Source organism: Rutidosis leptorrhynchoides, chromosome 5 (genome assembly GCF_046630445.1).
Source record: "Rutidosis leptorrhynchoides isolate AG116_Rl617_1_P2 chromosome 5, CSIRO_AGI_Rlap_v1, whole genome shotgun sequence".
NCBI lineage: Eukaryota > Viridiplantae > Streptophyta > Magnoliopsida > Asterales > Asteraceae > Rutidosis > Rutidosis leptorrhynchoides.
In genome coordinates, this window is record NC_092337.1 from 104600638 (window position 1) to 104672726 (window position 72089).

Genomic DNA, 72089 nt, shown 5'->3' on the forward strand with positions numbered 1-72089 from the left:
GTTTTTGAACCGGTAGACGCGAATCTTAGATATGGATCCTTAGGGTTTGACATCCCCACCCTGGCTAGTCGCGCTAGCATTTAACGGGTGTTTAATACTTCGAGGATATACGCACTCGCTAGGTGTACTTTTAGGGGGTGATATTTATATTTACGTTAAGTCTAGTTACCATGTGCCCACTGTTAAACATATACTTTTCATACTGTTTTGAATACTGATTTAAACTGCTGGTTGAAGCACTGAAATCTCGTGGTCTACATTACTTTACTGTTTACAAACTATAGCTCACCAACATTCGTGTTGACTTTTTAAGCATGTATTTCTCAGGTGCTTAGACGTTATTGCTTCCGCTGTTAGACTTGCTGTCTTGGTGTTATAGACTTGCTGTTACGGACTTGCTGTATTAGACTTCCGCTGCATTATTTAGAGATGTCTCAATCATGGAACTTTTATTTTGCATTTGTAGCTTACATTATTTTCAAACAATGGCTTTGTAATGACCATTGGGTCACATACTTATGTTAATGCTTCTATTCATATGAAGCAAGTTATCTTTTGTAAACGCTATCTTTTATGAATGCAAAACTGGTTTTCAAATAGCATGTAGTATTCGACTGTGTAAAGATCCTGTTGTTGACGAATCGTACACGATGGTTTTGTACGGGGCGTCACACAATCAATTACCTGGTGTATTCATTAAACAAAGTATTAAGACCTTGTTACAGTTCGAATCCCCAATTAGTTGGAATATTTGACTTCGGGTATAAGGATAATTTGACGAGGACAATCGCACTTTATATTTATTACTGATGGACTGTTATGGACAAAAACCAGATGGACATATCGAATAATCCAGGACAAAGGACAATTAACCCATGGTAATAAATTAAAATCAACACGTCAAACATCATGATTACGGAAGTTTAAATAAGCATAATTCCTTTATTTTATATCTCATCGCACTTTTATTTACTGTCATTTTATTTATTGCACTTTTAATTATTGCACTTTTAATTATCGTCCTTTTATTTATAGTCATTTACTTTACGCTTTAAATTAAGTTATTTGTATATTTAATATTTTACATTAGGTTTTAATTGTGACTAAAGACATAAAATCGACAAACCGGTCATTAAACGGTAAAAACCCCCCATTTTATAATATATATATATATATATATATATATATATATATATATATATATATATATATATATATATATATATATATATATATATATATATATATATATATATATATATATATCTATTTAGGTGCTTTAATTAAAAAGTTCATTTTTTTTAGAATTATAAAAATTAATAAGTAATTTTTAATATATAAGTTTTATTTAATTTTTTTTACTACAAAACAGAAAATAAAAATTTTTTAAAAAAAAAAATACTGAACCTGCGTAATTTGAACCTGCACATCATCTGAATCTGGATCCTCCGCACTCGCGGAGTTATTTGGCTGAAGAAATTCGCACTCGCGGAGATGTCTGACAATGAAACCTGGTACAACATTTAATACGATTTAGGGTTTAATTTAATTTTTATTATTATTAATTAAATCATTAGGGTTTAATTAAAATATTAATTAGTTTAATTTAGTTTTATTTTTAGTTTTAATTAGTATTATTAAGTCTAATTAGTTTTATTATATATAAAATTAATACTTTTATTAAATAATAATATAAAAATTACATTTTTATAAAAATTATATTTTTTATAACTTTAGTTTTATTTTTAAATTTTGTATCTTTTTAATCGTTTAATTGTAATTTGTATTTTTATCATTCGTAATTAGTTTTAAGATTAGTATTTTGTCGTAGTTAAATTTATATTTCTAGATTTTTAGACTTTGCCGTAAAATACCTTAAGTGCTTTTTCTATAGACTAAGATTTAGGTGCTTTAGAATTTTGCGACGCCGTTTTAAAATTTTAGTACTTTTTAAGTTATTGCCGTTTTGGATATAGAATTCCTTTTAAGCTTTAATACCTTTAGACGTAAGTTTTAATTTTTAGTTTTTAGACTTTTAAGTTTCGACGCTGCATTTTATTATTTTTCGACCTTTTATTTTTCGACGTTTTACGACGCACTCTTTTTCTTTCTTATTTCTCGATGCTCTAGTTTTTAGGACACAGAATTTTCTATTTCTTCTCTAAAATTTCAAAACGAAAAATTATTTTAAGTGGTTAAATTGATAGACATCCAAAATTTTCTGGTTCGTAGTAATAGTTGGATTTGTTAGTGGCGAGTTGTGGGCTTCCGATTTAAAGGGTCCTGGCTACCTGCTGCATCTATTGGCTATTCGAAACGTGGGCAAAATCAGAAAAGTCTATTAATTTGATAACTTATATAATTTTTATTTTTATAACTAATAGGATATTCAGTAAATGCACCGAGCAAAACGTTCACCACCTTTCATACGTTCACCACCTGTAACTCGATCAAGACATCTAGCCAATATTGTCGCCGTTGATTTTTCTTTAGAATCGTCATCTAGTCGACCAAGTACTCCAATTCAAATTTTCGATAATCCATTTTTTGAACCCGACCTCACAATTGAGAATCTGGAGGATATTCATGAACAATTCAGAGATCCTGAACCACTAATCATTCCTCCTGAACCACAAATCACTCATCCAGAGATTGTCGAGGAAGAAACCATTAAGTCAGAATCCTCTAGCGATTCAGACTCAACAAATTTAATCATGGAAAATCTGGAACCTCTAAGTACGGAAGACCGAATGAGAGCCACACGCACGGGCCAAGGTCATGCCATTATTAAACCAGACATTAATGTGCCAGATTACGAAATCAAAGGACAAATCCTACACATGGTAACTAATCAATGCCAATATAGTGGTACGCCAAAAGAAGATCTAAACGAACATCTTCGAACCTTTAATAGGATTTGTACTCTATTCAAAATCAGAGAAGTTGAGGATGAACAGATCTATCTCATGTTGTTTCCCTGGATTTTAAAGGGAAAAGCCAAAGATTGGTTAGAATCGTTATTCGAAGGAGCAATTGACACATGGGATGTCTTAGTTGAAAAATTTCTTAAAAGATTCTTTCCGGCATCTAAAGCCGTGAGACTTCAAGGAGAAATTGTTACGTTCGCGCAGAAGCCAAATGAAACTCTATATGACGCGTGGACAAGATTTGGAAAGTTGTTGAGAGGATGTCCTCAACATGGTTTAGACACTTATCAAATAGTATAAATATTCTACCAAGGATGCCACATCACTATACGAAAAGACATCGATATAGTAGCTGGTGGTTCCATTATGAAGAAAACCGCAACTGAAGCTTATAAAATTATTGATAACACAGCCTCCCACTCACATGAGTGGCACTAAGAAAAAGACATCGTTAGATCATCTAAAGCGGCTAGAGCCGATTCTAGCCATGACTTTGATTCCTTTTCCGCAAAAATAGATGCTTTCGAGAGACGAATGGAAAAAATGACTAAAGATATTCACGCAATACGAATCAGTTATGAGCAATGCTGTGCACCACACTTAACAAAAGATTGTCACATTGAACAAACGATGGAACAACGTGAGAATGTTTCCTACATGAACCAAAGGCCTGGAAATAATTATCAAAATAATTATCAACCGCCAAGGCCAAACTTCAATCGAAATTAAAACATTCTTTACAATCCAAATGGACCCAACAATAACTCGTACAACCAACAAGGTCCGAATAACCAACCAACTCAAAACAACACTTTCAATCAACAAAGACCTAGCTTGTATAAACCACCACAACAAACCGAAGAGAAAAAGCCAAATCTAGAAGAAATGATGGCAAAGCTAATGGAATCTCAAACACAATTTATTACATCTCAAACCCAAATAAATGAGAGGTTTGATCAGTCATTAAGAACTCAACAAGCTTCCATTTTGAATCTAGAAAAACACGTAGGTACTCTTGCTAGCATGATGAGTGAGAGGGAACAAGGAAAGCTACCGAGTAATACTGAAGTAAATCCTCGAAATGAGAATGTTAATATGGTGTCAACAAATTCTAAAAAACCATCATCAGAAGATGGGAAGGTTTTAGATGTGAGTAACAATGAAGAAGTTACAACACCACCACCACCCGAGTACGTAAAGCCAGTGGTGGCACCATACAGACCAACCATCCCGTTTCTAAGAAAAGGAGTTGAGTATGAGCAAGTAATAGGTAATAAAGTTTGTGATACCTCTGGAAAGAAGAAGAAGAATAAGAAAGTACAAGAAACAAAAACCGTAAAGATAAACCCGGTGAAGACAGTTCCACCAAAACCTCCACCCAGGTTAGGTGTTCCGGGTGAATTTATTGTTCCTTGTCTACTTAGTGATTGTGTCATGTATGATGCACTAGCAGATTTAGGTGCGAGTGTGAGTGGTATGCCTCTTTCATTATATAAGAGATTAGGAGTAGGTGAGTTAAGTCCAACAGAGATGAGTGTCCGACTCTTTGATCAAACTATTAGGCACCCAGTTGGAATCGCTGACAACCTACCCGTTCAAGTGGGTAATTTAACCTTTCTAATCGAATTCATTGTCATTGTCATTGACATAGAAGAGGACTCAAATATTCCTCTAATTTTAGGTCGACCATTCTTAGCATCCATCGGGGCGTTATTTGATGTAAGAGAGGGTAGAATGACACTTAGTAATGATGAAATATCAATCACCTTTGTAAGTCGAAAGTCTAAATCTCCACCAACCAAAACCGTTGAACCAAAAACAATTGGTAAAAACCATATTGTTTTACCAACTCCAACAGTAGTGCTTAACAATAATAAAACACCTAAGTGTGGGGAAGATGAAGTAACACCTAATGATGAGCTGATAACAAAGAACCCCGTTGTTGATACGAAATTAAATGATCCCGTTATTAACAGTTCAATGAAGAAACTTATTAAACGGATTCGCGATGCTAGAACCAAGGGGAACTTTAAGTTATGTAACCGGTTAGTATCCAATCTATCGCCTAAAGAAAAGGCAAAACTAGTTGAATTTGTGGATATTACACCGGAATCCGACCAATGGCTTAAAGCAAAAGTCACAAATATGCAAGTTGATTATGGTCCAAGAGAAATTGACAATGAAGTTAATCATAATTTCGACACCACAGCTACCTAAGAGTGGGGAGATTCAAATGTTCTAAAAATAAAATGCTGTCTAGAGTTAGTTGTTCTGTTCTCGTGTAGTTCCGAGAATGGAATCCGATTGGTCTTTTCCGCTAGCAGACACTAAAGAACTAGTTTTCTCCCTCCATTCTGAATTTTTTTTTTTTGTGTGTGTGTAGGTTTGTATGAAATTAATATGCTTTTTAAATTTAAGTTTTGTGTGAAATTAAAAACAAAATTTACTTTATTTCTTTAAGTTTAAAAAAATGATTTCTAAAATTCGTCGTAAGTTAAAGACTAGATCATAGAATCGAAATTGCTTTACCCGAGGGCGGGGTGAAAAATTTTGTTATCATTATTTTTAATTTTATTGATCTAAAGTATACAAAAAAAATAAAAAAAACCCCAAAAATCTTTGCTTATAAAACAATAGCTTTAAAAATGACAAATTTTAAATTTTGTCGAGGGACGGATTAGGTAACATACCGAAACTACCTAAAGTAAAAGGAAACAAAATTTTAAAAAATTATTCATTTAAATTGTTTTAATAAATAAAGGTTTTATAAAATATATATATATATATATATATATATATATATATACGTTTGTAGTTTATCTTATGTACAAAACAGGGTAAAACAGCGCATTTTCAAATACTGACATTAAAGTTCAGCAAAAGCTACTCATTTTAACGACAAGACTTAAAATATCAAATGTGATATAAAACAATATGTTTGCAAACTCGGTATTTTTAATCATTTTTCTACACTAATCACCCTCATGAATTTAAATTTTTACTGATTTCTTGCAAATGAGGGCATTGCAAGATCTCAAGTGTGGGGAAGGGTTATAAATTCTCTCGGGTTTACACTTAGTTTAATTGCCAAATTTTATGAAAATTTGAAAAATTTTCAACTAAATGAATTCAAAATCATGTTTATACATATTTATGAACGATAAAACTAGGTTATAATACCGAAATTATTGTTACCTCGGAGAGAACATAAATGGAGAAACAACCTAAAACGCTTGAATTCATTTAAAATGGAATAAAGGAGAATAAAAAGGCAAAGAAAAGAATAAATAAAAGCTAAGTGTTGGAAGAATTTACCAAGTTCTTCAAAACATATATCACATATTTGTAAAAGATTATTGCAGGTACTTTTGCTTTGGACTAAACTAATAAGTTTTACCCGAATTACTGTAATATATTTGAAAGAAAGATGGATCTACACGATGAATCAATTCCATCATTAAAAGGAAGTAAAGTCTTCTGAAAAAGACACGCGCTTCTTGATTTAGGTCAGGAAGTTGTCGTCCAGACCAGCTGTAGGTTGATAAAAAATCTAGAAAAGTCATCTCTAAAATCAGCAGGAAATCCACGGACCTCAGCATCAAACAGGGTCGCCAAGTGGTCAGACTTATTCTAACCATGAGAGGATCTGTCTCGTAAAATGGGGAGGGCGCCGTGCAAATTAGCTTGGTAAGACTAATGAAACAGACCCCCAGAAAGGATAATCTCCTTAAAGATTAAAAATCAGCTTTTAAGACTGATATTACTCGATCCTTGAGATTGACTTTAAAGATTGAGAATTACAAACTCATGGAATTCGATGATATCTAAACTCGAGCTTGAACGAGAAAATATTTTGATCAAATTAAAACCGATTTGTTTTCTGAAAAACCATTTTCAATGCGTTCATTACCATTGAACGTAAAATTCTAAGAATTCACAGGAATTCATTAGGTCACTGGAACCAAATCGGGTGTCAACTATAAGAACAGTGGTTGCATAGCAAGGTCAAAGACAGGACCTTGTGCGAGACCAAAAAACTATAAGGTGATCTTTACTATTTCTCCTACAAAGGATAGTAATTGCATCCGACACGTTATAGACCATAATCAAAAGCATGTCACGGGACATTGCCTTAACAGTTTCTTGTTCATCGCTTTCCTTTACAACCGGACGGTAGTTTATCGAAAGGTAATATACGGAACAAGTAAATTGGACGTGTTGCTTTCCTAATACAAGGTTAGCAAGTGGGTGACACAAAACCATAAGTTTTGAGCTAAAATTTTCAAATCTAAAACCCACAAAAACATTTTGCAAACACCGGTGAAGGGTTATTCCGAAAAACTTTTCTAGGATAAAAGCTAGAATGAATTTTCATAAGATCAAATGTTTTCATAAAGATTCAATTTCCTTAAAGGATCTACATTTTCATAGTCATGTGGGACTGTAAACCACATCGTTACTATCATTGTTTATACCACCGTATTAAAATCACTGATGTATAAAGTGTGAGAATAAAAAGTGATTCGAGTGAAGTGTGATTTAATTTCAAGTTCTGTATTGTTTGAGGACAAGCAGCGTTCAAGTGTGGGGATATTTGGTAATTCTAAAAAGGAACATATATTTAGTATCAATATCCTTCCAATATGTAAAGCTTTTAGTTACTATTATTCTAGTTTTATGTAATAATCGTTTAAATAAATAAGTGCGAAGACAAAAGAAGAAAACGACGATTTGAAGAAGCAAACGACCAAAAAGCTAAAAAGTACAAAGTACAATCCAAGTGGTTCAAATTATTGATGAGAAACGTCTAGAAATTACAAGAGTACAAGCCGCAAAACGCAAAGTACAAGATATTAAATTATACGAAAAGGCGTTCGAAAATCCGGAACCGAGACATGAACCAACTATCAACGCGCGACGCAACGGACCTAAAATTACAAATTAACTATGCACATAAATATAATATAATATATAATTAATTCTATAAAATTATATATATATTATATTTATATATTAAAAACCGCCGGCAAGCTAGGATCCAAATTGTGTGAGCTGGAAATCGAACCTCCGCACTCGCGGAGCTGTGAAGCACAAAAGCTCCGCACTCGCGGAGCTGTACAGTGAAACATGGGCCTATAAAAGGCAGCGAATTCTGCTCGATGAACATCACCTTTTATCTATCTCTCTCTCAATTTATATATATAAATATTTATATATATAAATATTTATATTTATAATTTTAATTTTAATTTAAGATTAATAATAATAAGGTTATAGTGGCGAATATTGTAAGTGTGTAAGTCGAAATTCTGTCCGTGTAACGCTACGCTATTAATACTCATTGTAAGATATGTTCAACCTTTTTAAATTAATGTCTCGTAGCTAAGTTATTATTATGCTTATTTAAATCAAAGTAATCGTGATGTTGGGCTAAATATTAAGACTGGGTAATTGGGCTTTGTACCATAATTGGGGTTTGGACAAAAGAACGACACTTGTGGAAATTAGACTATGGGCTATTAATGAGCTTTATATTAACTAAACGATACCTCGTTAATTTAATATAAAGGTTAAAATTTGACGTATCTATATATAACCACATACGCTTAATTGGGTACGGTGGGTGGGATATCTATAAATACCAATAATTGTTCATTTGATCGGACACGGGGATGGATTAATAGTTAATGGACTCATTAAAATAGGGGTGGATTACATTCAAGGGTAATTGGTGTAATTGCTAACAAAGTAGTAAAACCTTGGACTACACGCAGTCGATAACCTAGTGTATTCATTAAACAAAGTATTAAGACCTTGTTACAGTTCGAATCCCCAATTAGTTGGAATATTTGACTTCGGGTATAAGGATAATTTGACGAGGACAATCACATTTTATATTTATGACTGACGGACTGTTATGGACAAAAACCAGATGCACATATCGAATAATCCAGGACAAAGGACAATTAAACCATGGTAATAAATTAAAATCAACACGTCAAACATCATGATTACAGAAGTTTAAATAAGCATAATTCCTTTATTTTATATCTCATTGCACTTTTATTTACTGTCATTTTATTTATTGCACTTTTAATTATTGCACTTTTAATTATCGTACTTTTATTTATCGTCATTTACTTTACACTTTAAATTAAGTTATTTGTATATTTAATATTTTACATTAGGTTTTAATTGTGACTAAAGACATAAAATCGACAAACCGGTCATTAAACGGTAAAACCCCCCTTTTATAATAATAATAATATTATATATATATATATATATATATATATATATATATATATATATATATATATATATATATATATATATATATATATATATATATATATATAGTTTAAAAATATAGCGTTAAACTTGGCTAGATCCCTACAGAACGAACCGAACTTACTAAAAACTACACTACTGTACGATTAGGTACACTGCCTATAAGTGTTGTAGCAAGGTTTAGGTATATCCACTATATAAATAAATAAATAACTTGTGTAAAATTGTATCGTATTTAATAGTATTTCGCAATAAAAATATAACTATTTCGTATACGCTGCTGCACACATCAGTCTTCCATTCTGAAATTCTGAAAAACACCCAGTTTGCGAATCGATACTTCAACTTTTGAAAAAGCTAATGAAGAAGTGAAAACTGAAGACTGCCTTAACAGTCAAAAGTTTGATGATAAAGAATGAAGTGTTGAAAAGCTCAAAGATTTGGATACTGAAAAATGGATTGAGCTAACCCTGAAGGAGACCAAGGACAAATACAAGGACCAAACTCTATATTCAAAGAATCCAGGTAATTATGGATCCAATGAAATCTTCAGCAAATATCTTGCTCTGAAGTCATGTTAAATCTTGTGGAAAAATCTTTCTTTATCAACCTTCGATCTTAGAAATTCTAAAATATCATCATAAATATCATCGATATTTCTGAAGATATCTTCATAAATATTCTTGTCTGATATTAATTATCTTTCCACGCTAACTGTGTTATATCATAAAAGAAACTATTTAGTTTCTAAAATTCTAAAAAATTCAAGTTGAATTATGAATGATTTTGAAGTAGTGTTGGAAATTATGCATGAATTATTAAAATATAATGACACTTGATCAACGTGATTATATTACAGTAAGTCATGCTGAGTTTCTAATGGGACGTGATGATTCACAGATCATAACGTCATCATGTTCCATGTTACATAGCTCTTTCATTCTGCTTAACTTCTGAACATATCAAGAAAGTATATTCTTGATAGTTCTATTCTCAGTGATTCTGGTAATTTGACAAATCAAATCGTACTATTACGTTCTTTCTTGATTAGAACATTGAGTTCATTCGAAACTCCATACTTAAGAATTCTGGACCATTACTCGCTTTACTAGAGGTCGAGAAGATAATAGAAAGGCAAAGAGCTCCAAAATATAAGAGAAAATATAAAGCCCAATAACAACACGGAGGTTACAAACCGTGGATATTAATACAAATAGCAATATAAAGACACGGTATAATTAAGAATAGTATCACCCAAGGTAATAGTAGAAGTATGCAGATTTTTCTGTTGGAAGATTGAAAAGAAGATGACAGAAATGATAATTAGAAAAATATCAAGGATTAGAACGAAATTAAGCATTTTCACAACCTTTTGGATATAGGAACTAAGAAAGAAAGTATAGGAATGGTGAGAATAATAGAACGGAAGAGCTTAATTTATAATGGAAATATCAGACTGAGTATCGAGGCAGATCACCGTATTTAATTATAGAGATCTTAATTTCCTTATTCGCCGAAGAATCCAAATCTTTTAGATTTCGAAGATTTTCTTTAAATCCCTTGAATTCCGAAAATCCACCGTGACTAAGCCAAAAGTTAAATCTCTATCTCTATTTTTTGGTGACAGCTTCACTCGTACGCTTCACATCATCGAATCGTTTTATCTATATTAATCAATAATGATAAAACTCTATTTATCAACTTATATTTGTCATGAAAATATTTTTATTGTTAGCCACGACCATCCCAATCAAATTTCGGGACGAAATTTCATTAACGGGTAGGTACTGTGACGACCCAGAAATTTTCGACCAAATTTAAACTTAATTCCTACTATGATTCCGACACGATAAGCAAAGTTTGTAATGATGGGTCATCAATTTTTGAACCGTTTACATGGATTTATCTAACCTCAGACTGTTCTCGATGATTCACGAACAATTGTGTGTAAATAAATATGTAAATATATATACATGTAAATATATATAAATATAAATATAAATATAAATGTAAACATTAATTTGAAATGATAAAATACGGTTTAATCATCTAAATTGAAAATGTGAAATCGGATACAAAATAAGTATGTTGTCATTAAAATGAATCCATATTATAGATGATTTATAATTTTAATGGAATATATATAAAAGTTAAAATATTATATGTTGAAATTTATATTTTTATTTTCTATGATCAGATAATGTAATATGGTGATTAAATATATATAATACTTATATATGTAATACAATTATAGTTTTATATTTAATAAGCAAACATATATTATATAATGTATTTATATTAACATGTATAAATATTAATATCGGTATACTATTAGTTAATATATTATATAGAATTTGACACATTTAATTTGTTATTAGAGTTAGTAGTAAAATTATAATTTTAAGATATTATGATTATTTGTTATTATTATTTTCTTTATCAATATTATTAGTAGTATTAATATAGTTATATTTATTAGAAAATAATACAATCTATTATTATTATCATTAATAAATTATTATCATTTTTATGATTTTGGTATCATTATTATTTATCATTATTGATATAATAATTATTAATATTATTAATAATATATTTATTAATTATTAATATTAATTTAATTATATATATATATATATATATATATATATATATATATATATATATATATATATATATATATATATATATATATATATATATATATATATATATATATATATATATATATATATATATATATATATATATATATATATATATATATATATATATATATATATATCAAAACTGGTACGATTTCTGTAGGCAATCACCATCGAAGCTTTTAGCTTTTGTTTCTGTCTTAAATCTGTTAACCATCAACCTCAGATCACAATGAAAACAAAAATTTGATCAACATCATTCACAACTTTTATTTCTTTATTTAATTTCCCGTACTGAACGAATATTTATTGTCCCAAATCTGTTAGATGTCTAAACGAATCAATTTCAATCAATTTAACTATTAATTTAAGTACTCATTCACATTATATATATGCACTTATGCAATTTGAGAATTAAAAACACAGAAAAAATAAAATGAAAAAAAAGAAAGCTCGTATCTCTCTGTTCTTGCCTCATTTTCAATTTTCCCGATTTCGAAATAAATTTCAAAATGTGTTAATGGAGTTGTGTTAGGAATCTTTTGATCAAACTATCTGTAAAATTTCAACTCCTAATTCCTCAAATTGAAATCGAATTTTTGAAGTCAAAGTTCTTATATAAAAAGTCAAACAATTTTTTTTTCATAAAATTCGAGGTTGTTGTGATGTTTTAGATTCAATTGAGGATTTCTAAAGTTTGTAGGAAGGATTTCAAACTTATTTCATGTAGGAATTGTGGTCTAAAACAGTCTAAATTTTAAAATCAATGTTGGAATTATAAGTGTTCTTCGCGAAGCCTACAGTAGGTTTAAAAATTTTTATTTTTTTCTGTTGAATCTATTTAACCACTACAATTCAATACCAACACACTTACAAGTCTTAACTTAAATTTATAAATTCGCTTTATGTTTGAATAAATCTTTTGGCCGATTGAAATTGAAGAAGAAGAAGAAGAAGAAGAGAAATACAGATAAAATGTTGTAAAAGAAATAAAATCCATTTTAAATCAGAAAGACGATTTAGAGCTGATGGTCATGGGATGTTATGGTGAGCGGGAGGTCGCGGGTTCGAGCCTCGCTTGAGGCATTTTTTTTATAAAAAGCTTAATTGAAGGTAGATTTCTTTTTATTATGTTATATTTATATTTATTATTATTATTATTGTTATTATTATTAATTGTTATTGTTGATATTAATTATTGTTATCATTATAAGTATTATAATATTTATTATTATTATTGTTACTAAAATAGGTATATCTATAAAAGTTGTCATTTAGTATCATTTCTATTAGTATAATAACACATTTAAAATTTGTAATATCATTATTATTGTTATAAGTACTATCTTAACATTATCATTATTATTATTATTATTATTATTATTATTATTATTATTATTATTATTATTATTATTATTATTATTATTATTATTATTATTATTATTATTATTATTATTATTATTATTATTATTATTATATTTATTAACAGTGCTATTATTATTATTAAAACTTATTATCATTACTAACCATTTATTTAAAGTTATCATTTTAAAACAAAAAGTATTATGATTATTAGTAATAACAATATCATTATTATTAAAAGTATTATGATGATAAAAAATAAAAGTTTTAAAAATATTATTATTTTAGTGACCCGAACTTTTTCATGTTTATATATATTAAATGAAATTGATTTTTACATAATTAAATGTTTTCAACATGTTAAGTAATCAAACTTTTTAAGACTTGATTATTTGAAATGAGTTTCATGTAGACAATTGACCACCCAAGTTGACCGGCGATTCACGAACGTTAAAACTTGTAAAAACGACATGACGATATATATATATATATGGATATACATATAGTTAACATGAGATTATGATAAGTGAGTATCTCTATAAGTATATTAACAATGAGTTATATACATAAAAACAAGACTACTAACTTAAGGATTTTGAAACGAGACATATATGTAACGATTATCGTTGTAACGACATTTAAATGTATATATATCATATTAAGATATATTAATATATCATAATATCATGATAAGATAATAATTTAACATCTCATTAGATATAATAAACAATGGGTTAACAACATTAAATGAGATTGTTAACTTAAAGGTTTCAAAACAACACTTACATGTAACGACTAACGATGACTTAACGACTCAGTTAAAATGTATATACATGTAGTGTATTTAGATGTATTAATATACTTTTAGAAGACTTCAAGACATATATCAAAACACTAATACTTAACGAAAATGGGTACAGTTACATTCCCATTCTTTTTTCATCAAGAATTCTAGTCGTATTCATACCCGTATTACACACAGCTTCTAGACGTACTTACTGTGGGTATATACCAATAGGAACTAGCATGGGATTCCACTCTTGATTATGTCATGTATGACTAATCAATTTTAACTTCTACCATGAACTATTCAACTAACTAGAACTCCTTTTAACCCCACTCACCACTCACCACTTACCACTCATCATTCACTCCATTTCACTTCCAATTCTCTTTCTAATTCTCTCTCAACACACACACACACACACTTATGAATAAATTTTTTCAGTAGCTATTCATCATCTTCATCAAAAATTACATCAAGAATCAAGCTATAATCATCTTAGGAAGAACACTTCAAGAACACTTCGAAAATCCTTTCAAGTTTACTAGTTTACATCCAAGCTTTCTAATCCATTCCAAGTAATCATATAAGATCAAGAAACCTTTGTTATTTACATTAGGTTATCTTTCTTATTCAAGGTAATAATCATATTAAAACTTTGATTCAATTTCTATAACTATAAACTATCTTAATTTGAGTAAAAAATCTTACTTGAACTTGTTTTTGTGTCATGATCCTACTTCAAGAACTTTCAAGCCATCCAAGATCCTTTGAAGCAAGATCATTTCTTGTCACTTCCAGTGGGTTTACCTACTAAACTTAAGGTAGTAATGATGTTCATAACATCATTCGATTCATACATATAAAACTATCTTATTCGAAGATTTAAACTTGTAATCACTAGAACATAGTTTAGTTAATTCTAAACTTGTTCGCAAATAAAGTTAATCCTTCTAAATTGACTTTTAAAATCAACTAAACACATGTTCTATATCTATATGATATGCTAACTTAATGATTTAAAACCTGGAAACACGAAAAACACCGTAAAACCGGACATACGCCGTCGTAGTAACACCGCGGGCTGTTTTGGGTTTGATAATTAAAAACTATGATAAACTTTGATTTAAAAGTTGTTCTTCCGGGAAAATGATTTTTCTTATGAACATGAAACTATATATAAAAATCATGGTTAAACTCAAAGGGGAAGTATGTTTTTCAAAATGGTCATCAAGACGTCGTTCTTTCGACTGAAATGACTACCTCTTACAAAAATAACTTGTAACTTATATTTCTGACTATAAAATTATACTTTTTATGTATAGATTCATAAAATATAGTTCAATATGAAACCATAGCAATTTGATTCACTCAAAACGGATTTAAAACGAAGAAGTTATGGGTAAAACAAGATTGGATATTTTTTTATTGTTGTAGCTACGGGAAATATTATAACAATTCTATACAAATCATAACTTAACAAACTTATATTGTATTATTCATGTATTCTAATATATATTATGTAATCTTGGGATACCATAGACACGTATACAATGTTTTGACATATCATATCGACCCATCTATATAATATATTTTGGAACAACCATAGACAGTCTATATGCAGTAATGTTGGAGTTAGCTATACAGGGTTGAGGTTGATTCCAAAATAATATATATAGTTTGAGTTGTGATCTAGCCTGAGGCTTGTATACACTGGGTCGTGGATTGATCCAAGATAATTTATATTTATTTCTGTACATCTAACTATGGACAACTAGTTGTAGGTTATTAACGAGGACAGCTGACTTAATAAGCTTAAAACATTATAACGTATTAAAAAATGTTGTAAATATATTTTGAGCATACTTTGATATATATGTACATATTTGTATAGGTTCGTGAATCGACCAGTGGCCAAGTCTTACTTCCCGACGAAGTAAAAATTTGTGAAAGTGAGTTATAGTCCCACTTTTAAAATCTAATATTTTGGGATGAGAATATATGCAGTTTTATAAATGTTTTACGAAATAGACACAAGTAAATGAAACTACATTATATGGTTGAATGATCGAAGCCGAATATGCCCCTTTTGCTTGGTAACCTAAGAATTAGTAAATCGATCTACTAATTGACGCGAATCCTAAAGATAGATCTATTGGGCCTAACGAACCCCATCCAAAGTACCGGATGCTTTAGTACTTCGAATTCGTTTATATCATGTCCGAAGAATTTCCCGGAATGATAGGGGATATTCTTATATGCATCTTGTTAATGTCGGTTACCAGGTGTTCACCATATGAATGATTTATATCTCTATGTATGGGATGTATATTGAAATATGAAATCTTGTGGTCTATTATTGCGATTTGATAAATATATAGGTTAAACCTATAACTCACCAACATTTGTGTTGGCATTTTAAGCATGTTTATTCTCAGGTGATTATTAAGAGCTTCCGCTGTTGCATACTAAAATAAGGACAAGATTTGGAGTCCATGCTTGTATGATATTGTGTAAAAACTGCATTCAAGAAACTTATTTTTGATGTAATATATTCTTATTGTAAACCATTATGTAATGGTCGTGTGTAAACAGTATATTTTAGATTATCATTATTTGATAATCTACGTAATGCTTTTTAAACCTTTATCGATAAAATAAAGGTTATGCTTGTTTTAAAAAATGAATGCAGTCTTTGAAAAACGTCTCATGTAGAGGTCAAAACCTCGCGACGAAATCAATTAATATGGAACGTTTATAATCAATATGAACGGGACATTTCAGTTGGTATCAGAGCTGGTATAACGCCGTCCATGTGTGGCGGGTTAGTCGTAAAGGAGGTTCTCACTGTGTTACCTGTGACGAAGCATTGGCTCTTACTCCTTGCGATCCCTTACGAGGGTTGGCAGTAGCCGAGAGGCAAACCCTAAAATCAGTATCTGAGGTACTGTGACGACCCGAAAATTTCCGACCAAATTTAAACTTAACCTTTATATGTTTCCGACACGATAAGCAGAATTTGTAATGTTGAATCTCAAAAAGTTTGGAACTATATTCATGTAATCAATTATCCTTTGACCGTGTTCGACGATTCACGAACAATTATGTGTATATAGATATGTATATATAATATATAATATTAACTGAAAACATTAACAAAGTATTAAATATATGATACTTTACATAAACATATTTGTTTCGATATATTTATCGACAGAATTAAGAGATAATATCAAATGATTGAATTATCAGATACATTATGATATGATTACGGGCCTATGTTATGAGGTCCACTGTGATTTAAGAAATCTATTTTTTTTTTACAACTCATTACTTAACCAGTATGATAAAGATAACGATATTTATATTTTATTTTATTAAATATATATATATATATATATATATATATATATATATATATAACGATTTAAATTAATATTATATATATTTTTATATGCGTATTATACGTACATAGTTTTATAATTTTACTATACTTTAACTTTACCTTTACTTTACTTTTACTTTACTTTAACTTTAATAATTCATACTTTAATAATTCACTTTAATAATTCATACTTTAATAATTTACTTTAATAATTCATACTTTAATAATTCACTTTAATAATTCATACTTTAATAATTCATACTTTAATAATTCACTTTAATAATTTATACTTTAATAATTCACTTTAATAATTCATACTTTAATAATTTACTTTAATAATTCATACTTTAATAATTTACTTTAATAATTCATACTTTAATAATTCACGTTAATCATTCAAAAATCTATTATAAATAAAATTCAATAGGTTTCATTATTTCATAGAAACTTGAAAATATATTTCTCTAAACTCTCTCAATCGAATTACATATATATATATATATATTTACTTAGTATTATTTCAAGATATTATTAGTGTACATAAAATACTACGACGGAGTTATATTCAGATGATTTCAAAATAAGTTTTCAAATGGGATAGAGCTAAGGAAATTATGGGTTATAGCTATGAAGGTTATGGGTATTGATCGAGGGTATTGCTCGTGAGGTCAACCTAACGTTTATCATTTTCGTTGCGTCTACGTACTTTCCTGCAATATTGAATCACAATATTGATACGTGAGCATTCATATCTTATCTTTTATATATTAATAGTGTATCCCTGACTAGTGCTGAAGTATATATGATTATGCATGTTTGTATGCTTAGTTTCGCCGTTAAATAGTTTATGATAAATCACGAATTTGATACATATGCTACTGAGATAAGTTATATGATATGCATGTCGTTGAAAATCTGAAGAAAAAAATTAATAACTTTTCATTTAGAAATCGTGTGGTTTTGATGAACGGATTAAAAGATATGGTCAACTGAATTAGCGTTAATTTTAATATTATTATTAAAACGATTATTATAACTGTTATCAGTTGATGTTATTACTAAAATTATCTTTATTACTAAAAATTAATATTTTTATTGAAACTATCATTTTATTATTTTTATCATTATTATTATTATCAATATTATTTTATCAAATAAATATGCGTACAAAGATATTTTTACCACACGTAATGTAATTACATTAATAATACATACCACTATATTTTTATGATATTAAGTGAATTTTATAAATTTTATTATTTGAGATATATAAAAGTATATTTTTATCATATATGAATTTTAATATAAATTTTTATTTATTAATAAATGACTTGTATTATTTAGTATAATAAGATCTGATAAATATATTTAAATATATAAAACTACTATATATAAGTTATATAATAAACATGTATAGATTTTGGAAGTCATTTTGGGTCAAGTTGACTTTTGTTGACTTTTGCATGTCGGTCTCGAGCATTAGGATTGTGATACACTACGACTTAACCTAAATTGTTAGACAGATATTGACTAACATATAAATATATATACTTAATATAGGTTCGTGAATCTGAGACAAACACTGCACTTGTTCAGTGCCGTCATATACATAATTGCTACGAAATACAGTATTGTGAGTTTCATTTGCTCCCTTTTATATATATTTTTGGGACTGAGAATACATGCGCTGTTTTTATAAATGTTTTACGAAATAGGCACAAGTACTAAAACTAATTCTACGTAGGTTTAAACCAGAAATATACCCTTAGCTTGGTAACATTAAACTACTTGTCTATGTACGGTAGGCGCGAATCCTAAAGATAGATCTATTGGGCCTGACAAACCCCATCCTGACTATGGGATGCTTTAGTACTTCGAGGTTATTTTAAACACACCTGATCTGGTGTACTTCAGAGGGTAAAACATGAACGTTAAAGCTTGTTACCGGGTGCCTACAACTTATAGAATACTTTTATACACTTGCGAGTGTACGGATATTTATAGAAACTGAAATCTTGTGGTCTATTACTATTACGGAAATGATGGATTATGATAAACTAATGAACTCACCAACCTTTTGGTTGACACTTTAAAGCATGTTTATTCTCAGGTATTAAAGAATTCTTCCGCTATGCATTAGCTCATTTTAAGGATATTACTTGGAGTCATTCAAGACATACTTTGAAAGACGTTGCATTCGAGTCGTTGAGTTCATCAAGATTAATATTAAGTCAATTATAGTTGGATGTAATATGAAATGGTATGCATGCCGTCAATTTTTGATGTAAAGAAAGTTTGTCTTTTAAAAACGAATGCAATTTTTGTAAAACGTATCATATAGAGGTCAAATACCTCGCGATGTAATCAACTATTGTGAATCGTTTATAATGTATATGAACGGGTCCTTTCAGTTGGTATCAGAGCGGTGGTCTTAGCGAACCAGGTCTTGCATTAGTGTGTCTAACTGATAGTTGTTAAGATGCATCAGTGAGTCTGGACTTCGACCGTGTCTGCATGTCAAAAGTTTTGCTTATCATTTTTAGTCTGAAATCATCTACTTACCACCCTTAGGAAATTACCTGCTTATCATTCTTAAGTCTAGATGCGTTTTCCTACATTTATTGCATAATAGTGTATAGACAAATTCTTATATTAGCATATCTGTTACTGTGAACTTTGACTGACATCTTTCAAAGATTCCTTCGTAATTTATGGGATTTTGGTATTATATATACATATGTAAATTATGTATTGAAGAATACCAAATCTAAATTCTACAATCTATTTCATACAAAAAAAATTCTTTCCCTGATCATACAAGATGGATCCCTCAACCAGTTTGAGTTCCTCGGATTCTGACAGCTATGCCGATATGGATTTCCACATGAGCTCCGAAAGCAGCGTGCCCGGAATGGATCAACCAATTAGCCATCATCTATTCTGGATGAATTGGGGATGGGTTCGTAATCTACTTAACCATTGGAGACAAGAAGAAGGTGATCCCTTTCATCCACCACATTGCCCTCTTGGCAATGAACCTGAAGTACTTACTGGCGAACCTGTCCGAAACACCATTTTCTCTCTCATTTCCAGAGTATCTCGTCATGATTATATACTACACCAAATTCTAGATCTAATTTATCCGCTCGTCTGAACCGACAATCACCCCGGTGTAATAGAAGAAGTCAACGAGCTTCGCGCTCGGGTAGTGGCTTTGGAGAATATGGTGCAAAGGTTACAAACACCAGCAGCAGCACCAGCAGCATAACCAGTACCACCATCAACAACATCAACAGTACCATTACCACCACCAACAACAACCACATCGCAAATCTCAACTTCACAATCTGTCCCACGAGCATCGACGTCATACGCCATGTAGATACCAAGGAATACCACAACGATTAAGTATTGATTCATAACTTCATTGGGGAAACATTCTACGGCGATTATGTAATTTCTAAAGTTTAGAAATTATCTATCCTAGCCTTAACCATAAATCAAATGAGTTTAATTTAATATTAACTCATTAAATCTATATTACATCTGAAGAAATATACACATATATATTTCCATAAAGACTGTAATAAAATTCTTTTGTACAAAATATTAATTGTGAATTTTTTTTAACGGGTAGGTAATACCCGAGAGATATATAAATTCACAATTAATATGTTACATTCTTCGAATCTGATTCAGCAAGTCATCCATTATACTCCCTACTTTCACAACAATATACATTCTTTTATAGAAATCAAAACAACCATACTCATTCAAAATCTAATTACATATTCTGATTTTAAAATCTCAGAATTCGATTCAAGATATAACCGAAATCATCACTCTTAGATTCCTACATCTTTCAAAACTATACTTTGACTTCAAAACTGTCCTAGAACCTCATTTCTATTCATGGAACTCACAAAAATATTTGTATCATTCAAAATCTTAGAACATCGTATGTATATTAACAATTACAATATGTGTTCAAACACTTCGAAATTCCTAAAGACATGCGAGATGATTATCCAACCACACATTACCCACTGTCATGCACCTGAAAAGCTCTCGAAACCAAAGTTATAGTTTAACACGTATCCATGTCAAATCCTTTGATATTTATTACCAAATATAATTTTTCAATCTCTTTCCAAAATAGATAGTTTTGTCACAGCTCCAGCAAATCACCTTCATTTGTTTATACGAATAAACCCTTCATCATGGTTACCGGGGAACCTTTCATATCTCGTCACATTAGCAGTAAACTTATCAACAACTTCATTAACCTTCGACTCAAGCCTCTCTGAAAATCCACTATACTTATTCATTAAAACCCCATCATGTACTCACCTACATCCTGTAACAATAATTGTCACACCAACTACTGGGAATTAGCAATCAGTATTTTGAATTTCGCAACAATTTTACGTTAAAAGTTATATGTATACATATAACGTCTATCTCCTAGACTTACATACTTCGAATGCGAATTTTCTGAAAAACATCCCCAAACTATGAACTAGTTCTCCGAAATTGGAAAAATGCTGATGAAGCAGCAAAAACTGTAAACGACTTTAACAGTCAAAAGTTTGATGATAAAGAATAGTATGGTGGTAAAGCTGAGAAAAAGAAAAGGTTTGAAACTGGAAAATGGATTGAGCAGACCATGAAGGAGGCTGTGGACAAATCACAAAGACTAAACCTGCCTTCAAAGGATCTAAATGTTTCAGTGTCTACTGAAATCGTTAGCAAACACCTTACTTCTTATTCTAAACCTTCACAGACAAATCTTCTTCATCATCCATCTATGTTAAGAATTCTAAGATATTATCGTATCTTTTATTATAAATATCTTCGATATTCCTGAAGATATTTTCACAACTATTCTTATCCGAAATCTTTTATCTCTTCGCAATATCTGCGTTATAACATAAAAAGAAACTGTGTTAGTTTCTAAATTCTGAAGAAAAAAAATTCGAATTTAAAATATGAATGTTTTTAAAGCAGTGTTGGGAACTGAAACATGAGTTAGTATAATATAATGACACTTGATCAACGTGATTATATTACAGTAAGTCATGCTGAGTTTCTAATGGAACGTGATGATTCATAGAACATACAGTCATCATGTACTATTTACACGACTCTTACATTCTACCCAATTTCCAAACATATTAAGAACATATCATCTTGATAGCTCTATATTTTCAGATATTCTGGTAAGTTGCCAAATTAAGATCGTGCCATTACGATTTTCTTCTTGGAACATTAACTATGTTCATCCAAAAATTCATATCTACGAATTCTGGACCATTATCCGCTTGACTTAAGGCTGGGAAGATAAAATGAAAGCATGAAGCTCCGAAATATAATGGAGAATATAAAGCCCGATAACAACCCCGAAATTACAAACCGTGTATATCAATGCGTATAGCAATATAAAGACACGGGAGAATGAAAAACACAATAACCCCAAGGTAATGGTAGAAGAAAATAACTTCCTCCGGTGGTAGATGAAAAGGAAGAATGACAGATATGAAAGTTAAGAGTATATCAAGAATCAATACTGGATGAAGCATATTAACGAATGCTTTAAAGTATGAATTGGAGAGAAAGACTAGAAGGTGTGAGCTGTGGAAATAAAGAAACGAAGGGGGTGGATTTATAGTAAAATATCAGACAGAGAAATCGAGACAGATTATCGCATTTAATCAAAGAAGGTCATGATTTTCTTAATCGCCGAAGAACCAAATCTTATTGCAAAGATTTTCTTTAAATCCAATGAATTCTGGAAATCAATCATAACTACGTCATCGGTTAAAATAAATATACGTTTACTCATTTCACTCTCTTGCGATAGCTTCACTTATACTCTTCGCGTAATCAAATTGTTTTATCTATATTACTCAATGATGATAAAACTCTATTTATCAACTCATATTCGTCATGAAAACATTTTTATAGTTAGCCATGACGACCTCGATCAAATTTCGGGACGGAATTTCTTTAACGGGTAGGTACTGTGACGACCCGAAAATTTTCGACCAAATTTAAACTTAACCTTTATATGTTTCCGATACGATAAGCAGAATTTGTAATGTTGAATCTCAAAAAGTTTGGAACTACATTTATGTAATCAATTATCCTTTGACCGTGTTCGACGATTCACGAACAATTATGTGTATATAGATATGTATATATAATATATAATATTAACTGAAAACATTAACAAAGTATTAGATATATGATACTTTACATAAACATATTTGTTTCGATATATTTATCGACAGAATTAAGAGATAATATCAAATGATTGAATTATCAGATACATTATGATATGATTACGGGCCTATGTTATGAGGTCCACTGTGATTTAAGAAATCTATTTTTTTTTTATAACTCATTACTTAACCAGTATGATAAAGATAACGATATTTATATTTTATTTTATTAAATATATATATATATATAACGATTTAAATTAATATTATATATATTTTTATACGCGTATTATACGTACATAGTTTTATACTTTTACTATACTTTAACTTTACCTTTACTTTACTTTTACTTTACTTTAACTTTAATAATTCATACTTTAATAATTCACTTTAATAATTCATACTTTAATAATTCATACTTTAATAATTCACTTTAATAATTCATACTTTAATAATTCACTTTAATAATTCATACTTTAATAATTCACTTTAATAATTCATACTTTAATAATTCACTTTAATAATTCATACTTTAATAATTCACTTTAATAATTCATACTTTAATAATTCACTTTAATAATTCATACTTTAATAATTCACGTTAATAATTCAAAAATCTATTATAAATAGAATTCAATAGGTTTCATTATTTCATAGAAACTTGAAAATATATTTCTCTAAACTCTCTCAATCGAATTACATATATATATATATATATATATATATATATATATATATATATATATATATATATATATATATATATATATATTTACTTAGTATTATTTCAAGATATTATTAGTGTACATAAAATACTACGACGGAGTTATATTCAGACGATTTTAAAATAAGTTTTCAAATGGGATAGAGCTAAGGAAATTATGGGTTATAGCTATGAAGGTTATGGGTATTGATCGAGGGTATTGCTCGTGAGGTCAACCTAACGTTTATCATTTTCGTTGCGTCTACGTACTTTCCTGCAATATTGAATCACAATATTGATACGTGAGCATTCATATCTTATCTTTTATATATTAATAGTGTATCCCTGACTAATGCTCGAGTATATATGATTAGGCATGTTTGTATGCTTAGTTTCGTCGTTAAATAGTTTATGATAAATCACGAATTTGATATATATGCTACTGAGATAAGTTATATGATATGCATGTCATTGAAAATCTGAAGAAAAAAATTAATAACTTTTCATTTAGAAATCGTGTGGTTTCGATGAACGGATTAAAAGATATGGTCAACTGAATTATCATTAATTTTAATATTATTATTAAAACGATTATTATAACTGTTATCAGTTGATGTTATTACTAAAATTATCTTTATTACTAAAAATTAATATTTTTATTGAAACTATCATTTTATTATTTTTATCATTATTATTATTATCACTATTATTTTATCAAATAAATATGCGTACAAAGATATTTTTACCACACGTAATGTAATTACATTAATAATACATACCACTATATTTTTATGATATTAAGTGAATTTTATAAATTTTATTATTTGAGATATATAAAAGTATATTTTTATCATATATGAATTTTAATATAAATTTTTATTTATTAATAAATGACTTGTATTATTTAGTATAATAAGATCTGATAAATATATTTAAATATATAAAACTACTATATATAAGTTATATAATAAACATGTATAGATTTTGGAAGTCATTTTGGGTCAAGTTGACTTTTGTTGACTTTTGCATGTCGGTCTCGAGCATTAGGATTGTGATACACTACGACTTGACCTAAATTGTTAGACAGATATTGACCAACATATAAATATATATACTTAATATAGGTTCGTGAATCCGAGACAAACACTGCACTTGTTTAGTGCCGTCATATACATAATTGCTACGAAATACAGTATTGTGAGTTTCATTTACTCCCTTTTATATATATTTTTGGGACTGAGAATACATGCGCTGTTTTTATAAATGTTTTACGAAATAGGCACAAGTACTAAAACTAATTCTACGTGGGTTTAAATCAGAAATATACCCTTAGCTTGGTAACATTAAACTACTTTTCTATGTACGGTAGGTGCGAATCCTAAAGATAGATCTATTGGGCCTGACAAACCCCATCCTGACTATGGGATGCTTTAGTACTTCGAGGTTATTTTAAACACACCTGATCTGGTGTACTTCAGAGGGTAAAACATGAACGTTAAGCTTGTTACCGGGTGCCTACAACTTATAGAATACTTTTATACACTTGCGAGTGTACGGATATTTATAGAAACTGAAATCTTGTGGTCTATTACTATTACGGAAATGATGGATTATGATAAACTAATGAACTCACCAACCTTTTGGTTGACACTTTAAAGCATGTTTATTCTCAGGTATTAAAGAATTCTTCCGCTGTGCATTAGCTCATTTTAAGGATATTACTTGGAGTCATTCAAGACATACTTTGAAAGACGTTGCATTCGAGTCGTTGAGTTCATCAAGATTAATATTAAGTCAATTATAGTTGGATGTAATATGAAATGGTATGCATGCCGTCAATTTTTGATGTAAAGAAAGTTTGTCTTTTAAAAACGAATGCAATGTTTGTAAAACGTATCATATAGATGTCAAATACCTCGCGATGTAATCAACTATTGTGAATCGTTTATAATGTATATGAACGGGTCCTTTCAGGTACACTCAGTAGTCACCAGGCGGTTAGCTGGGAAGGCACTGGGTGGGACGGTGGTTGTCCCCACTTGTTAGAGTTGGTATCCGAGCGTTGGTCTTAGAGAACCATAAATTTGCATTAGTGTGTCTTATCGAGTTTGTTAGGATACATTAGTGAGTCTGGACTTCGACCGTGTTTTCTTTAAAAAAATGATTGCTTAACACTTTTGTTAGAAACTATATATTATTAACATGTAAATATTATGCGATATATTAACCTCTTAATGTGTTTGATATTGTGTGATAGATGTTTACCTCTAGTACAAATCCCATTGATTCACCTAATAATAATGAAGAGTCGAATATATTTTGGGAAGATTCACAAATTCCAGAAGAGGAACCGGAAGAGGAGGAACCAGAAGAAGAGGAACCAGAAGAGGATGAATCGGAAGAGGAGGAACCAGAAGAAGAAGAGGTTCCGGAGGAAGAAATAGTGAAACCTACAGTAAATCGTTTAAATAAAAGAAAATCCTCAACCAACGGACCAAAGTTAAAAATGGTCAATGGTGTTTCTGCCGAGGAAGCAAAATATTGGGAAGATAACCAATTTTCCGATGAATCGGATCCCGATGAGGATTCCGATGATGTTATAGAAATCACCTCGACCCAATTTAATATAGCAAAAGAAAATAATAAGGGAAAAGGTATAAAAATAGAGAAATCCAATTCCAACCCCGATGAGCTTTATATGTATCGGCAACATCCGTATTTCCTAAAGTGTAACAATAACCCGGAAACCTCTAAACCACCAGGTTTTTCTAAACCATTGTGGAAAACGACGCCTCATATTATAGGAACACCATATATCCCTGGAAAATTAGGAAAGCGAACCAAGTCCGAAGAAGAAGAAACCAGTGATTCAGATTAGGGAGTTGTAATCATGTTGTGTATTATATGTATTATAGAGTGCTTGTACTTTTATGTTCTATGTAAAAATTGCTTGTATTGTTTGTTAATTATCTTTTATGAATCTAATCCTTGTCTATTTTACAGTATAAAAACAAAATGGACGTTAAGGGTAGACAACCGAATATTTTAGAAGACCTACCAGAGGATATGATTGAGGAAATCTTGTCTAGAGTCGGTCAGAGTTCATCAGCACATTTAGTTATGGCGAAATTAACTTGTCAAACATTTGAAAGACTTTCCAGAAATGCCTTAGTTTATAAAAGGCTTTCCTTTGATATGTGGGGTATATCACATTGGGGAGACCGTAAGTTACGCCGTGTTTTCTTTAAAGCATTAAATGCAGGGAACCCAAATGCAATTTTACGCTACGGGTTAAGAACCTATTTTGACTCAACATATCCCAACATAGGATTTCGCGAGTTAGAAAGAGCTTCTAACATGCAACATAAAAAAGCATGTTATACTTACGGGTTAGTGATGTTCGCTTCTTACCAAAGTGAGAAAAAGAATATCGGGTTACAACTTTTAAATAAAACCTTTCCACAAGTGACGGATTCAGTAGTTGGGGTGAGAAACAAGGTTTTTAGATTATTACGGGGCTGTTGGACATTACGAAACCCTCGTCCTTTTGACGACATTACAATATGCTGCCTAGCCAATGGTCATAATGGTTATTTTCCACAACACCAAGGATGGGAAGTCGTCTTAGTAAAACCAGAATGCATGACTTGTTTCTGGACTTATGAATTACGTGTCTTTATTTTCTTTGCTGAACAACTTGCGTATTAACTAGATTTATCTTCAAAACTGTCATGTATCAAAGTGTACTATATTTCATGTTATATGTAATATAGCGATGTTGTAAGTTTGAAGAATATTTATATGTGATATATTATTATAATCAGTTTTTCATATGGAATTGTAGTAGTTGAATTGTATATTTTAGCTACTAAGTATGAACTTAACGGGTAGGTAGTACCCGAATTTAAACTTATAAAACGCTAATATGAAGAAAAAGCTTTTATAAATAAGTTCATATTATGCTACGAAATACTATTGACTACTCTTAATATTCTGTATGATTAACTCGATTCAGTTGGCTATTTTGAAAGAAATGGCACTGACTACTCGACAAACCATGAATACGAACGAAGAGGAATTTCGTACTTTTCTTGCTGCAAACATAGCTGCAGTACAAGCTGCGCTACATACCAACAATAACTCTGAATCTAGCAATGCAGCTAACGGCTTAAGAAATCATGTAGAATGCACCTACAAAGAATTCATTGCCTGCAAACCTTTGGAATTTGATGGAACCGAAAGACCAATTGGATTGAAACGGTGGACCGAGAAAGTCGAATCGGTGTTTGCCATAAGTAAGTGTACTGAAGAGGATGAAGTTAAGTACACTACGCATACCTTCACAGGTACTGCGTTAACGTGGTGGAACACCTATCTTGAACAGGTAGGACAAAATGCTGCTTACGCACTACCGTGGTCGGCATTCAAGCAATTGATGAACGAGCAGTACCGTCCTAGAAACGAAGTCAATAAACTCAAGGCAGAACTTAGAGAGTTACGAACACAAGGGTTCGATGTTACCACATATGAACGACGATTCACAGAGTTGTGCCTATTGTGTCCGGGAGCATTCGAAGATGAAGAAGAGAAGATCGACTCGTTTGTAAAAGGGTTACCAGTAAGGGTTCAAGAAGATGTGAGTTCACACGAGCCCGCTTCTATACAGAAGGCAAGTCGAATGGCTCATAAACTCATAAATCAGATTGAGGGAAGAATTAAAGAGCAGGCGGCCGAAGAAGCCAACATGAAACAACTCAAGAGGAAGTGGGAGGAAAACGGTGATAAGAGTCACCAGTACAACAACGACAACAATCGCAACAACTATCCCAACAACCGCAACAACAATCGCAACAATAACCGCAATCCTAACAATAACTACAACAAACATCCCAACCACAACAACAACTACAACAACCGTTTTAACAACAATAACAATCCTAACAACAACCTCAATAACAACAACGACAACAAAAACCAAAAACAGCCATGTCACAGGTGTGAAGAAAATCATCAGGGGTTTTGCACGACATTTTGCAACAGGTGTAAAAGAAATGGTCATAGCGCGACAAAGTGTGAGGTCTACGGATCAAAGTTTAACAGAACTAAAGGAACAAATAATGTCGGAACAAGTAATGCCGAAACGAATAGTGTCGGAGCAAGTAATACCAACGCTGTTTGTTATAAATGTGGAAAACCGGACCACATTATTAGAAATTGCCCGAATCAGGGGAATACTAATGGGCAGGGCCGTGGAAGAGTTTTCAATATTAATGCGGCAGAAGCACAGGAAGACTCGGAGCTTGTTACGGGTACGTTTCTTATTGACGAAAAATCTGCTTATGTTTTATTTGATTCGGGTGCGGATAAAAGCTATATGAGTAGGAATTTTGTGCTAAATTAAGTTGCCCATTGACGCCTTTGGATAGTAAATTTTTACTCGAATTAGCAAATGGTAAATTAATTTCAGCAGATAATATATGTCGGGAGAGAGAAATTAAACTGGGGGATGAAACGTTTAAAATTGATTTAATACCAGTCGAGTTAGGGAGTTTTAATGTAATAATTGGCATGGACTGGTTGAAAAAGGTAAGAGCAGAGATCGTTTGTTACAAAAATGCGATTTGCATTATGCGTGAAAAAGGAAAACCTTTAATGGTGTACGGAGAAAAGAGCAACACGAAGTTAAATCTTATTAGTAGTTTGAAGGCGCAAAAACTAATAAGAAAAGGTTGTTACGTCATTCTAGCACACATCGAGGAAGTTAAACCTGAAGAAAAGAATATCAATGATGTTTCCGTCGCAAAAGAATTTCCCGATGTATTTCCGAAAGAATTATCGGGACTACCTCCGCACCGATCTGTTGAATTTCTGATAGATCTTGTACTGGGAGCTGCACCAATAGCTCGTGCTCCATACAGACTTGCACCCAGTGAGATGAAGGAACTCCAAAGCCAATTACAAGAACTTTTAGGGCGTGGTTTCATTCGACCAAGCACATCACCGTGGGGAGCTCCTGTTTTGTTTGTCAAGAAGAAGGATAGTACATTTAGGTTGTGTATCGACTACCGAGAGTTGAACAAACTTACCATTAAGAACCGCTACCCACTACCGAGAATCGATGACTTATTTGATCAACTACAAGGCTCGTTGGTTTATTCGAAGATCGATTTACGTTCTGGGTATCATCAAATGCGGGTGAAGGAGGATGATATTCCGAAGACTGCTTTTAGGACGTGTTACGGTCATTATGAGTTTATGGTTATGCCGTTTGGTTTAACTAACGCACCAGCTGTGTTCATGGACCTCATGAACCGAGTGTGTGGGCCATACCTTGACAAGTTTGTCATTGTTTTCATCGATGACATACTTATTTACTCAAAGAATGACCAAGAGCACGAAGAACATTTGAGAAAAGTGCTAGAGTTGTTAAGAAAGTAAAAACTGTACGCTAAGTTTTCAAAGTGTGCATTTTGGTTGGAAGAAGTTCAATTAATCGGTCACATAGTGAACAAAGAAGATATTTAGGTGGATCCAGCAAAGATTGAAACCGTTGAAAAGTGAGAAACCCCGAAAACTCCGAAACACATACGCCATTTTTTAGGACTAGCTGGTTACTACAGAAGGTTCATCCAAGACTTTTCCAGAATAGCAAAACCCTTAACTGCATTAACGCATAAATGGAGGAAATTTGAATGGAAGAATGAACAAGAAAAAGCGTTTCAATTGTTGAAGAAAAAGTTAACTACGACACCTATATTGTCATTACCTGAAGGGAATAATGATTTTGTGATATATTGTGACGCCTCAAAGCAAGGTCTCGGTTGTGTATTAATGCAACGAACGAAAGTAATTGCTTATGCGTCTAGACAATTGAAGATTCACGAACAGAATTATACGACGCATGATTTGGAATTAGGCGCGGTTGTTTTTGCATTAAAGACTTGGAGGCACTACTTATATGGGGTCAAAAGTATTATATATACCGACCATAAAAGTCTTCAACACATATTTAATCAGAAACAACTGAACATGAGGCAGCGCAGGTGGATTGAATTGTTGAATGATTACGACTTTGAGATTCGTTACCACCCAGGGAAGGCAAATGTGGTAGCCGACGCCTTGAGCAGAAAGGACGGAGAACCCATTCGTGTAAAATCTATGAATATAATGATTCACACTAACCTTACTACTCAAATAAAGGAGGCGCAACAAGGAGTTTTAAAAGAGGGAAACTTAAAGGATGAAATACCCAAAGGATCGGAGAAACATCTTAATATTCGGGAAGACGGAACCCGGTATAGGGCTGAGAGAATTTGGGTACCAAAATTTGGAGATATGAGAGAAATGGTACTTAGAGAAGCTCATAAAACCAGATACTCAATACATCCTGGAACGGGGAAGATGTACAAGGATCTCAAGAAACATTTTTGGTGGCCAGGTATGAAAGCCGATGTTGCTAAATACGTAGGAGAATGTTTGATGTGTTCTAAGGTCAAAGCTGAGCATCAGAAACCATCAGGTCTACTTCAACAACCCGAAATCCCGGAATGGAAATGAGAAAACATTACCATGGATTTCATCACTAAATTGCCAAGGACTGCAAGTGGTTTTGATACTATTTGGGTAATAGTTGATCGTCTCACCAAATCAGCACACTTCCTGCCAATAAGAGAAGATGACAAGATGGAGAAGTTAGCACGACTGTATTTGAAGGAAGTCGTCTCCAGACATGGAATACCAATCTCTATTATCTCTGATAGGGATGGCAGGTTTATTTCAAGATTCTGGCAGACATTACAACAAGCATTAGGAACTCGTCTAGACATGAGTACTGCCTATCATCCACAAACTGATGGGCAGAGCGAAAGGACGATACAAATGCTTGAAGATATGCTACGAGCATGTGTTATTGATTTCGGAAACAGTTGGGATCGACATCTACCATTAGCAGAATTTTCCTACAACAACAGCTACCATTCAAGCATTGAGATGGCGCCGTTTAAAGCACTTTATGGTAGAAAGTGCAGGTCTCCGATTTTTTGGAGTGAAGTGGGGGATAGATAGATTACGAGTCCGGAGATAATACAAGAAACTACCGAGAAGATTATCCAAATTCAACAACGGTTGAAAACCGCCCAAAGTAGACAAAAGAGCTACGCCGACATTAAAAGAAAAGATATAGAATTTGAAATTGGAGAGATGGTCATGCTTAAGGTTGCACCTTGGAAAGGCGTTGTTCGATTTGGTAAACGAGGAAAATTAAATCCAAGGTATATTGGACCATTCAAGATTATTGATCGTGTCGGACCAGTAGCTTACCGACTTGAGTTACCTCAACAACTCGCTGCTGTACATAACACTTTCCACGTCTCGAATTTGAAGAAATGCTTTGCTAAAGAAGATCTCACTATTCCCTTAGACGAAATTCAAATCAACAAAAAACTTCAATTCATCGAGGAACCCGTCGAAATAATGGATCATGAGGTTAAAAGACTTAAGCAAAACAAGATACCAATTATTAAGGTTCGATGGAATGCTCGTAGAGGACCTAAGTTTACCTGGGAACGAGAAGATCAGATGAAGAAGAAATACCCGCACTTATTTTTCCAGAAGATACGACAACACCTCCAACTACTTAAAATTTCGGGACGAAATTTATTTAACGGGTAGGTACTGTAGTGACCCGAACTTTTTCATGTTTATATATATTAAATGAAATTGATTTTTACATGATTAAATGTTTCCAACATGTTAAGCAATCAAACTTGTTAAGACTTGATTATTTGAAATGAGTTTCATGTAGACAATTGACCACCCAAGTTGACCGGCGATTCACGAACGTTAAAACTTGTAAAAACAACATGACAATATATATATATGGATATACATATAGTTAACATGAGATTATGATAAGTGAGTATCTCCATAAGTATATTAACAATGAGTTATATACATAAAAACAAGACTACTAACTTAAGGATTTCGAAACGAGACATATATGTAACGATTATCGTTGTATCGACATTTAAATATATATATATATATATCATATTAAGATATATTAGTATAACATAATATCATGATAAGATAATAATTTAACATCTCATTAGATATAATAAACAATGGGTTAACAACATTAAATGAGATTGCTAACTTAAAGGTTTCAAAACAACACTTACATGTAACGACTAACGATGACTTAACGACTCAGTTAAAATGTATATACATGTAGTGTATTTAGATGTATTAATATACTTTTGGAAGACTTCAAGACATATATCAAAACACTAATACATAACGAAAATGGGTACAGTTACATTCCCATTCTTTTTTCATCAAGAATTCTAGTCGTATTCATACACATATTATACACAGCTTCTAGACGTACTTACTGTGGGTATATACCAATAGGAACTAGCATGGGTTTCCACTCTTGATTATGTCATGTATGACTAATCAATTTTAACTTCTACCATGAACTAGTCAACTAACTAGAGCTCCTTTTAAACCCACTCACCACTCACCACTTACCACTCATCATTCACTTCATTTCACTTTCAATTCTCTTTCTAATTCTCTCTCAACACACACACACACTTATGAACGAATTTTTTCAGTAGCTAATCATCATCTTCATCAAAAATTACTTCAAGAATCAAGCTATAATCATCTTAGGAAGAACACTTCAATAACACTTCGAAAATCCTTTCAAGTTTACTAGTTTACATCCAAGCTTTCTAATCCATTCCAAGTAATCATCTAAGATAAAGAAACCTTTGTTATTTACAGTAGGTTATCTTTCTTATTCAAGGTAATAATCATATTCAAACTTTGATTCAATTTCTATAACTATAAACTATCTTAATTCGAGTAAAAAATCTTACTTGAACTTGTTTTTGTGTCATGATCCTACTTCAAGAACTTTTAAGCCATCCAAGATCCTTTGAAGCTAGATCATTTCTTGTCACTTCCAGTAGGTTTACCTACTAAACTTAAGGTAGTAATGATGTTCATAACATCATTCGATTCATACATATAAAACTATCTTATTCGAAGATTTAAACTTGTCCACAGTTAGATGTACAGAAATAAATCGATAAATATTATCTTGAATCAATCCACGACCCAGTGTATACGTATCTCAGTATTGATCACAACTCAAACTATATATATTTTGGAATCAACTTCAACCCTGTATAGCTAACTCCAACATTCACATATAGAGTGTCTATGGTTGTTCCGAAATATATATAGATGTGTCGACATGATAGGTCGAAACATTGTATACGTGTCTATGGTATCTCAAGATTACATAATATACAATACAAGTTGATTAAGTTATGGTTGGAATAGATTTGTTACCAATTTTCACGTAGCTAAAATGAGAAAAATTATCCAATCTTGTTTTACCCATAACTTCTTCATTTTAAATCCGTTTTGAGTGAATCAAATTGCTATGGTTTCATATTGAACTCTATTTTATGAATCTAAACAGAAAAGTATAGGTTTATAGTCAGAAAAACAATTTACAAGTCATTTTTGTAAAGGTAGTCATTTCAGTCGAAAGAACGACGTCTAGATGACCATTTTAGAAAACATACTTCCACTTTGAGTTTAACCATAATTTTTGGATATAGCTTCATGTTCATAATAAAAATCATTTTCCCAGAATAATAACTTTTAAATCAAAGTTTATCATAGTTTTTCCCAAAACAGCCCGCGGTGTTACTACGACGGCGTAAATCTGGTTTTACGGTGTTTTTCGTGTTTCCAGGTTTTAAATCATTAAGTTAGCATATCATATAGATATAGAACGTGTGTTTAGTTGATTTTAAAAGTCAAGTTAGAAGGATTAACTTTTATTTGTGAACAAGTTTAGAATTAACTAAACTATGTTCTAGTGATTACAAGTTTAAACCTTCGAATAAGATAGCTTTATATGTATGAATAGAATGATGTTATGAACATCATTACTACCTCGAGTTCCTTGGATAAACCTACTGTAAATGAGAAAAATAGATCTAGCTTCAAAAGATCCTTGGATGGCTTGAAAGTTCTTGAAGCAGAATCATGACACGAAAACAATTTCAAGTAAGATTTCCACTCGAAATAAGATTGTTATAGTTATAGAAATTGAATTAAAGTTTGAATATGATTATTACCTTGTATTAGAAAGATAACCTACTGTAAGTAACAAAGGTTTCTTGATCTTGGATGATTACTTGGAATGGATTTAGAAAACTTGGAAGTAAACTTGCAATCTTGGAAGTATTCTTGATTTTATGAAACTAGACCTTTTGGAATTTATGAAGAACACTTAGAACTTGAAGATAGAACTTGAGAGAGATCAATTAGATGAAGAAAATTGAAGAATGAAAGTGTTTGTAGGTGTTTTTGGTCGTTGGTGTATGGATTAGATATAAAGGATATGTAATTTTGTTTTCATGTAAATAAGTCATGAATGATTACTCATATTTTTGTAATTTTATGAGATACTTCATGCTAGTTGCCAAATGATGGTTCTCACATGTGTTAGGTGACTCACATGGGCTGCTAAGAGCTGATCATTGGAGTGTATATACCAATAGTACATACATCTAAAAGCTGTGTATTGTACGAGTACGAATACGGGTGCATACGAGTAGAATTGTTGATGAAATTGAACGAGGATGTAATTGTAAGCATTTTTGTTAAGTAGAAGTATTTTGATAAGTGTCTTGAAGTCTTTCAAAAGTGTATGAATACATATTAAAACACTACATGTATATACATTTTAACTGAGTCGTTAAGTCATCGTTAGTCGTTACATGTAAATGTTGTTTTGAAACCTTTAGGTTAACGATCTTGTTGAATGTTGTTAACCCAATGTTTATAATATCAAATGAGATTTTAAATTATTATATTATCATGATATTATCATGTATGAATATCTCTTAATATTATATATATACATTAAATGTCTTTACAACGATAATCGTTACATATATGTCTCGTTTAAAAATCATTAAGTTAGTAGTCTTGTTTTTACATATGTAGTTCATTGTTAATATACTTAATGATATGTTTACTTATCATAGTATCATGTTAACTATATATATATCCATATATATGTCATCATATAGTTTTTACAAGTTTTAACGTTCGTGAATCACCGGTCAACTTGGGTGGTCAATTGTCTATATGAAACATATTTCAATTAATCAAGTCTTAACAAGTTTGATTGCTTAACATGTTGGAAACATTTAATCATGTAAATATCAATCTCAATTAATATATATAAACATGGAAAATTTCGGGTCACTACAGTACCTACCCGTTAAATAAATTTCGTCCCGGAATTTTAAGCTGTTGAAGGTGTTGACGAATCTTCTGGAAATAGATTCGGGTATTTCCTCTTCATCTGATCTTCACGCTCCCAGGTGAACTCGGGTCCTCTACGAGCATTCCATCGAACCTTAACAATTGGTATCTTGTTTTGCTTAAGTCTTTTAACCTCACGATCCATTATTTCGACGGGTTCTTCGATGAATTGAAGTTTTTTGTTGATTTGGATTTCATCTAACGGAATAGTGAGATCCTCTTTAGTAAAACATTTCTTCAAATTCGAGATGTGGAAAGTGTTATGTACAGCCGCGAGTTGTTGAGGTAACTCAAGTCGGTAAGCTACTGGTCCGACACGATCAATAATCTTGAATGGTCCAATATACCTTGGATTTAATTTCCCTCGTTTACCAAATCGAACAACGCCTTTCCAAGGTGCAACTTTAAGCATGACCATCTCTCCAATTTCAAACTCTATATCTTTCCTTTTACTATCCGCGTAGCTCTTTTGTCGACTCTGGGCGGTTTTCAATCTTTGTTGAATTTGGATGATTTTCTCGGTAGTTTCTTGTATTATCTCCGGACCCGTAATCTGTCTATCCCCCACTTCACTCCAACAAATCGGAGACCTGCACTTTCTACCATAAAGTGCTTCAAACGGCGCCATCTCAATGCTTGAATGGTAGCTGTTGTTGTAGGAAAATTCTGCTAACGGTAGATGTCTATCCCAACTGTTTTCGAAATCAATAACACAAGCTCGTAGCATGTCTTCAAGCGTTTGTATCGTCCTTTCGCTCTGCCCATCAGTTTGTGGATGATAGGCAGTACTCATGTCTAGACGAGTTCCCAATGCTTGCTGTAATGTCTGCCAGAATCTTGAAATAAATCTGCCATCCCTATCAGAGATAATAGAGATTGGTATTCCATGTCTGGAGACGACTTCCTTCAAATACAGTCGTGCTAACTTCTCCATCTCGTCATCTTCTCTTATTGGCAGGAAGTGTGCTGACTTGGTGAGACGATCAACTATTACCCAAATAGTATCATAACCACTTGCAGTCCTTGGCAATTTAGTAATGAAATCCATGGTAATGTTTTCCCATTTCCATTCCGGGATTTCAGGTTGTTGTAGTAGACCTGATGGTTTCTAATGTTCAGCTTTGACCTTAGAACACATCAAACATTCTCCTACATATTTAGCAATATCGACTTTCATACCTGGCCACCAAAAATGTTTCTTAAGATCCTTGTACATCTTCCCCGTTCCAGGATGTATTGAGTATCTGGTTTTATGAGCTTCTCTAAGTACCATTTCTCTCATATCTCCAAATTTTGGTACCCAAATTCTTTCAGCCCTATACCGGGTTCCGTCTTCCCGAATATTAAGATGCTTCTCCGATCCTTTGGGTATTTCATCCTTTCAATTTCCCTCTTTTAAAACTCCTTGTTGCGCCTCCTTTATTTGAGTAGTAAGGTTAGTGTGAATCATTATATTCATAGATTTTACTCGAATGGGTTCTCTGTCCTTTCTGCTCAAGGCGTCGGCTACCACATTTGCCTTCCCCGGGTGGTAACGAATCTCAAAGTCGTAATCATTCAACAATTCAATCCGCCTACGCTGCCTCATATTCAGTTATTTCTGATTAAATATGTGTTGAAGACTTTTGTGGTCGGTATATATAATACTTTTGACCCCATATAAGTAGTGCCTCCAAGTCTTTAATGCAAAAACAACCGCGCCTAATTCCAAATCATGCGTCGTATAATTTTGCTCATGAATCTTCAATTGTCTAGACGCATAAGCAATCACCTTCGTCCGTTGCATTAATACACAACCGAGACCTTGCTTTGATGCGTCACAATAAATAACAAAATCATCATTCCCTTCAGGCAATGACAATATAGGTGCCGTAGTTAGCTTTTTATTCAATAATTGAAACGCCTTCTCTTGTTCATCCTTCCATTCAAATTTCTTCCCTTTATGCGTTAATGCAGTCAAGGGTTTTGCTATTTTGGAGAAATCTTGGATGAATCTTCTGTAGTAACCAGCCAATCCTAAAAATTGACGTATATGCTTCGGAGTTTTTGGGGTTTCCCACTTTTCAACGGTTTCGATCTTTGCCGGGTCCACCTGGATACCTTCTTTGTTCACTATGTGACCGAGGAATTGAACTTCTTCCAACCAAAATGCACACTTTGAAAACTTAGCGTACAGTTTTTCTTTCCTCAATACTTCTAGCACTTTTCTCAAATATTCTTCGTGCTCTTGATCATTCTTTGAGTAAATAAGTATGTCATCGATGAAAACAATGACAAACTTGTCAAGATATGGGCCACACACTCGGTTCATAAGGTCCATGAACACAGCTGGTGCGTTAGTCAATCCAAACGGCATAACCATAAACTCGTAATGACCATAACGCGTCCTAAAAGCAGTTTTTGGAATATCATCCTCCTTTACTCGCATTTGATGATATCCAGAACGTAAATCGATCTTCGAATAAACCGACGAGCCTTGTAGTTGATCAAATAAGTCGTCAATTCTCGGCAGTGGATAACGGTTTTTGATGGTAAGTTTGTTCAACTCTCTGTAGTCAATACACAACCTAAATGTACCATCCTTCTTCTTGACAAACAAAACAGGAGCTCCCCATGGTGATGTACTTGGTCGAATGAAACCACGTTCTAATAGTTCTTGCAGTTGGCTTTGCAGTTCTTTCATCTCGCTGGGTGCGAGTCTATAAGGAGCACGAGCTATTGGTGCAGCTCCTGGTACAAGATCTATTTGAAATTCAACAGATCGATGTGGAGGTAGTCCCGGTAATTCTTTCAGAAATACATCGGGAAATTCTTTTGCGACGGGAACATCATTGATGCTCTTTTCTTCAGTTTGTACTTTCTCGACGTGTGCTAGAACAGCATAGCAACCTTTTCTTATTAGTTTTTGTGCCTTCAAATTACTAATAAGATGTAGCTTCATGTTGCCCTTTTCTCCGTACACCATTAAGGGTTCTCCTTCTTCTCGTACAATGCGAATTGCATTTTTATAACATACGATCTCTGCTTTCACCTTCTTCAGCCAGTCCATGCCAACTATTACATCAAAACTCCCTAACTCTACTGGTATCAAATCAATCTTAAATATTTCGCTACCCAGTTTAATTTCTCGATTCCGGCATATATTATCTGCTGAAATTAATTTACCGTTTGCTAATTCGAGTAAAAATTTACTATCCAAAGGTGTCAATGGAAAACTTAATTTAGCACAAAAATCTCTACTCATATAGCTTCTATCCACACCCGAATCAAATAAAACGTAAGCAGATTTATTGTCAATAAGAAACATACCCGTAAAAAGCTCCGGGTCTTCCTGTGCCTCTGCCGCATTAATATTGAAAACTCTTCCGCGGCCTTGTCCATTCGTGTTCTCCTGATTCGGGCAATTTCTAATAATGTGACCCGATTTTCCACATTTATAACAAACTACATTGGCATAACTTGCTCCGACACTACTTGCTCCGCCATTACTCGTTCCGACACCATTTGTTCCTTTCGTTCTGTTAACCCCTGGTCCGTAGACCTCACACTTCACTGAGCTATGACCATTTCTTTTACACTTGTTGCAAAATTTGGTGCAGAACCCCGAGTGATACTTTTCACACCTTTGGCATAGCTGCTTCTGATTGTTGTTGTTGTTGCGGTTGTTATTGTTGTTGGGATGATTGTTGTAGTTGCTGCTGTTGTTGTTGTTGTTGTTGTTGGGCCGTTTGTTGTAGTTGCGATTGATGTTGCGATTGTTGGGATAATTGTTGCGATTATTATTGTAATTGCTGTTGTTGTTGTATTGGTGATTCTTATCACCGTTTTCCTCCCACTTTCTTTTGACTTGCTTCACATTGGCCTCTTCAGCCATCTGTTCTTTAATTCTTTCCTCAATCTGGTTCACTAGTTTGTGAGCCATTCTACATGCCTGTTGTATGGAGGCGGGCTCGTGTGAACTTATATCTTCTTGGATTCTTTCCGGTAATCCTTTCACAAACGCGTCGATCTTCTCTTCCTCATCTTCAAACGCTCTCGGACACAATAGGCACAATTCTGTGAATCGTCTTTCATACGTGGTAATATCAAATCCTTAGGTTCGTAACCCTCTAAGTTCTGTCTTGAGCTTATTGACCTCGGTTCTGGGACGGTACTTCTTGTTCATCAAGTGCTTGAATGCTGACCACGGTAGTGCGTACGCATCATCTTGTCCCACTTGCTCTAGATAGGTATTCCACCATGTTAACGCAGAACCTGTGAAGGTATGCATAGCGTACTTCACTTTGTCCTCTTCAGTACACTTACTTATGGCAAACACCGATTCGACCTTCTCGGTCCACCGTTTTAATCCGATCGGTCCTTCGGTTCCATCAAATTCCAAAGGTTTGCAGGCAGTGAATTCTTTGTAGGTGCATCCTACAAGATTTCCTATACTGCTAGATCCAAGGTTATTGTTGGTATGTAGCGCAGCCTGTACTGCGGCTATGTTTGAAGCTAGAAAAGTACGGAATTCCTCTTCATTCATATTCACGGTGTGTCGAGTAGTCGGTGCCATTTCCTTCAAAATAGTCAAATGGAACAAGTTAATTATACAGAATATTAAGAGTAGTTAATAGTATTTCGTAGCATAATATGAACTCATTTATAAAAGCTTTTTCTTCATATTAGCGTTTTATAAGTTTAAATTCGGGTAGTACCTACCCGTTAAGTTCATACTTAGTAGCTAATATACAATTCAACTACTACAATTCTATATGAAAAACTGATTATAATAATATTTCGCGTTCAAACTTTTATACAATATTTTACAAACTTACAATACCGCTTATTTTACATAAAGCATGAAATATAGCACACAATAACTTTGATACAAGATAGTTGTGAAGATAATTCTAGCTAGTACACAAGTCGTTCAGCAAAGGCAATAAAGACACGTAATTCATACGTCCAGAAACAAGTCATGCATTCTGGTTTTACTAGGACTACTTCCCATCCTTGGTCTTGTGGAACATAACCGTTATGGCCGTTGATAAGACAGCGTGTTGTAACGTCGTCAAAGGAACGAGGGTTACGTAATGACCAACAGTCTCGTAATAACCTAAAAACCTCATTTCTTACCCCAATTACCGACTCCGTCACTTGTGGGAAAGTTTTGTTTAATAGTTGTAGCCCGATGTTCTTTTTCTCACTTTGGTGAGAAGCGAACATTACTAACCCGTAAGCATAGCATGCTTCTTTATGTTGCATGTTAGCCGCTTTTTCTAAATCATGAAGTCCTATATTCGGATACATTGAGTCAAAATAATTTCTTAACCCGTTGCGTAAAATAGCATTTGGGTTCCCCGCAATATATGCGTCAAAGTAAACACATCGTAACTTATGGGTTTTCCAATGTGATATCCCCCATCTTTCAAACGAAAGTCTCTTATAAACCAAGACATTCTTGGAACGTTCTTCGAATGTCTTACAAACTGATTTCGCCGTAAATAGTTGTGCTGAAGAATTCTGACTGACTCTAGACAAGATTTCATCAATCATGTCTCCGGGTAGGTCTCTTAAAATATTGGGTTGTCTATCCATTTTGTGTTTTTATACTGTAAAATAGACAAGAGTTAGATTCATAAAAAAAATACTTATTAATACAAGCAATTTTTACATATATCATAAAGTATAAGCACACTATATTACATATATTACACCACACGAATACAACTATCTTATTCTGACTCGCTCGTTTCTTCTTCTTCGGTTTTGGTTCGTTTTGCCAAGTTTCTAGAGATATATGATGTTCCCCTAATACGAGCTGTTGTTTTCCACAATGGTTTAGAAAAACCTGGTGGTTTAGAGGTTCCCGGGTCATTGTTACAACTTAAGGGCTTCGGGGGTTGACGATACATATAAAGTTCATCGGGGTTGGAATTAGATTTCTCTATTTTTATGCCCTTTCCCTTATTATTTTCTTTTGCCTTTTTAAATTCAGTTGGGGTAATTTCTATAACATCATCGGAATTCTCGTCGGAATCCGATTCATCGGAGAATTGGTAATCCTCCCAATATTTTGCTTCCTTGGCGGAAACACCATTGACCATAATTAACCTTGGTCGGTTGGTTGAGGATTTTCTTTTACTTAACCGTTTTATTATTTCCCCCACCGGTTCTATTTCCTCCTCCGGTTCCTCCTCTTCCAGTTCTGATTCTTCTTCCGGTTCTGATTCTTCTTCCGGTTCTTCTTCGGGAACTTGCGAATCAGTCCAATATATATTCGACTCTTTGTTATTATTAGGTGAGTCAATGGGATTTGTGCTAGAGGTAGACATCTATCACACAATATCAAACATGTTAAGAGATTAATATATCACATAATATATACATGTTAATAATATATAGTTTCCAACAAAAATGTTAAGCAATTATTTTTAAAGAAAACACGGTCGAAGTCCAGACTCACTAATGCATTCTAACAAACTCGATAAGACACACTAATGCAAAATTTCTGGTTCTCTAAGACCAACGCTCGGATACCAACTGAAATGTCCCGTTCTTATTGATTAAAAACGTTCCATATTAATTGATTTCGTTGCGAGGTTTTGACCTCTATATGAGACGTTTTTCAAAGACTGCATTCATTTTTAAAACAAACCATAACCTTTATTTTATAAATAAAGGTTTAAAAAGCTTTACGTAGATTATCAAATAATGATAATCTAAAATATCCTGTTTACACACGACCATTACATAATGGTTTACAATACAAATATGTTACATCAAAATCAGTTTCTTGAATGCAGTTTTTACACAATATCATACAAACATGGACTCCAAATCTTGTCCTTATTTTAGTATGCAATGGCGGAAGCTCTTAGTATTCACCTGAGAATAAACATGCTTTAAACATCAACAAAAATGTTGGTGAGTTATAGGTTTAACCTATATATATCAAATCGTAACAATAGACCACAAGATTTCATATTTCAATACACATCCCATACATAGAGATAAAAATCATTCATATGGTGAACACCTGGTAACCGACATTAACAAGATGCATATATAAGAATATCCCCATCATTCCGGGACACCCTTCGGATATGATATAAATTTCGAAGTACTAAAGCATCCGGTACTTTGGATGGGGTTTGTTAGGCCCAATAGATCTATCTTTAGGATTCACGTCAATTAGGGTGTATGTTCCCTAATTCTTAGATTACCAGACTTAATAAAAAGGGGCATATTCGATTTCGATAATTCAACCATAGAATGTAGTTTCACGTACTTGTGTCTATTTTGTAAATCATTTATAAAACCTGCATGTATTCTCATCCCAAAAATATTAGATTTTAAAAGTGGGACTATAACTCACTTTCACAGATTTTTACTTCGTCGGGAAGTAAGACTTGGCCACTGGTTGATTCACGAACCTATAACAATATATACATATATATCAAAGTATGTTCAAAATATATTTACAACACTTTTAATATATTTTGATGTTTTAAGTTTATTAAGTCAGCTGTCCTCGTTAGTAACCTACAACTAGTTGTCCACAGTTAGATGTACAGAAATAAATCGATAAATATTATCTTGAATCAATCCACGACCCAGTGTATACGTATCTCAGTATTGATCACAACTCAAACTATATATATTTTGGAATCAACCTCAACCCTGTATAGCTAACTCCAACATTCACATATAGAGTGTCTATGGTTGTTCCGAAATATATATAGATGTGTCGACATGATAGGTCGAAACATTGTATACGTGTCTATGGTATCTCAAGATTACATAATATACAATACAAGTTGATTAAGTTATGGTTGGAATAGATTTGTTACCAATTTTCACGTAGCTAAAATGAGAAAAATTATCCAATCTTGTTTTACCCATAACTTCTTCATTTTAAATCCGTTTTGAGTGAATCAAATTGCTATGGTTTCATATTGAACTCTATTTTATGAATCTAAACAGAAAAGTATAGGTTTATAGTCAGAAAAACAATTTACAAGTCGTTTTTGTAAAGGTAGTCATTTCAGTCGAAAGAACGACGTCTAGATGACCATTTTAGAAAACATACTTCCACTTTGAGTTTAACCATAATTTTTGGATATAGTTTCATGTTCATAATAAAAATCATTTTCCCAGAATAACAACTTTTAAATCAAAGTTTATCATAGTTTTTAATTAACTAACCCAAAACAGCCCGCGGTGTTACTACGACGGCGTAAATCCGGTTTTACTGTGTTTTTCGTGTTTCCAGGTTTTAAATCATTAAGTTAGCATATAATATAGATATAGAACATGTGTTTAGTTGATTTTAAAAGTCAAGTTAGAAGGATTAACTTTTATTTGCGAACAAGTTTAGAATTAACTAAACTATGTTCTAGTGATTACAAGTTTAAACCTTCGAATAAGATAGCTTTATATGTATGAATAGAATGATGTTATGAAAATCATTACTACCTCAATTTCCTTGGATAAACCTACTAGAAATGATAAAAATAGATCTAGCTTCAAAGGATCCTTGGATGGCTTGAAAGTTCTTGAAGCAGAATCATGACACGAAAACAATTTCAAGTAAGATTTCCACTCGAAATAAGATTGTTATAGTTATAGAAATTGAAATAAAGTTTGAATATGATTATTACCTTGTATTAGAAAGATAACCTACTGTAAGTAACAAAGGTTTCTTGATCTTGGATGATTACTTGGAATGGATTTAGAAAACTTGGAAGTAAACTTGCAATCTTGGAAGTATTCTTGATTTTATGAAACTAGACCTTTTGGAATTTATGAAGAACACTTAGAACTTGAAGATAGAACTTGAGAGAGATCAATTATATGAATAAAATTGAATAATGAAAGTGTTTGTAGGTGTTTTTGGCCGTTGGTGTATGGATTAGATATAAAGGATATGTAATTTTGTTTTCATGTAAATAAGTCATGAATGATTACTCATATTTTTGTAATTTTATGAGATATTTTATGCTAGTTGCCAAATGATGGTTCCCACATGTGTTAGGTGACTCACATGGGCTGCTAAGAGCTGATCATTGGAGTGTATATACCAATAGTACATACATCTAAAAGCTGTGTATTGTACGAGTACGAATACGGGTGCATACTAGTAGAATTGTTGATGAAACTGAACGAGGATGTAATTGTAAGCATTTTTATTAAGTATAAGTATTTTGATAAGTGTCTTGAAGTCTTTCAAAAGTGTATGAATACATATTAAAACACTACATGTATATACATTTTAACTGAGTCGTTAAGTCATCGTTAGTCGTTACATGTAAATGTTGTTTTGAAACCTTTAAGTTAACGATCTTGTTGAATGTTGTTAACCCATTATTTATTATAGCAAATGAGATGTTAAATTGTTATATTATCATGATATTATGATATATACTATATCTTAGTATGATATATATACAGTTAAATGTCGTTACAACGATAATCGTTACATATATGTCTCGTTTCGAAATCATTAAGTTAGTAGTCTTATTTTTACATATGTATTTCATTGTTAATACACTTAATAATATATTTACTTATCATTTAACATAATTAACCAAGTGTATCAATATCTTAATATGATTCATATGTACCTAGTAAGACGTTGTTATAACGATAATCGTTATATATATCGTTTTCGAGTTTCTTAAATTAATAGTCTCATTTTTATGTATATAACTCATTGTTAAAATACCTAATGAGATACATACTTATAATAAAATCATGTTAACTATATATATAACCATATATATGTCATCGTATAGTTTTTACAAGTTTTAACGTTCGTGAATCACCGGTCAACTTGGGTGGTCAATTGTCTATATGAAACCTATTTCAATTAATCAAGTCTTAACAAGTTTGATTGCTTAACATGTTGGAAACACTTAATCATGTAAATAACAATTTCATTTAATATATATATAAACATGGAAAAGTTCGGGTCACTACAGTGGATTGATCCAAGATAATTTATATTTATTTCTGTACATCTAACTATGGACAACTAGTTGTAGGTTATTAACGAGGACAGCTGACTTAATAAGCTTAAAACATTATAACGTATTAAAAAATGTTGTAAATATATTTTGAGCATACTTTGATATATATGTACATATTTGTATAGGTTCGTGAATCGACCAGTGACCAAGTCTTACTTCCCGACGAAGTAAAAATTTGTGAAAGTGAGTTATAGTCCCACTTTTAAAATCTAATATTTTGGGATGAGAATATATGCAGTTTTATAAATGTTTTACGAAATAGACACAAGTAAATGAAATTACATTATATGGTTGAATGATCGAAGCCGAATATGCCCCTTTTGCTTTGTAACCTAAGAATTATTAAACCGATCTACTAATTGACGCGAATCCTAAAGATAGATCTATTGGGCCTAACGAACCCCATCCAAAGTACCGGATGCTTTAGTACTTCGAATTCGTTTATATCATGTCCGAAGGATTTCCCGGAATGATAGGGGATATTCTTATATGCATCTTGTTAATGTCGGTTACCAGGTGTTCACCATATGAATGATTTTTATCTCTATGTATGGGATGTATATTGAAATATGAAATCTTGTGGTCTATTATTGCGATTTGATAAATATATAGGTTAAACCTATAACTCACCAACATTTGTGTTGACGTTTTAAGCATGTTTATTCTCAGGTGATTATTAAGAGCTTCCGCTGTTGCATACTAAAATAAGGACAAGATTTGGAGTCCATGCTTGTATGATATTGTGTAAAAACTGCATTCAAGAAACTTATTTTTGATGTAATATATTCTTATTTTAAACCAGTATGTAATGGTCGTGTGTAAACAGTATATTTTAGATTATCATTATTTGATAATCTACGTAATGCTTTTTAAACCTTTATCGATAAAATAAAGGTTATGCTTGTTTTAAAAAATGAATGCAGTCTTTGAAAAACATCTCATGTAGAGGTCAAAACCTCGCGACGAAATCAATTAATATGGAACGTTTATAATCAATATGAACGGGACATTTCAATTATAAGTATATATTAACTATATTAACAAATTATTTTAGAAATACTCGTATATAACAATTTAGGCATTTTTACTATAACACTAAACAGATATACCTATATATATAACTATAATAACATTAAGCATTTTGAATATATACACGAATTAAATATATAATATATAAATTAAGATATAATAAATAAATTTGTTCAGTTACAATTATATGTTTTAATATATATATATATATATATATATATATATATATATATATATATATATATATATATATATATATATATATATATATATATATACAAATGGTATAGGTTCGTGAATCTGAGGCTAACCCTGCATTATTCATTATCGTCATATGTATTTTTACTACAAAATACAGTATAGTGAGTTTCATTACTCCCTTTTTAAATTCTTTTGCAATATATTTTTGGGACTGAGAATACATGCGCTGCTTTATAAATGTTTGACGAAATAGACACAAATACTTAAAACTACATTCTATGGCTGGATTATTAAACCGAATATGCCCCTTTATAGTCTGCTAATCTAAGAATTAGAGAACATCACTAATTTTGAGAATTAGTGCACCCCTAATTGACGCGAATCCTAAAGATAGATCTATCGGGCCCAACAAGTCTCATTCTGGAATTTGGAATGCTTTAGTACTTCGAGTTTATCATGTTCGATGGGTGTCCCGGAATGATGGGGATATTCTATATGCATCTTGTTAAGGTCGGTTACCAAGTGTTCACCATATGAATGATTTTTATCTCTATGCAGTTTGCGAAATGCCTGATACGAGATGTGTATTTATGAGAAATGAAAATGAAAATCTTGTGGTCTATTAAAATTATGGAAATGATTATTATGATAAACTAATGAACTCACCAACCTTTTGGTTGACACTTTAAAGCATGTTTATTCTCAGGTATGAAAGAAATCTTCCGCTGTGCATTTGCTCATTTTAAAGATATTACTTGGAGTCATTCATGACATATTTCAAAAGACGTTGCATTCGAGTCGTTGAGTTCAACAAGATTATTATTAAGTCAATTATAGTTGGATATATTATGAAATGGTATGCATGCCGTCAACTTTCGATGTAATGAAAGTTTGTCTTTTAAAAACGAATGCAATGTTTGTAAAATGTATCATGTAGAGGTCAAGTATCTCGCGATGTAACCAAATGTAATGTATTCATGCAAATGGATTAGGACGGGTCATTAGATTGGGTGTACTTGGCACCGGAACTACTGGATCCTTAGGCAAAGGGTTTCGCCTAGGCGGGGGTTCCATTTCGACTTCTTCGTCGCATTCCTCACTATCATACGTGAGAACTCGTTTGCTCTTGAGGTGGCCTTCAGCGCGAAGCTTCTTGATAACTTCTTTGATGCTGTCATAATTCTTGAGGATAAACGTTTTATCCAACAATGGCGGCGGACCTGAGTTATCTTGGTCTGTGGTTATGGGCATTACTGGAGTAACGGGAGTTCTAGCACTCCCCTCTGCTTGCACATTAGATTTGGTTGACTTACAGGTGAATGATGGATTAGAGTGTGGTTAGCTATGATTAAGGGTGAGGGAGGTGTTTGGTTATTTAGTGGCGATTCCCCGAAGGTAGTGGGATTATGATCTCACTTTACGCCATGAAGGTACTATCGTATTGAGTTTATGAGTTTAGATGCAAGAATCGCTTATGAGATGCCCTTATGCTGGGATAAACATCTCCTTCTATAGTGTTATTGGGGAGCTGGTCCCTTATTTCGAAGTCTTGACCGGTCTCCAAGGTGACTTTGGAGATGTTGGTGAACTTTCTATAAATGGGTGACGGCGCTACAGTGCACAAGGAAAGTAATATAGATGCCTTCCTCTTTTACCTTGGTGGCGCCGAATACTGTTTGTAGGGAATATTTTCCATATCTCTTTGTTCTATGTAGTCATGTGATCTAATGACAACCCTTTGGTGCTGGTACCTAGGATGTCTTCGTTGCCAATTGTCTTCGGGAAACTGTTTTATGCATTATGGAATTTATTCAAGATATTGGGTACACTATCAGTTACGACTTTCACCAAGTCAAAACTTTACTTTGGGATTGTTATAGTTATGGCCACCGTTCACCAGAACTTTGGACATCGACTCCCCTATCATCTCACCAACTTCAATTTCTTGACCTATACATATCCTTATCATAAAGTTAGCTGCTGACGAAACCTTTGACATGATTACCAAAGGGCCTTTGGCCTGGCGGTATGAGAGGAACCCTTCAACCAAGAGGTTGTGGGTTCAAGCCTCACTTGAGGCAGTGAGGTGTAAATATTTGTGGTTTCGTGTGAAGTTTGTAGGTTTGCCTTTAAAAAAAAAAAAAAAACCTTTAACATGATTATTTGAATATAGTTAACCTTTTATTTATACACTTTTCTCTAACATTTATTTATAGTTTTCCCTTTTATATAAACTACTCCCTTGGTTCCAAAATAAACTTCTACTTTATTTTATCGTTTACTTTAAATTACAAATAAAAAATCACCTAATTTCCACTTAAATTCTTTTTATAATTGGAAATGAGACGTTTAATATATAACAAATTTACTAATAATTCTTTATAATAAATTATTTTACTTAAATAACTCATTCGACAAATGGTAATAGACAATTCATAAAAATATTTTGAACCTAACAAAAAGTTAACACAGACAATAATTCTGAGACGGAGATAGTAGTATATACCAATAATAGGTTGAGGTGGACGTTTTTTTTTATGACAAAATAAATTGCTTAAAATGAAAAGGAGCATATAGTTTAAACACGATAAACTCTATCCTCTTCTTTATGAGGTGGATGCCCAACCCAACTGGTGGAGTTGAAGATGATCATTTCGATGTAAATTCGAAGTTGAAAAAAAGACGTACATATAACAACAAATAACACCCATTTTTTGAAAACGTTGTCTCATCCCATATATGAGATAAATATTAAAGTACAAAATCAAGATAACTAGTACTTCCTCTCATATTAAGCTATTATGCATTAGGACGCACGAAAAATGACAATTTTTTTCATTAATATGTGATTAACAATTATGCTTCAAAACTTGTTTGTATTTCAAAATCGTTATATGCATAAAGCACCTAACATTTATTATTGTGGATGATGATGAATCCACTAAATAAACATATATTAACTTGGTTATATTGTACTAGCTTGTGTCTTGTTTCAAGCCCTAGAATGCGGTTCCATGGATAAATCACCACTATTTCCTTGTTTAGTGTCTTCTTAACCTAGTTATTTTGAACACAAAAATAGTACCCCAACTCATGATTTGAAGTGTCTTGGGAACCTAGTTATTGTGACCAGTGGCGGAAGCAAGAATTTTTTTTCACCGAGGATGAAATATTTTTTAAAAGTGTAGCATTTTCTTTTAGAAAAGACACGGAAGTTTTTGGACAAAATACATATGTTTTTGAGCAAAAATACAGAAGCTTTTGAGCAAAATACGGAGACTTTTGAGGCAAACTATGGAGAATTTTGGGCAAAAAAATCTACCGAAGGCAAAATCGAAAAATCCAAATTTTTTATACTGAATATTACAAAGTCACTGGGAACGGAAGCCCCACCTTACCCCCATATATTTCCGCCCGTGATTGTGACCACAAATTGTACGCCACTTTATCTCATCATGTTAATGCGATTGAACGTTAAACATACAATGGTGATTATTATATCTTCTTTTTATTCGTAAAGAAAAAAATTTAACCCAATATAGTGTTTATTACTTTTTTCTTTTTGCAGAAAAAAAAAGAACATAAAATATATGTGATGAAAAGATCAAATGAATTATGAATACATAAATTCAACAATCCGCAAGATATGACCACACGTCTGACAACAAACATGTATGCTGAAAATAAACACATTGAAACAACTATAGTATAACCGTACAATAACAAATACAACTAGCCAACTATAGTATAACCGTACAATAACAAATACAACCAAAAAACCATTTGAGCTTTGCTCAAGTGGTCACCTGGGGTCACCGGGACTTCTCGGACTTCAATCCTTGACAATGTGCTCTTGAGCATAATTAGAAATTTATAGTGGAAGGTGTTTTACCTAGCGTCAGGATGACCCATGAGTTCCCGATGTTCGAGGATTATCTGATATGACGGAGCCAATTTGCTCAATCATAGGGGTTCCTCTTTACCAAAAACTAAACAACTATAGTATAACCGCATAATAACAATGACAACTACAAATGTAGTGTCCATCCACCCACGAGTACAAGAGTTGAATCCCGAAGAAAGAGATCCTATTAAGTCATTATAGTGATATTAATGTGGATCTCAAACGGCCGAACAAGACTTGTGATTGAAAAATTAAACGTGCACACGAGATAAGCAAAAAGCAGTCAACTTTTTAAACAATTTATTTAACTCAGAAAAACGAAAACAAAAATTGAATAGAAACAAACAATCGGTGGTCTTCAAAAGTACCTAATGTATAGAGTCCTTATTGAACGAAAATAGCAAATGATTAATATATCCTTGTTGAATGTAAATTAACGAATAACAATTACACTTGGACTATAACTCTGCCACGGCTTGCTTGTTCTCGAAGTTGATTAATTAGATTAGATCTAATCAGTTAACAGTAAGCCCATCAAATTCTTCACGTAGCTCGAGCATATCAACATATCGCAGCATCCCAACTTGCTTCTAGGATCTTCTCATGTAAACCTGACCATAATGTCGATCACTTGCACCTGCATCATCCAACCTCTCTTTACTCAACCTCGAGTCAAATTTGTCCTCTTCGTAAAGTAACAAATCAACGACATTAAAACTACCAGAAACATTGTAATGAGCTGAAAGTTCTATTTAATATGTGTTTTCATTCTAATTGTGCAGGACTCGAAAAGGCCCATCCGCTCGTGGTTGCAATTTTCCAAATCGGCCTCCTGGGTACCTTTCCTTGCGCAAATGAATCCAAACAAGATCCTCTACACACACAAAAAAACATGCTTGCAACGTTTATCCGCAGGCTCCTTATAAATTTGATTTTGCTTCGTGATCCACTCGTGCACCTGTTGACAAAATTCCTTGACATAATCAACATGTTCTTGGCCTTCATGTGAAGCACCCTTAGTCACATGTTGTAACACCGTACTATTTTTGTATTATTCACAGTTAAAGACTTTAAAACACGTCATATATATATATATATATATATATATATATATATATATATATATATATATATATATATATATATATATATATATATATATACACACACACATATATAATACACGTTATATATGTTAATACAAACACACGTGTTACTTAATTACAAGCCATATTACAAAACAGTTTATACAAAACATGAGAGTTATCAAGTTTGTCAAACATCACTTCAGTCCCTGCCACACCCGTCCCAAAACATGTTGTACGTCACCTGCAGGGAAAGAACACTGTGGGGGGATTAGCGCACCACTAAGTGAATGAATATATCTAAATAGACATCACAATAAGCAACAAGCACATCTTAAGTCACTGGCCACCAATTACATAGGACCGACGGCTTGTATGGGCCATTAACTACTAGCTGATCGGGCTAGAGTTTACTGATAGTTCATATTACTGAATCACTTATATACTCTTTCTGACGTGACACACTCGTCATTTAACCTATACCACCAATCAGTAATACTTAGACCCAGCACTCTTCCCTCAGAAAAACACCATGAAGGAAGGGTTGACCTCTTCCGTCCGAAATCACCAAGACGGTATCAGTGGGTGTACATATAGTCACATAGATTCATTGCACTGGTTATAGACTCACTACACAGTCTAATCATAAGCATGACATGAGTCATTATACTTGTCACTATATAACCATATCTATAAAGATAGTCCTACTCACCTGTAAGCACAAGAACTCTGTGATCTTATTTTACTGAGTCTTAACCTTTGGCTTTATTACCTGAGAATAAGATATCCAAATCAGTATTTATATCTCATTTACAATAACAAATCTGATTACATATCAGACTTACAAAGTTACACAAACAAATAAACCAGCCATTCGTACGAGGGAATCCCTTCGTACGAAGTAGTCACCCCTTCGTCCTAATGGCTACACAATTCGCACGAACATGTCAAACTAGGTCAACATGTTTAAATGGCACAACACATCACAACTTCATAGGGAATGCGTGTCCTTCTTACGAAACATTTAAATAATTTAGGCTTGGTTAACTCAAAATCCCTTCACACGAATGGCCACACTTCGCACGAAGTGACACTAGCTTCGCACGATGTACACCACATTCATATGAATAGTGTGACATAGAAAATATAACATGAATCAGCCCTCGTTCGTACGAAGTCACAGGTACTTCGTACGAACTATCCATCACTTCGCACGATGTGATTGTCGTTCGTACGAAGCTGAAAAACATCATACTAGCAACATTTCAACGGGTAATTCATTTCATAAAATTGTACTACGTATTATACTATAAGGTCATTCAAATAAGTCTATAACCATATTTGACAAGTTTACCCAAATTCCCTTTCAATAGCAACACTCGTACACATGCAAAACGAAGCATACACGCTATCATATAAATTGTGACCCCATCTAAATTTTTATTCAAATCTTTAAATCCTTACCATTATAAAGTATACCTTATTACGTTTCCAATGACATTTTATTTGTCAAATCGGAGTTACCATTTAAAAGTTACGATCATTTCTATTTTTCTAAAAGCCGATAAACTGCCTGTACGAGTTGATTTCTCTTCACACGAACAAGAGCCACTTCGTACAAGGTGAAGCCCACTTCATACGAGGGCTTCAGAACATCCCTTTTAGCTCGTTTTTTAGGACTTTTTTACACCTCATTTCGACATCCAAACATGTTTTGATCGATTAAATGGTTCAAGGACATTATATAACATATATAGCACATATAGCAATTATCAATCATGCAACAAAAACACTTTTAAGCAAGAATCAAAGATTAAAACCATATGAACACATTTTGATTAAAACCCTAATTAATTCACAGATTCAAGCATGTAATCCATATAAGCTGACCTTGTTAAATTCGTGAAATCACCAGGAATCAATTGCTATGTTCAATTCACAACAAGAAGCAAGATCAAATACTTAGGTTTTATGGTTGAGGAGAAGGGTGTTTGGTTCTTACTTTCCAAAAGAGGAAAGTATCAAAAATAGATGAATATATATTAAAGTAAGTTACTTCATTGTAAGGTAACTTATACCCCATGACACACGGGTATTTACCAGTTATCTAAAACACATTGTACCTCATTAAACGGTCCTAACGAGGTCCGATTTACATAATAAAATATGTTCTGTGACCCTTGTCACAGACTGGACACAATTATACGATCAAATAATTATATGCACATAATTATAATTTTACTAATATTAATAAAATAATATTAACTAAGGGTAAATGGGTCATTATCACTAGGCCCAATTCAAGGTTGTTACACATGTCAAGGCAATAAATTTGGGGGATTGATGACATTTTTTCCATACCTAATATAGAAGGGACTTTTCCCGATAGTGTGATTGATAGAATGATTAAATGCAAACTCGGCTTGTGGCAATGTGTGATCACATTTCTTAGGGTGTTCACCAACGAGGCTATGTAATAAATTTCCCAAACTTCGGTTGACAACTTCCTTTGACCGTCGGTTTGCGGATGGGGCGAGCTACTCAATTTCAATTTAGATCCCATACGTGCCCACAAGTTAAGCCAAAAGTGGCTAGCAAATTTAACATCCCTATCTGAAGTAATAGTTTTTGGAATACCATGTAGGCGTACAATTTTCGAGAATATAACTTTGCAACTTGACTAGCGTCAAAAGTTTTGTTACATGGTAGAAATTGAGTCATCTTAGAAAACTGATCAACTATAACCATTATTGAGTCCTTATGATGTTGCCTGAGAGGTTGATGTTATGCGAGGTGTATATAAAATAATATTAATTTTTACAAGGAAATACTATTAAATATGATACAATTTTACACAAGTGATTTATTTATTTATAGAGTGAATATACCTAAACCTTGCTACAACACTTATAGGCAGTGTACCTAATCGTACAGTAGTGTAGTTTTTAGTAAGTCCGGTTCGTCCACAGGGAACTTTTAAACAAGCATAACGCTATATTTTTAAAAAACTATAATTGTAAAAATACAAAAATATATAAGAAGTATTATTATTATAAAAAGGGAGTTTTTACCGTTTAATGACCGGTTTGTCGATTTTAAAACTTAAGTCGCAGTTAAAACCTAATGTAAAATATTAAAAATAACTTAATTTAAAGCATAAAGTAAATAACGATAATGAAAGTGCGATAAAATAAAATTGCGATAATAAAAAGGTACGATAAATGACAATAAATTAAAGTGCGATAATTAAAAGTGCAATTAAATATGAAATATATAAATTATGCTTATTTAAACTTCCGTAATCATGATGTTTGACGTGTTGATTTTAGTTTATTACCACGGGTTAATTGTCCTTTGTCCTGGATTATTCAATATGTCCGTCTGGTTTTTGTCCATAACAGTCCATCAGTCATAAATATAAAGTGCGAGTGTCCTCGTCAAATTATCCTTATATCCGAAGTCAAATATTCCAACTAATTGGGGACTTAAACTATAATTATACCAAGTGTCCTTGTATATAATTTACCCCTATTTTAATAAGTCCATTAACTATTAATTCATTCCCGTGTCCGGTTAAATGAACGATTATTAGTACTTATAAATATCCCGGCCATCGTGTCCGATCGAGTGTATATGGTTATTTATAGGTACGTCCAATTGTAAATCTTTATATTAAATTAACAAACTATCATTTAATTAAACAAATATAAAGCCCATAGTCTAATTTCCACAAGTGTCGTTCTTTTGTCCAAACCCCAATTATGGTACAAAGCCCAATTACCCAATTTTAATATTTAGCCCAACATCACGATTACTTCGGCATTAAGTAAGCATAATAATAACTTAGCTACGAGCCATTAAATTAAAAAGGTTGAACATAACTTACAATGATTAAAAATAGCGTAGCGTTACACGGACAGAATTTCGACTTACACTCTTACAACATTCGCTAACATACCCTTATTATTAGAATTAAAATTAAAATTAAAATTAAAATATATATATATATATATATATATATATATATATATATATATATATATATATATATATATATATATATATATATATATATATATATATATATATATATATATATATATATATATATATATATATTATACGAGTGAGAGATAGAGGAAAGATATATAAAACTGATCACCAAACTGCAAAATTTATAGGATGTGGCCAGCCCCCTACTGCCATGCGATCGCATGGAATTTATTCTTCCAAGCCATGCGATCGCGTGGCCCCTTTTTCCAGCTCACAAAAGCTTGTTTCCTAGCTTGCCGACGTTTATAATATATAATATAATATATATATTAATTTTAAGAATTAATTATATATTATATTATATTCATGTGCATAGTTGACTTGTAATTTTAGGTCCGTTGCGTCGAGCGTTGAGAGTTGACTTTGGTCCCGGTTCCGGATTTTCGAACGTCCTTGCGTATAATTTAATATCTTGTACTTTGCGTTTCGCGTCTTGTACTCTTGTAATTTTGAGACGTTTCTTATCAATAATTGGAACCACTTTAATTGTATTTTGTACTTTTGAGCTTTTTGGTCGTTTGCGTCTTCAATTCGTCGAATCTGTCTTTTGTCTTCACCTTTTATTATTTAAACGAATATCACTTGTAAATAGAACAATTGCAACTAAAAGCTTGTCTTTCTTGAGGGATAATGCCATGAAATATATGTTCATTTTTTGCATTATCAAATATTCCCACACTTGAGCGTTGCTTGTCCTCAAGCAATATAGTCTTGAAATAAAAATACTAGAATCACTTCTTTGTACATTAGTGATTTCTATACAGCGATATAAACAATGGTAGTAACGATGTGGTTTACAGTCCCACATGACTATAAAAATTTAGATCCTTAAGGAAATTGGATCTTTATGAAAACATCTGATCTTTTTAAAATACAATCTAGCTTTTACCCTAGATAAGTTTTCTGGAATAACCCTTCACCGGTGTTGCAAAATGTTTTTGTGGGTTTGGTGGGTTTCAGATTTGAAAATTTTAGCTCAAAACTTGCAGTTTTGTGTCACCCACTTGCTAACCTTGTATTGAGAAAGCAATACATCCAGTATACTTGCTCCGTATATTACCTTTCGGTAAATTACCGTCCGGTTGTAAAAGAAAGCGTTGAATAAGCAACTGTTAAGGCAATGTCCCCTGACATGCTTTTAATTATGGTCTATAACGTGTCGGATGCAATTACTATCCTTGGTAGAGGCAATAGTAAAGCTCACCCTTATAATTTTTCGGTTTGGCACAAGGTCCTGTCTTCGACCATACTATGCAACCACCGTTCTTACGGTTGACACCCGATTTGGTTCAGGTGACCTAATGAATTTCAGGTGAATTTCTAGGATTTTACGTTCAATGGTAATGAACGCATTGAAAATAGGTTTTCAGAAAACAAATCGGTTTGTAATTTGATCAAAATATTTTCTCGTTCAAGTTCGAGTTTAGATATCATCAAATTCCATGAGTTTGTAATTCTCAATCTTTAAAGTCAATCTCAAGGATTGAGTAATATCAGGCTTAAAAGCTGATTTTTAATCTTTAAGGAGATTATCCTTACTGGGGGTCTGATTCATTAGTCTTATCAAGCTAATTTGCACGGCGCCCTCCCCATTTTACGAGACAGATCCTCTCATGGTTAGGATAAGTCTGACCACATGGCGACCCTGTTTGATGATGAGGTCCGTGGATTTCCTGCTGATTTTAGAGATGACTTTTCTAGATTTTTCGTCAACCGACAGCTGGTCTGGACGACAACTTCTTGACCTAAATCAAGAATCGCGTATCTTTTTTGGAAGACTTTACTTCCTTATAATGATGGAATTGATTCATCGTGTAGATCCATCTTTCTTTCAAATATATTACACTAAATCGGGTAAAACCGATTAGTTTAGTCCAAAACAAAAGTATCTGCAATAAGCTTGTACAGATATGTGATATATGTTTTAAAGAACTTGGTGAATTCTTCCCACACTCAACTTTTATTTATTTCTTTCTTTTCCTTTTTATTCTCCTCTATTCCATTTTAAATGAATTCAAGCGTTTTGGGTTGTTTCTCAATTTATGTCCTTTCCAAGGTAACAATAATTTCGGTAGTATCACCTAGTTTTATTGTTCATAAATATGTATAAACATGATTTTGAATTCATTTAGTTGAAAATTTTTCAAATTTTCACAAAATTTGGCAATTAAACCAAGTGTAAACCCAAGAGAATTTATAACCCTTCCCCACACTTGAGATCTTGCAATGCCCTCATTTGCAAGAAATCAGTAAAAATTTAAATTCGTGAGGGTGATTAGTGTAGAAACATGATTAAAATTACCGAGTTTGCAAGCATATTATTTTACATCACATTTGATATTTTGCGTCTTGTCGTCAAAATTAGTAGCTTTTGCTGAACTTAATGTCAGTCTTTGAAAATGCGTTGTTTTACCTTGTTTTGTACATAAGATAAACTACAAACATATAATATATATATATATATATATATATATATATATATATATATATATATATATATATATATATATATATATATATATATATATATATATATATATATATATATATATATATATATATATATATATTATAAAAACCTTTATTTATTAAAACAATTTAAATGAATAATTTTTTAAAATTTTGTTTCCTTTTACTTTAGGTAGTTTCGGTATGTTTACCTAGTCCGTCCCTCGACAAAATTTAAAATTTGTCGTTTTTAAAGCGATTGTTTTAAAAGCAAAGATTTTTGGGTTTATTTATTTATTTTTTTTTTTGGTATAATTTAGATCAATAATATTAAAAATAATGATAACAAAATTTTTCGCCCCGCCCTCGGGTAAAGCAATTTCGGTTCCATGACCTAGTCTTCAACTTACGATGAATTTTAGAAATCATTTTTTAAACTTAATGAAATAAAGTAAATTTTGTTTTTAAAATCACACAAAATTTAAATTTAAAAAGCATATTAATTTCATATAAAACCTACAAAATAAAAAAAAAATTCAGAATGGGGGGAGAAAATTAGTTCTTTAGTGTCTTCTAGTGGAAAAGACCAATCGAATTCCATTCTTGGAACTACACGAGAACAGAACAACTAACTCTAGACAGCATTTTCTTTTTAGAACATTTTGAATCTCCCCATACTTAGGTAGTTGGGCGTCAAAATTGTGATTAACTTCATCGTCAATTTTTCTTGGACCATAATCAACTTGCATATCTGTGACTTTTGCTTTAAGCCATTGGTCGGATTCTTGTGTAATATCCACAAATTCAACTAATTTCGCCTTTTCTTTAGGCGACAGATTGGATACTAACCAGTTACATAACTTAAAGTTCCCCTTGGTTCTAGCATCGCGAATTCGTTTAATAAGTTTCTTCATTGAACTATTAATAACAGGATCATTTAATTTCGTATCAACAACGGGGTTCTTTGTTATCAGGTCATCATTAGGTGTTACTTCATTTTCCCCACACTTAGGCGTTTTATTATTGTTGAGCACTACCATTGGAGTTGGTAAAACAACATGGTTCTTACCAATCGTTTTTGCTGGTTCAACGGTTTTGGTTGGTGGAGATTTAGACTTTCGAATCATAAAGGTGATCGATTTCTCATCATTACTAAGTGTCATTCTACCCTTTCTTACATCAAATAACGCCCCAGTAGATGCTAAGAATGGTCGACCTAAAATTAGAGGAATGTTTGGGTCCTCTTCTATGTCAATGACAATGATTTTGACTAGAAAGGTTAAATTACCTACTTGAACGGGTAGGTTGTCAGTAATTCCAACTGGGTGCTTAATGGTTTGATCAAGGAGTCGAACACTCATATCCGTTGGACTTAACTCACCTACTCCTAATCTCTTATATAATGAAAGAGGCATAACACTCACACTTGCACCTAAATCTGCTAGTGCATCATACATGACACAGTCACTTAGTAGACAAGGAACAATAAATTCACCCGGATCACCTACCCTAGGTGGAGGTTTTGGTGGAACTCTCTTCACCGGGTTTACTTCTACGGTTTTTGTTTCTTGCACTTTCTTCTTCTTCTTCTTATTCTTCTTTTTTCCAAAGGTATCACAAACTTTATTACCTATCACTTGCTCATACTCAACTCCTTTTCTTGGAAACGGGATGGGTGTTTTGTATGGTGCCACCACTGGCTTTACATACTCGGGTGGTGGTGGTGTTGTAACTTCTTCATTGTTACTCACATCTAAAACTTTCCCATCTTCTGGTGTTGGTTTTTCAGAATTTGTTGATACCATGTTAACATTTTCATTCCGAGGATTTACTTCATTATTACTCGGTAGCTTTCCTTGTTCCCTTTCACTCATCAATCTAACAAGAGTACCTACTTGTTTTTCTAGATTCAAAATGGAAGCTTGTTGAATTCTAAATGACTGATCAAACCTCTCATTCGTTTGGGTTTGAGTTTCAATAAATTGTGTTTGAGATTCAACTAGCTTAAATACCACTTCTTCCAGATTTGACTTTTTCTCTTCGGTTTGTTGTGGTGGTTTATACAAACCAGGTCTTTGTTGATTGAAAGTGTTGTTTTGAGTTGGTTGGTTATTCGGACCTTGTTGGTTGTATGAGTTATTATTGGGTCCATTTGGATTGTAAAGAATGTTTTGATTTCGATTAAAGTTTGGCCTTGGCGGTTGATAATTATTTTGATAATTATTTCTCGGCCTTCGGTTTATGTAGGAAACATTCTCTCGTTGTTCCATCGTTTGTTCAATGTGACAATCTTTCGTTAAGTATGGTCCACCGCATTGATCACAACTGATTCGTATTGCGTGAATATCTTTAGTCATCTTTTCCATTCGTCTCTCGGAATCAAAGTCATGGCTAGAATTGGCTCTAGCCGCTTTAGATGAATGAAAGATATCTTTTTCCTGGTGCCACTCATGCGAGTGGGAGGCAGTGTTATCAATAATCTTGTGAGCTTCGGTTGCGGTTTTTTTCATAATGGAACCACCAGCTGTTATGTCGATGTCTTTTCGTGTAGCAATGTTGCATCCTTGGTAGAATATTTGTACTATTTGATAAGTATCTAACCGTGTTGAGGACATCCTCTCAACAATTTTCCGAATCTTGTCCACGTCTCATATAGAGTTTCATTTGGCTTTTGCGCGAACGTAACAATTTCTCCTTGAAGTCTCACGGATTTAGATGCCGGAAAGAATTGTTTAAGAAATTTTTCAACTAAAACATCCCATGTATCAATCGCCCCTTCAGGTAACGATTCTAACCAATCTTTGGCTTCTCCCTTTAAAGTCCAGGGAAACAACATGAGATAGATCTGTTCATCCTCAACTTCTCGGATTTTAAATAGAGTACAAATCATATTAAAGGTTCGAAGATGTTCGTTTGGATCTTCTTTTGGCGTACCACTATATTGGCATTGATTAGTTACCATGTGTAGGATTTGTCCTTTAATTTCATAATCTGGCGCATTAATGTCTGGCTTAATAATGGCGTGTCCTTGGCCCGTACGTGTGGCTCTCATTCGGTCTTCCATACTTAGAGGTTCCAGATTTTTCATGATTGAATTTGTTGAATCTGAATCACTAGAGGATTCTGACTTAATGGTTTCTTCCTCGACAATTTCTGGATGAGTAATTTGTGGTTCAGGAGGAATGATTAGTGGTTCAGGATCTCTGAATTGTCCCTAAATATCCTCCGGATTCTCAATTGTGAGGTCGGGTTCAAAAAATGGATTATCGAAAATTTGAATTGGAGTACTTGTTCGACTTGATGATGATTCTAAAGAAAAATCAACGGTGACAATATTGGCTAGATGTCTTGGTCGAGTTACAGGTGGTGAACGTATGTAAGGTGGTGAACGTTTTGCTCAGTGCATTCACTGAATATCCTATTAGTTATAAAAATAAAAATTATATTCCCTCCGTCCCATATTTATTGTCACTAGACAAAAAACACACAGTTTTAGGAAATCCCACTAACTTCATTTCTCCACCAATGAAATATCTTCTCTCTCCATATCCACCAATGAAATATCTTCTTTCATTTCTATTTATGGAAGTGGACAATTAATTTGGGACATCCTAAAATGGAATAATAGACAATAATATAGGGACGGAGGGAGTATAAGTTATCAAAATAATAGACTTTTCTGCTTTTGCCCACGTTTCGAATAGCCAATAGATGCAGCAGGGAGCCAGAACCCTTTAGATCGGAAGCTCACAACTCAGCCACTAATAAATCCAACTATTACTACGAAGCAGAAAATTTGGATGTCTATCAATTTAACCACTTAAAATAATTTTTCGTTGAAGTTTAAAGAAATTTTAGAGAAGAAATAGAAAATTCTATGTCCTAAAAACTAGAGCGTCGAAAAATAATAAGGAAAAAGAGCGCGTCGAAAAACGTCGAAAAATAAAATGTCGAAAAATAAAAATAAGAAAGTAGCGCGTCGAAACTTAAAAAAAAACTAAAAACTAAAAAATAAAGGTTGCGTCTAAAAATATTAAAGCTTAAAAGAAATACTATGTCCCAAATGACAATAACTTAAAAAGGTACTAAAAACTTAAAATGGCGTCGCAAAATTCTAAAGCACCTAAATCATAGTCTAAAGAAAAAGCACTTGAGGAATTTTACGGCAAAGCCTAAAAATCTAGAAATAAAAATAACTATGGCAAAAACTATAACTTAGAACTAAATACGAACGAAAAACACAAATATTACGCTAAAACAAATAAAAAGATACAAAATATAAAAATATACTTAAAGTTGTAAAAAGTAGAATTTTTTATAAAAATATTATTTTTATATTATTTATTTTATAAAAGTATTAATTTATAATTTATTAAAACTAATTAATACTTAAAATACAAATTAAATAAAAACAAAACTTAATTAATTTAAAATTAAACCCTAATTAGGGTTTTAATAATAATATACTCCGTAATTATTGCTGTAATCACTCAACTGTGGCGTGTCAGAACCAGTCATGCGATCGCAGGGACTTTTGCCTTCTGGCTCATGCGATCGCATGAGCTAGGGTTTCGGGCCAGGTTATGGGCTGCTACAGTACCGGGCCTCGAGTGTTTTTATATATATTTTTTTTCTTTATGTTTTTAATATAAATAAAAATTTGTATAAATTAATAAACACTTAATTCTTAAAAACTAAAAATAAAGATAAAGAAACTTTATAATTTTATATATATATGTAACAAACTCTTAAATATATATATATTTTGTTTTTCTTTTTATATATTTTTTATATTTTTTTTTTATATATAGCGTTGCGCTTCCGGCGTTTAAGCAAGAGTTCCCCGGCAGCGGCGCCAAAAATACTTGATGTTATGCGAGGTGTATATAAAATAGTATTAATTTTTACAATGAAATACTATTAAATACGATATAATTTTACACAAGTGATTTATTTATTTATAGAGTGGATATACCTAAACCTTGCTACAACCCTTATAGGCAGTGTAACTAATCGTACAGTAGTGTAGTTTTTAGTAAGTCCGGTTCGTCCACAGGGAACTTTTAAACAAGCTTAACGTTATATTTTTAAAAACTATAATTGTAAAAATACAAAAATATATAAGAAATATTATTATTATAAAAAGGGGTTTTTTACCGTTTAATGACCGGTTTGTCGATTTTAAAACTTAAGTCGCAGTTAAAACCTAATGTAAAATATTAAAAATAACTTAGTTTAAAGCATAAAGTAAATAACGATAATGAAAGTGAGATAAAATAAAATTGCGATAATTAAAAGGTACGATAAATGACAATAAATTAAAGTGCGATAATTAAAAGTGCAATTAAATATGAAATATATAAATTATGCTTATTTAAACTTCCGTAATCATGATGTTTGACGTGTTGATTTTATTTTATTACCATGGGTTAATTGTCCTTTGTCCTGGATTATTCAATATGTCCGTCTGGTTTTTTTCCATAACAGTCCATCAGTCACAAATATAAAGTGCGAGTGTCCTCGTCAAATTATCCTTATATCCGAAGTCAAATATTCCAAATAATTGGGGACTTAAACTATAATTATACCAAGTGTCCTTGTATATAATTTACCCCTGTTTTAATAAGTCCATTAACTATTAATTCATTCCCGTGTCCGGTTAAATGAACGATTATTAGTACTTATAAATATCCCGCCCATCGTGTCCGATCGAGTGTATATGGTTATTTATAGGTACGTCCAATTGTAAATCTTTATATTAAATTAACAAACTATCATTTAATTAAACAAATATAAAGCCCATTAATAGCCCACAGTCTAATTTCCACAAGTGTCGTTCTTTTGTCCAAACCCCAATTATGGTACAAAGCCCAATTACCCAATTTTAATATTTAGCCCAACATTACGATTACTTCGGCATTAAATAAGCATAATAATAACTTAGCTACGAGACATTAAATTAAAAAGGTTGAACATAACTTACAATGATTAAAAATAGCGTAGCGTTACACGGACAGAATTTCGACTTACACTCTTACAACATTCGCTAACATACCCTTATTATTAGAATTAAAATTAAAATTAAAATTAAAATTAAAATTAAAATTAAAATTAAAATTATAATATATATATATATATATATATATATATATATATATATATATATATATATATATATATTATACGAGTGAGAGATAGAGGAAAGATATATAAAACTGATCACCAAACTGCGAAATTTATAGAATGTGACCAGCCACCTACTGCCATGCGATCGCATGGAACTTGTTCTTCCAGGCCATGCGATCGTATGGCCCCTTTTTCCAGCTCACAAGAGCTTGTTTCCTAGCTTGCCGACGTTTATAATATATAATATAATATATATATTAATTTTAAGAATTAATTATATATTATATTATATTCATGTGCATAGTTGACTTGTAATTTTAGGTCCGTTGCGTCGAGCGTTGAGAGTTGACTTTGGTCCCGGTTCCAGATTTTCGAACGTCCTTGCGTATAATTTAATATCTTGTACTTTGCGTTTCGCGTCTTGTACTCTTGTAATTTTGAGACGTTTCTTACCAATAATTGGAACCACTTTGATTGTATTTTGTACTTTTGAGCTTTTTGGTCGTTTGCATCTTCAATTCGTCAAATCTGTCTTTTGTCTTCACCTTTTATTATTTAAACGAATATCACTTGTAAATAGAACAATTGCAACTAAAAGCTTGTCTTTCTTGAGGGATAATGCTATGAAATGTATGTTCGTTTTTAGAATTATCAGAGGTTAACCTAGCACAAAGTCTTACATCCTCTTAAGGGCTGGTAGGAACTGGTAAAGGAGAATATAGACCCGCATTTAAACTAATCATCTTAGCAATATGACAGACCCGACAACAACTGACCACACAATTAACATATTTCACCTAATGCAGTCAATAAATATTGTCTTGTATTAAGGCTAAAGTTTTGTTCATTCCAAAATCCACTACAAGGCCTCCCCAATGGCTTCGAAAACAATGGAATTGCGTAAAGATACACATGAAATGTAAAGTCGAGTACCCTTAAATAAATAACCATCGTGAATAAGAAAAGTACGAGAGATACCTTGCTCATACGAAGACTAGATATGGCCGAAATCTCTGTCAGACGTATATGAATCCTCCCAAGTGTCAAGCTCCATCATGTGAAATTTCATAGTATTGAGGAGGGAGTGGCGACGGCTTAATGCATCCGCAACTTGTTTTTGTGACCCCACTTTGTGTTTGATAACAAAAGAGAATTCTTACAATGTCTCCACCCATTTAGCATGTTGGGGACTCAATTTATGTTGACCATGTATGCATTTCAAATATTCGTGATCAGAGTAAGGAACAAACTCAACCAGTAATAAATAATGGCGCCATGTCTCGAGACTTTGAACTATGGCATAAAACTCTTATGTCGAGTATTTCCAGCGTATCTCATTAAGTTTATCACTAAAGTAAGCAACCGATCGAAGATTTTGGCTCAATAATCCTATAATACCAACACCTAGCGCATCACATTCAACTTGAAATACTTCAATGAAATTCGCTATAGTCACCTGTTGTTTTAACGCTGCAAATGCATCAGTCACCTCTTTGGTCCATGTAAAACGTCCCCCTTTCATGCATTCGGTCACTGGTGAAACGACGATAAAAGGACTCCAACTCGTGAAAACTTTTAATGGTACGAAGGTTTGTGGGTAGCGGCCAACTTGTAATAGCCTCAACTTTACTCTCAGCCATGCAAATACCTCAGCCCAACACAATCTACCCCAAGAATGTAAATTTGCGAGTAAGAGAATGACATTTTTACCGTTCGTGAATAACTTTTGATTGCGCAAAACTTGAAGGATTTCTCGAAGATGATCAAAGTGTTGCTCAACAGTGGAACTAGAGATCATTATGTAGTGAGAGTAAATGACTAAGAAATGGCCTAAAGGCTTTAAAAGTTTTGTTCTTCAATCTCGTAAACGTGCTAGCAAAATTGGAGAGACGAAAAGGCATAACCATCCATTCATACAATCTGTCTCGCATTTTAAACGCGGTCTTCCATTCATCACTCAGTCTTATTCGATTTTGATGGTAACTGCTCCTCAAATCAATTTTATAAAATACGTGTTGGCCCCTTGATTAAAAACGGGAGTATTGTATGGGGGGTGAATACAATTCTTTTTAATTGTCTTAAGTGATATAACAGTTTAGTATTCAAGCATGCAATTCAAACAAGAGTCAAGGGTAATTTTCAACGGTTATTCTTTATTGATATGAATCACAAGAATCACAATTGTTCTTGGCGAAATAACAGTTGGTTGATTACAGATTACACCTAAGTTATACTAGAGGGGATATCTTAAGCTATTACACGTTTGGACTCTATTAAATAAACTCACACCACTAAGTATTACAATAGTGGATACTTCTATTTATAGTAGTCCTATTATCCATGTAATTGATCAATTGTCCATTGGTACATAGAATGTCTGTACTTGTGGAGACAACTGCATCAGAGAGCGTGCTCTCTTATTTCCTCTTTGGTAGCTATTTGCAGTCCTACTCCAATTCGGGTTGGCACCACTATTTGAATAAACAAATAAAATGTTAGGTTCCCTAGACGTTGACAAAGTATTACACATGTATGCACAACATTAAACTTCTGCATTCCATCGTGGTCTTGTAAGGTCACTTGTCAGCCGCTGACACGTGTCCTTTTCTGTTCAACTTTGTCTTCGACTTCTATTGAATAGTACACTTAATGTAAACCACACAGGAAACTACTATGCTTGTAATAGAGCATAGTTATCTTCGTGTTATATGCTGCTACCAGCTATGCTGGTTCTTCTATACCGATTCACTTGATCTTCATGATTTGCTAGGCACTCATCCCATGCTTAATGAAGAATACTGTCTACCTTGTGCTGGTAGACTAGGAAACATTACTATAACACTCGACACAACAACAAATGTTGTCTATACATCTATAAACCTATGCTAGCTGTACATAACATTTTAGTGTACATAATTACCGTTTTGTCAGATATGAGATAGTTAAAACGTTTCTCATCTAAGGGTTCTGTGAAAAGATCTGCTAACTGCTGGTCTGTTGAAATGAATTGCAGCTCCACATCACATTTTTAAACATAATCCCTTATGAAATGATATCGAACATCAATGTGCTTTGTCCTTGAATGAATCACAGGATTGTTGGTGATGGCAATTGCACTGTTGTTGTTACAGTAGATTGGAGTTTTTGTAACATGAACACCATAGTCCTTTAGCTAGCTTTGTATCCACAGTACTTGGGCAGTACAACTGTCAGCAGAGACATATTATGCCTCAACATTAGATGTGGACACAGTATTTTGCTTTTTACTTGTCCAGCTGACTAGTCTACCACCCAGTAACTGACAACCACCAGTAGTACTTTTCTTGTCTATTTTACACCCTGCAAAGTCAGCATCTGAATAACCAATTAGTTCAAAATCCTGGTCTTTGGGATACCAAAGACCACGTTTAGCAGTACCTTTCCGATACCTAAATATCATTTTTACTCCCAGTAAATGTGACTCTTTAGGATCAACTTCATATCTAGCACAAAGACACGTGGCAAACATAATATCTGGTCTACTGGCTGTAAGATAAAGTAGGTATCCAATCATACATCTATATTTAGTGATATTGACTGGTTCACCATTGGGATCAGCATCTATTTTAATGTATGCTGCCATTGGAGTCCCTATGTCTTTTAAACAGGTCAGACCAAATTTCTTTAACATATCATTGATATATTTATCTTGACTTATAAAAATTTCATCATCAAGTTGTTTAATTTGCAATCCAAGAAAGTATTGCAAATCTCTTTGTAAACTCATTTCATATGTCTTTGACATAAGTTTTAAAAACCTTTGATAATGTTTTCAATTTTAGAACCATACATAATATCATCCACATATATTTGTACCAGTAAAAGATCACCATCTATCTCTTTTGAGAAAAGAGTGGTAACGATTGTTCCAACTTTAAAGCTTAAACCAGTGAGATACACATGAAGTGTCTCATACCATGCTCTTAATGCATGTTTCAGGCCATAAAGAGCTTTGTCTAACTTGTAGACATGGTCTGGATATTTACTGCTTACAAAACCATGTGGCTGCTTGACATAGACTTCTTCAAACAGCTTCCCATTTAGAAATGCAGATTTAACATCCATCTGGAACACCTTAAAGTTAATCTTAGCAGCATATGCCAAGAACAATGTGATTGCTTCCATCCTAGCCACTGGTGCATAAGTTTCTCCATAATCCAACCCTTCTTCCTGTCTAAACCCTTGAGCTACCAATCTAGCTTTTTTCTGACCATAATCCCATCTTCATCCATCTTATTCTTAAACACCCACTTGGTACCAATGATTTTCTATGTATCATCATCAGGTTTGGGTTCCAATGTCCATACTTTGTTCCTATCAAACTGTGAGATTTCTTCTTGTATAGCTCATACCCAGCTAGGATCTTTCATTGCTTCTTCAGGACAAGTAGGTTCAATGGTAGACATAAAGTTTACATGCATATAAAAAATGCTGGTTGTATGCCTCCTTGTTTTAACACCACTAGCCAGATTACCCATAATCTGCTCAATTGAATGCTCCCTTGTCTATCTAGTGTTATGAACAGGTGAGCTTGTGGTGAAACACACATCATCTTGATCGTCAGTTGGTTCAGCAGTATGCACAACAGTAGGAGACTGCTGTTCATTATTAGTGGAACCAGTACTAACTTGTGATTCTTCAAAACCAGTAGACCTCTGCTCAATTTGTAGTACTTCAGTAGAGCCAGTAGGTTTACTTGGCTTAGACAAATATGGAACATGGATTGGTGAGGGAATTGCTGCCGGTTCTTCTTCATCATCTAGAGCTTGCAGAGTATGCTCTTCAAACAGTAACTCCTCATCTTCTAGATTAGAAGATGAAGTGGGGACAGTTTCATCAATTGTGACATTAATGGATTCTTCAAAATAGTCCCTTATTTTATTGTAGACCTTATATGCCTTTGACATGTTGAAATATCTAAGAAATATTCCCTCATCAGCTTTAGCATCAAACTTACCAAGATGGTCCCTATTGTTTAGAATGTAACAAGGAGTGTCAAATACATGAAGAAATGAAATTGAGGGTCTCCTTCCTTTGAGAACTTCATAAGCAGTTTTCTGATGTCTTTTCACTATTAAAGATCTATTCTGGGTAAAACAGGCAGTATTCGCAGCTTCTGCCCAGTATGAATTCTTCAACCCAGATTCAGCCAACATAGATCTTGCTGCTTCAATGAGTGTTCTGTTTCTTCTTTCTGTAACACCATTTTGTTGAGGTGTTCTCACAGCAAAAAAGTTCTGTGAAATTCCTTTGTCAGCACAAAAATCTTCCAATGTTACATTTCTGAATTCTGTACCATGATCACTTCTTAGCTGCTTCACCAATTGCCCATTTAATAATTCCATACTTTTGATAAAATCGATAATTTCATCAGCAGCTTCACTCTTTTGATTTAAAAAGAACTAGTCCGGATCCGGCCCGCGCGATGCGGCGGGGGCTTTCGGCATATGTATTCATATTTAATGTAGCGTTGTGTATTTACAGAGGGGGAAACGGCTCATGTCTTAAGCGCTGTTTTAGATGTCGTTGTCTTAAGCATTTTTTTAAAAGTGTCTGTTTCGAACGTAGTTAGTTTCGTTTTGTTTATAAAAAATTTTCAGAGTGTAACGGTGTTGTCGGAAAAATTTAACTTGCGGCGAACAGAAAGATACGAGCTGTCGTTGTGTTAAGCATTTTTTAAAAAGTGTCCGTTTCACGTATAGTTAGCCACGTTGGGTTCGTGAGACTTTTTCGAGTTGAACGGTGGTCTCAGAAAAATTTAACTCGAACCGACCGAGAAGATAGGGCCCGTTATAAATTCGGGAGAATTATTTTCTTTTATTTTAATAAAAGTATATGTTTAGTAAACTTAAGGGGCTGTTGTGTAAATTGAGTCGAATTTGAAGGACCGATTGTAGTGTGAACGTAAACTCTAAACTACAATCCAAATCAATTAAAACTACAAACTTAGCCATGTGTTTTAGTATATAAGGGTTAATACCCTAGTGTATTTGGAATATTCACCAACAATAACAAATGTATACTTCTTCCCACTACAGCTGGCTAAGTTAACAAGATCAAAGAGATCCATATGAAGTAGGTGAAATGATGTCTCAACAAATGAAATCTGCTTTGACTTGAATGATGCATGGTGATGCTTCGCTTTTTCACAACCAGGACACAATTTATCCTTCACATAAGACATAGTGGGTAGCCCAAACACTAAACTTTTACTTGATAATTTGTGAATATCTTTGAAGTTAAGATGTGAGAGTCTCTTGTACCATAACCACTTGAGGTTGTCTCCTGCCTTTGAGTAAAAACAAGTATCAGTTGTTGTGACTGTTGCGTTCATGTCAATTTGATACATGTCCTCATGCCTTTTTTCTGTCAGCAGTGGCTTCCCCGTCTTATAAAAAATAGTACCAATTTTCCTTCTGAATTGGGCTATATTTTTTTTGTTTGTCAGTTGGCTTATGCTGAGTAAATTGTGTTTACGCCCAACGACATATGCCACAATAGAAAATGTAACAT